This window comes from Macaca nemestrina, chromosome 13 (assembly GCF_043159975.1).
Source record: "Macaca nemestrina isolate mMacNem1 chromosome 13, mMacNem.hap1, whole genome shotgun sequence".
NCBI lineage: Eukaryota > Metazoa > Chordata > Mammalia > Primates > Cercopithecidae > Macaca > Macaca nemestrina.
Genome location: NC_092137.1, coordinates 104,142,903 through 104,214,991, shown reverse-complemented (window position 1 = coordinate 104,214,991; position 72,089 = coordinate 104,142,903). Strand labels below are relative to the sequence as shown.

The 72,089-nt window shown below is 41.5% G+C and overlaps 1 long non-coding RNA gene and 4 gene segments (V, D, J or C); all 5 read left to right on the top strand.

Moving 5' to 3' along the window:
• Nucleotides 1-15,163: 15,163 nt before the first annotated feature.
• On the top strand, nucleotides 15,164-16,090 carry LOC105471745 (probable non-functional immunoglobulin kappa variable 6D-41). The segment is given in 3 exon segments: nucleotides 15,164-15,280; nucleotides 15,456-15,541; nucleotides 15,750-16,090. Coding segments are annotated over 3 exon segments (519 nt in total).
• A 15,742-nt stretch (nucleotides 16,091-31,832) lies between these two features.
• Nucleotides 31,833-33,321, top strand: LOC112424948 (immunoglobulin kappa variable 1-39-like). The segment is given in 2 exon segments: nucleotides 31,833-31,900; nucleotides 32,021-33,321. Coding segments are annotated over 2 exon segments (372 nt in total).
• A 9-nt stretch (nucleotides 33,322-33,330) lies between these two features.
• LOC139357924 (uncharacterized) lies at nucleotides 33,331-38,509 on the top strand. The gene is made up of 2 exons (XR_011611972.1): nucleotides 33,331-34,162; nucleotides 34,296-38,509. It is a non-coding gene; the product is annotated as an uncharacterized lncRNA (long non-coding RNA).
• Nucleotides 38,510-47,275: 8,766 nt separating this feature from the next.
• Nucleotides 47,276-47,971, top strand: LOC105471747 (immunoglobulin kappa variable 1-5-like). The segment is given in 2 exon segments: nucleotides 47,276-47,496; nucleotides 47,613-47,971. Coding segments are annotated over 2 exon segments (378 nt in total).
• An 18,740-nt stretch (nucleotides 47,972-66,711) lies between these two features.
• On the top strand, nucleotides 66,712-67,254 carry LOC105471748 (immunoglobulin kappa variable 1-39-like). The segment is given in 2 exon segments: nucleotides 66,712-66,795; nucleotides 66,922-67,254. Coding segments are annotated over 2 exon segments (378 nt in total).
• Nucleotides 67,255-72,089: the final 4,835 nt, after the last annotated feature.

Sequence of the window (72,089 nt, the reverse complement as noted above, 5' to 3'; positions counted from 1 at the left end):
GGCTCGGTGGCTCACGCCTGTAATCCCAGCACTTTGGGAGGCCAAGACGTGCGGATCACGAAGTCAGGAGATGGAGACCATCCTGGCTAACACTGTGAAACCCCGTCTCTACTAAAAATACAAAAAATTAGCTGGGCGTGGTGGCGGGCACCTGTAGTCCCACCTACAGGGGAGGCTGAGGCAGGAGAATGGCGTGAACCCGGGAGGCGGAGCTTGCAGTGAGTGGAGATCGTGCCACTGCACTCCAGCCTGGGCCACAGAGCGATACTCCATCTCAAAAAAAAAAAAAAAAAAAAAAAGAAAAAATCTACATGCTAAAATAAGTATGAAAATAATAACTAAGAATAACTGACCAGGTGCGGTGACTCATGCCTGTAATCCCAGCTCTTTGGGAGGTCGAGGTGGGAGGATCACTTGAAGTCAAGAGTTCGAGACCAGCCTGGGCAACATAGTGAAACCCCATCTCTACCAAAAATACAAAAATTAACCAGGCATGGTGGTGCATGCCAGTAATCTCAGCTAGCTGGGGAGGCTGAGGCAGGAGAATCACTTGAACCTGGGAGGTTGAGGTTGCAGTGAGCCAAGATCCTGCCACTGTGCTCCAGTCTGGGTGGGTGACAGAGTAAGTGAAACTCTGTCTCAATACACACACACACACACACACACACACACACACACACACACACAAATTAAATAAATAAGAATAACCAAATATTTATGGAAGCTCAGCCTATTAAAGACAAGTGTAAAATGTGTTTGGGAAAGTGAAAACAAATTAGAAATCTCTTAGAGGAAATAGAAGAACATGATTAAATATGTCCCTTTTTCTACTCAGGCAGCGCAAACTTTATTAGGTTCCCTCCAAACACAGAGGACACATTACGTCACTGTGCTCACACTGGATGTCCCCATACTCTTGGCTCTTTCCACACCAGTGCACCCACCAGGGGATTTGCATACTGTCCCCTAGGGAGGACCTTCCATTGTGAGTCTGAGATAAAAGCTCAGCTCTAACCTTGCCTTGACTGATCAGGACTCCTCAGGTCACCTTCTCACAATGAGGCTCCCTGCTCAGCTCCTGGGGCTGCTAATGCTCTGGGTTCCTGGTAAGGACAGAAGGGAGATAAGGGAGGAGAATGGGATGGGAGGGTGAGCTCTGGGGACCCCACTGCCTGTCCACATGCACATCTTGACCTACAAGAAAAGGGGTATAACGTTTAGAACTGCAACTGTGAGAAATAGAAGATTCCTCATTCTTACAGTTCTAAGCTTCATATCCTAGAAGGACAAAGGACTTGTGTTCTCGTGAAGAGTGTGACACAGGAAGAGGAGAATAGTGTAGGCAACTTCTTGAGTCTCTTTTGTGCCTCATGAATGTTTTTTTTAAACCTGAATATTTAGGGGTATGAGCCAAAGTCACACACACACAAAATCACTTAGCATAAAGTAAATAACAGAAGGAATATCATTTTAATGGTTCCCAATATTTGTAGATAACCCTGGACTTCTCTCACTATTTCAGGATCCAGTGGAGATATTGTGATGATCCAGACTCCACTATCCCTGCCCGTCACCCCTGGAGAGCCGGCCTCCATCTCCTGCAGGTCTAATCAGAACCTCCTGCATAGTGATGGAAACACTTATTTGCATTGGTACCTGCAGAAGCCAGGCCAGTCTCCACAGCTCCTGATTTATGGGGGTTCCAACCGTTTTGCTGGAGTCCCAGATAGGTTCAGTGGCAGTGGGTCAGGCACTGATTTCACACTGAAAATCAGCCAGGTGGAGGCTGAGGATGTTGGGGTTTATTAATGCACGCAAGGTACACAGTTTCCTCCCACAGTGGTACAACCCTGAACAGAAACCTCCCTTCTTGCTGTGGTTCAGCTGCCCAAATGTGTTGTTTATTTGGAAAGCAGACACCGTAGATTATCTTGGGAGAGTAAAGAGGAAGATTATGGAGAACTCAGGGTAATACATTACAGCTGAGGGCTCTTGACCATCAATATCTCGGTTACATCTCAGGTACCACAATTTTAGTCCCCATCAGTTGCAAGAGTCTTGGCCTGGCAGAATTTGCAGGAGAATGGAGGAAGGTCAAGTGCCCTCTGAACAACCAGTCATGTTGCAAGGGAAAGCTGAATCAAAGCTCATCGTAATCCTCTCTGCCTTGCCTACGTTCAATTCATCAACTAAATTCATTCAGCCTGACAACCACCTAAATGAAACAGATTAGTGGCAATACAAAACTAATACATTCTTGGTTTTGATTTGGTTTAGCAGTTACTAGTGTACATGTACCTTGACAAGATTTGCTGATACTAAAACAGTTTCCCTCCCATCTTCTACCTTCCACCTTATACTTTTCTTGACATACATCTCTGGGACAGCAGAAAGCACAGCATTTTATACTTTTTTTTTTTTAGAGAGTGATTGAGTGTATTTATATTCTAGATGTTTAACTACTAGATATATTTTAGTAAGTTTATGCAAAAACAGAGACCTAATGACAAAAATCTTTAAAAAATCTTATTCACAGTATGTTGAAATGAAAAGAAAGTTCTATGAAATCCAAAGCTGTGTTTTAAAAATAAATATCCAAGTTTAAAAAGATAAAAGAAAAAAGACTAAAAATGTATGTCATATTCAATGGAATCTGGATTAATATAAAATAATGTATAAGCTTATATTTTGCCCCACAATCTATAGCCTCTGGGCAGAGGGCAGTAAACAAGAATGTGAGGGCAGCTGTTACTGTGTTGGTGGTGGTGCACTGGAGTTGATATATGAACCCAAGTGGAAACTCTGCTGTATTTCTTGGGGGGAATCACAGAGTTGTGGGACTCCTGCGTGGAGTTCAAGGCTGTGCTCTGACGCAACGGCAAACTCACAGGGAAGTATTGCATCATGCAGTCTTTAGAGACTTAAAGTTTAGACAAGTCCCTGTCCAAATGTACCTCAGGTCATATCACACATTCCTAGCCAATCCGGCAGGACATAGAAGACCTTGGAAAAGTAGATCCTGCCCCTATCGTTTACCTGGGAATGATTAGAGAAAGAAAGGATCATTCAAGAAAGTTTATAGTTAAAATAAAGATGATGCTGACCAGAGCAGTGCAGGGGCTGGGAAGATCAGGAGGAGGTGTAGCGGTGGGAGCCCAAGGCCCATAGGTCAGACACACATAAAGGAAAATCAGGGCATCATGGTAGGGGAAAACTCATGAGAATGCAGGAGGTTTCACTGTGTCTCTCTAGCTGACCCACCCAGCTACCATTCTCAACCCAGGCTTCAGCAAATGTCCCAAGGAGAAATTCAGCCTGGTGTTAAGGGCTCCACTCATGCCATATAATCCATAGTCTGTAAGGCAGGTACATGCCACTGCCAAAGGTGAGATGAATTCCCCACTCTTGTAGAGATCTTCTGCCTGGGCCAAACCAGAGTCTCCAATCACACTCATATTTGGCAAATTTCACTGAGGCACAAAGTGACAGGATGACACAAGGCAACATACAAAGGCATCTTTCCTCTGTGGAATTTTAGGCTATCTGTTCTTTATTTTTTCCACAACTCTCTGATGTTATGATAAATATGATTTTTTAAATTTAGTTTTGCTCTCCTGCCTTTATTGCAATTCCTGTGTCCATCCCTATTCCTTACTACTTCACTATTGAAAGTAAATAGTTCAATTAAATTACAAAGTGGGAATGTCACTTTGAATATTATATTGCAAAACATTCACATCTAGATCAATAAATGCATATGGCACAGGGAAATGAAGGAAAAGACAACTGCAGAAATGATAGTGATCTGATCAGTGTTTACAGTAATTGATACTGAATACCAAACATGAAATACTGAATTTAATATTCCAGTAATGTATGCAGAAATTACACACATATATGCTTTAAATATACTACATTTACAATAGTACTTTAATATTATTTGGTCCTAAAAGGCTATATGTATTATTTCATCATGTTACAGTAGAAGTAGATAGTTTGAATTAACAAATCAAAATGATCCTGCTTTTGATAAAGGACATAAGCTATGTGGAAGATGGCTGCCTATTCCAAGAAAATATATCCAGTGGCAAGTGCATTTAATATATCTATGTATTACTATCTTTGCTGAGTATGAAATTGTATGACAACATTTACATGTAAGCAAAAGAACCCAAAAGGAACTCAATCCCTCCAATGGAAAATAAATATCAGTAAGTAATTTGACATCTTTGGGGGCCTTTGAAAAGGAAAGAAATAAAATGAGGCAAAATGAATATGCAAATAAATACTGTTTGTAAAACAACAAAATATTAGGCAGTTACATATCAGTAGTACTCTATAAAAAAATGTTAAAGACAATTCTGCAACAGAAAGAATGTAAGACTAAATAGAAACATAAAGATATATAAGAGATGGACACAGGAAAGGATATATATGAATAAATACAAATTAATATTTGTGCACAATGATATATGTCATGGTTTGTGAATTTTGCAATGCATATATAACTGAATGGCATGAAAAATAACATAAAAAGTAGTGCAAATGGAATTTTAAAATCTAACTCTATTTCAGGAAGTGGTAAATTAATATTTGGTACTAGGAAGTAATAAGTTGAGGATAGCTGCTATGTAATAAATGATTGTATATTTAACAAGTTAATGTAAGGAAAAAGATAATAAAATGTCTAATCCAAAGGAAAACAAGAAAGCAGGAAATCTGAAAAAAAAAAAAGGATGGTAGATTTAACTCTAACTACCAGTAATTTAGACATCATAAACAGACAAATTTCTCTAAATAAAATTTTTTATCAAACAAGATTAAAATGAAAGGTTTATGCTGCTTATAAAATACTGCAATGAGATCATAAAATGGCTTGAAAAATTAAAAAATGGAAAGTACAAATCATGCAAAAACCGAATTAACGAAATCTGACTTATACTTTAAGGCAAGGGAGAAAAAGGGACTTTTCATAATGATAAATGGGTAAATCTATTAGGAAATCATTAAAATGCTAAATCTACATAGACCCAAAATATAACTTTAAAATATATATAAATTGAAAATTGATTAAATAAAGTAAGAAAAAGTCAACTCCATCTTATGGTGGGAGACTTTATGCTCAAGAGATGATAGAAAAGCACAAAATAACATAATAAGGATTTAAAAGATTTGATTAGTATCATTACCACATTTGACATCGTTAAAGAAGAAAAAAAAGTATATGGTCACCTCAATTGGTATAGAAAGAAGCACTGGACAAAATTTAGACCCTGTTTATGCAAAAATGTCCTAGAAAATTTGAAATGGAAAAAACCTTCCTTACCTCTCAGAGAATACACAGGCAGACAGGCAGACAGACAGCAGACACACATACACACACATACACACACACACACAATCACATTAAATACTGAAAAATTGTTTTTCTTATTTTGGAATTAGATATTTTTAAAAGATGTAAAGTATCGTCATTCCCAGATAATACTGTACTGGATGTCTTACGAGTACAAAGGGCAAGAAAAAGAAATAAAATGCATGAGTACTGGAAATAAAGAAAATGAATAGTTATTATTTGTAGATGGTATGATTGTTTGGATAGTAAACCAAAACCATAATCTAGAGGTCTTCTTTAACATTTTAATAATGTTTTGTACAGTGTCAAGACTTCACATCTTAGGCCCGCCCCAGTGGCTCACACCGATAATCCCAACACTTTGGGTGGATGAGGCAGGAGACTGACATGAGGCCAGGAGTTTAAGACAAGCCTGGCCAACATGGTGAAATCCTGCCTCTACTAAAAATACCAACATTAGCCTGCCGTGGTGATGCACACCTGTAATCCCAGCTACCCAGGAGGCTGAGGCACGATAAGAGCTTGAACCCGGGAGGCAGTGAGCCGAGATTGCGCCATTGCACTCCAGCCTGAGTGATAGAGTGAGACTGTCTTAAAAAAAAAAAAAAAAAAAAAAAAAAGCCGGGCACGGTGGCTCAAGTCTGTAATCCCAGCACTTTGGGAGGCGGAGGCGGGCGCATCACGAGGTCAGCAGTTCAAGACCAGCCTGGCCAACATGGTGAAACCCCATCTCTACTAAAAAATACAAAAATTAACCAGGCGTGGTGGCGCCCGCCCGTAATCCCAGCCCAGGAGGGAGACTGAGGCAGGGGAATCGCTGGAATCCGGGAGGCGGAGGTGTCAGTGAGCCGAGATCACACCACTGTACTCCAACCTTGGAGACAGAGTGAGACTCCATCAAAAAAAAAAAAAAAAAAAAAAAAAAAAGATTTCACATCTTTTATTATGTCTATTAATAAGAATTTAATGTTTTATGATGCTTTTTAAAAAGCATATTTTACAATTCCATCTCCAATTTGTTGCTGGTATGATCGGTTTTTACACATGGTTTTTATATTTATTGATTTTTCTAAATGTATTTATTCATTCAAAAATATGTATTTGCCTTTACTACATTCACCTGATTTTTAAATGTCCTTTGAATCCTATACTAGCTAATAGCATTAAATGAACTTTTAGAAATAAAATTATATATGTTCCTTACAAAAATTCTATGGGCATCCCTACCAGATTTAGATACTTGATTTTCTGAATTTATTTTCGAAAATAAGTTCTCTGTTTATTATTGGTTCACCAAGAAAAAAATAAATAAATATTTTCCCATTAACACCTTATTCTCTAGGAGAAATCATCATCTCTATGTAACTATTTTTGCAGACTGCAAGCCCATTTGCTGGTTGTCTGCTGATGCTCTTGGCATAAAAATACAACAGTGAGTTCTAGAGAAGACCTGATCCTGTGCTGCCTGGATCATAAGGGAGAGATCATTAAAATAATGGAGTATATACCTGAAATTTTGAATAGTCAAGCATTCCAATCAGTGTATTATTTTCCCAGAATGTATTTATTGAAGATTCAAAGCACAAAAAGAATGCAATTTAGCAAGCATTTACTTAATCGGGTAAGGATGACGCAGTATTTAATAAAATACCTTCTAGAGCTGTGGTCAAGACAGATTTTGGTGCTCCTTCTTGTTTCAGTAAAAAAAAGACAATGAATTGTTGATTTCTCCCATGTGCCTAGGAAAGGAGAGTCGCAACACATTCTAGATATAACTAATTCTGTTGTAGAACAAAAACCAGTGATATCTTCTCAGTAGCATTTTTTTTGTCTAATATGTAAACTTACAAAATAATTATTAATTAATAAAGAATTATAGATGCTTTAAAATTATGCATTTTCAAATATGTTCCTAGGTGCCTCTTTTCTTGCAGTCAAGAAATTAACTTACAGTTCAAATATGAATTCACCTGATAAGAATAGTGTGTCTTAACAAATATTACAGCACATTGCACCAAACCTTCTACATATCTAGGACTCAAAAAATGTACTTGACACATTTTAAAACATGAAAATATTATTAAATTAGTACCTCACATTTAATTAATCTTTTAAGGTAATTTGTGCATTGGTTTTTTGTTAGACATATCAATTCTTCAATTTTTTATTTCTATATTTGAATTAATTTAAATATATTTAAATTGGTTTAATAACATTATAAAATCAAATTTCTATAAGCAACAAGGAAGTAAACTCTATAAAATGTATCAAATACTTAACCATAAATGTTTGTAATAAACTCTGAAATAAAGATTACAATATTATATTGAAACAGTGGCAAGTTCATAAAGAAGTATGTTAATGCTCACAATAATGAATAACAAATTAAAGGTAAAACTGACCTGTATATAATCGCATTACTTTATCCAGTCTATCACTGATGAACATTTAGGTTGACTCCATGTCTGCTACTGCAAATAGTGCTGAAATGAACATTCATGCCCATATGTCTTGATAATAGAACAATTTATATTCCTTCGCATACTTACACACTAATGAGATTGCTGAGTCTAATGGTAATTCTGTCTTTAGCTCTTTGAGGAATTGCCACACTGTCTTCCACAATGGTTGAACTAATTTATATTTCCACCAAGAGTATGTAAGCATTCGTTTTTCTCCACATCCTCTCCAGCATTTATTTATTGACTTTTTAGTAATACCAGTTCTGACTGGTGTGAGATGATATCTCATTGTGGTTTTGATTTGCATTTATCTAATAATCAGTGATATTGGACTTTTTTCCACATGACTGTTGGCCACATGTATGCCTTTTGAAAAGTATCTGTTCATGTCCTCTGCCCACTTTTTAATGGGGCTATTTTTTTCTTTTACATTTGCTTAAGTTATTTATAGATGCTGGATATTAAACTGTTGTCAGATGCAGAGTTGGCGAATGTTTTCTCCCATTCTGTAGGTTGTCTGTTTATTCTGCTGATAGTATATTTGGCTGTGCAGAAGTTCTTTAGTATAATTAAATCCCATTTGTCAATTTTTGCTTTTGTTGCAATTGCTTTTGGTGTCTTTGTAATGAAATCTTTGCTCATGTCTATGTCTTGAATGGTATTGCCTAAGTTGTCTTCCAGGATTTTTAGAGTTTTTGAGTTTTATGTTTAAGTCTGTAATCCATCTTTAGTTAATTTTTGTATATGGTTTAAGGAAGGGGTCCAGTTTCAACCTTCTACATATGGCTACCCAGTTATCCCAGCACAATTTCTTGAATACAGAATCCTTTCCCCATTGCTTGCTTTTGTTAAATTTGTCAAAAAGATCCGATAGTTGTAGGTACGCAGTCTTATTTGCAGGTTCTCTATTCTGTTCCATTGATCTATGTATCTCTTTTTGTACCAGTACCATGCTGTTTTGATTACTGTAGCCTTGTAGTATAGTCTGAAGTCAGGTAGTGTAATGCCTCCAGCTTTGTTCTTTTTGTTTAGAATGGCTTGGCTATTTGGGTTCTTTTTTGGTTCCATACAAATTTTAAAACACTTTTTTTCTAGTTTGTAGAATAATCACAATGGTACTTTAATGATAATAGCATTGAATATATAAATTGCTTTGGGCAATATGGTCATTATAATGAAATTGATTCTTCCTATCCATGAGCATGGAATGTTTTTCCATTTAATTGTGTCATTTCTGATTTCTTTGAGCAGTGTTTTATAGTTCTCTTTATAGAGATCTTTCACCTCTCAGGCTAGCTGCATTCCTAGGTATTTTATTTCTCTTTGTGGCAATTTTGAATGTTATTGCATTACTGATTTGACTGTCAGCTTGGCTCTTCTTGGAGCATAGAAATATTAGTACTTTTTGTACATTGATTTTGTATCCTGGAACTTGGCTGAGGTTGTTTGTCAGCTTAAGTAGCTTCTGGGGTTTTCTGAGACTATGGGGTTTTCTAGAGATATAATCATGTGAGTCCAGGTGCAGTGGCTAGTGTGTGTAATCCCAGCACATTGGGAGGCCAAGGTGGGTGGATCACTTGAGATCAGGAGTTTGAGACCAGTCTGGTCAACATGGTGAAACCCCGTCTCTAGTAAAAATTCAAAAATTAACTGAGCATGGTGGTACACACCTGTAATTCCTGCTACTCAGGAGGCTGAGGAGGGAGGATCATTTGACTCCAGGAGATGGAGGTTGCAGTGAGCAGAGATTATACTGCTACACTGCAGCCTCGGTGACAGAGCAAGATTCTGTCTCAAAAAAAGAAAAGAAATCATTTTGTATGCAGCAAGGATAGTTTGACTTCCTGTCTTCCTATTTGGGTGCCTTTTATTTCCTTCTTTTGCCCGATTGTTCTGGTCAGTACTTCTAACACTATGTTGAGATCAGGAGTTTGAGACCAGTCTGGTCAACATGGTGAAACCCCGTCTCTAGTAAAAATTCAAAAATTAACTGAGCATGGTGGTACACACCTGTAATTCCTGCTACTCAGGAGGCTGAGGAGGGAGGATCATTTGACTCCAGGAGATGGAGGTTGCAGTGAGCAGAGATTATACTGCTACACTGCAGCCTCGGTGACAGAGCAAGATTCTGTCTCAAAAAAAGAAAAGAAATCATTTTGTATGCAGCAAGGATAGTTTGACTTCCTGTCTTCCTATTTGGGTGCCTTTTATTTCCTTCTTTTGCCCGATTGTTCTGGTCAGTACTTCTAACACTATGTTGATAGGATTGGTGGAGAGAGGGCATCATTGTCTTGTTACAGTTTTAAAGGGAAATGCTTCTAACTTTTGCCCACTCAGTATGATGCTGGCTGTGGCTTCGTCCTAGATGTCTCTTATTATTTTGAGATATGTTCCTTCAATACCCAGTTTGTTGAGAGTTTTTAACATAAAGGGATGTTAAATTTTATCAAATGTCTTTTCTGCATCTATCGAGATAATCAAGCCATTTCTGTGTTTAGTTCTGTTTATGTGATGAATTATATTTATTGATTTGCATATGTTGAACCAAACTTATATCCTGGGGATAAAGTCTACTTGATCATGGTGGATTAGCTTTTTGATATGTTGCTGGATTTGATTTGCTAGTATTTTGCTGAGTATTTTTGTATCAATGTTCGTCAACCATATTGGCCTGAAGTTTTTGTTGTCGTTGTTGTTGTATCTCTGCCAGGTTTTGTAAGATACTGGCCTCACAGAATGAGTTAGGGAGGAGTCCCTCCTCCAATTATGTCTCTCTCTCTCTCTCTCTCTCTCTCTCTATATATATATATATATATATATATGTCTATATATATATATATACACTTTTTTTTTTTTTTTGAGGCAAAGTGTTACTCTGTTGCCCAGACTGGAGTGCAGTGATGTGATCTCCGCTAACTGCAAGCCCCACCTCCCGGGTTCATGCAATTCTCCAGCCCCAGGCTCTCATGTGGCTGAGATTACAGGCACATGCCACCATGCCCAGCTAATTTTTGTGTTTTTAGTACAGACAGTGTTTCACCATGTTGGCCAGGCTGGTCTTGAACTCCTGAATTTTTTTGTGTGTCTTATCTCCTTCAGTTCAACTCTGATTTGCTGCAATGTTGGAAGAACACTGGTGGCCTGGTGCATGTCCATGGGAGCCACTCTGCTGAAGCATTTTCCTTGTCAGATGCAATCTGCCAGTGCAGGAGCTATGATGTGGGCCCCCAGGATGTACCTAGGGGCTGCAATGCAACCAGGAATGACGAGGCTGTGGCCCCAGGAGACAGTAGCAGCCCAAGGGACGCTCAAATCAGATTGGCCATGTTACATGGACAAGATCACCTGGCAGAGTTTATGTCATACAGTTCCCCTAGGGCTAAAGTCTCCTATGGGAGCAAGTTGAGCCTAGGGGAATGAGTGTCCCTGGCCATACTCCACTACAGACGTTCTGCACCAAACCCTCTGGGCCCTGTGCTGGCTGGAGTTCTGTCCCTATCACTTCTCTAAGTAGCTCTCCCTGACAAATCAAAGTCTGTGGTGTTCAAGCGATTCCAGACTCCTTGTTAGTTCAACTCATCCCTATCACAGGAGTCACTGGGAGCTAGGAATGTGTCCTGGTACATGGTAGCCCCACACAGTGTTCCCAGCTTCCTCCCCCTTCAGCCCAGCATCTTTGTCTTCCCTTCATCTGTTCTCAGTGCCTTCCCTCTGAAGATCTGCTAGAAATGCACCAGTCTCTCTAATGTCCTGATCCCTTGGTGTGAGCTCTTCCTCCTGGCTGTGAGTAGTCAGCCATCTTGGAGCAGTTCTCATGGAAATATAATTCTATGTTGGCAGGTCTTTTCTTTCAGTACTTGAAATGGTGTTATTTCCTTCTAACCTTCATGGTTTCTGAGAAGGAATTATCTGTCATTCAAACCATTTTTCCCCTAAAGGTTATGAGTAATTTAAAAAAAAATTCTGCCTGTAAAGGTTTTCTCTGTGTTTACTTTTTAGAAGTTTGACTAGGATATGCCTTACCATAGATTTCTTTCTGTTTATCTTGTGTCTACATCCATTTTCCTTTTGGTCTATTTTCTCACTGTTGTTTAGATTTGATAATTACTGTTATTCCAGTTTCCTATGTCTACTCATTTCTGCTATTAGGCCATACACTGAGCTGCTCATACAGTGATTGTATCTTTCAATTCTAAAATTTCCATTTTTAAATTTTATTTTATTTTGTATTTCATTCTTGATGCTATTATTTGTCTCAAGTGTGTTTGCAATTGTTCACTGATGAATTTTTATGAGGGTTGCTTTAAAATACTTTTAAGATAATTTTAACATATCTGTCATGTAGGGGTTAAATAGCTACTGACTTTCCCATTCAAGTTGAGATTTTCTTAATTTTTGGTATAAAGAGTGCAATTTCATTGATATATGGACCTTTTAGGTGTTGTGTTATAGTACCGGACCTAATATTTTGAATGCTCTAACAAGTTCCCAGTTAATTAAAATGCTGTGGCTGCTGGGCTACAGAGGCAAAGAGCCAATTAGATAAGAGGTTTTCTATCCTACTTGCATCTATAAATATTCTGGGATGATTTTTAAACAAGTGGCTAACTGAACTCCAGTCAAGTATTTTTAGCCAACTAGGCTGGGATAAGAGCAGGCAGCAATACTTTTAAAATATTTCAATTTGATTCTAGTATGTGGCTAGAATTACCTTGGAAAGGGTGATTCACAGCTTTCAGGTATGAAATACAAAATGAACACACACGATACATGTTGTTGAGGGAAGTAGATCATAAGACACAAAACTAAAAATTTCCATGAATTTTCTGAGCCTTGGAGGTTCTTGTTATAGCAGCACTTCTCCTGAAAGAGCTGGAGCAATGGAGCCACTTAGAAATATTTTCCTTTTCCTACCTTCTTTTAATTATTTGTAATTTTACTTTACATTAAGTTGAGGATTAATTATCATCTAATTATGGTATGTGTTCTTCAATCCAGACATATTCCCAGATATATTCCTCCTCTAACCAAAAAGGTAGCAGAAAACTATCTTTTCATGATTTATTATTTGCTGAAATAAGTACGTTTGGTTGCCTTCTTGTCTACTGGCATAAGGAAACTTGCATTACCATAGCTTGAGATTTAGCTTTAGGATTTTCTATAGTATTCCCAAGTAGAAGCATCTACTCCTGGATATCCAGGAGTAGACATCTGTGGTCAACAGGGTCTAAAGTTGCATTACTGGACACACGTGTCCACCAGCTGGGTTCCTGTGTAGGATGACTAAAGAATCTGCTTGTACTCCTGGCCCTTGGCTTCCAGAACCATTACCTCATTCTACTACGGCCTTTGGCTTAAAGATTCAGCACACCTTGAGGGACAGCATCTAAAATCTGCAGAATATTATACCCTTGTGGATTTCTTTGGGTGATTTATTTGTTAGAACCAATGGATGCTATAATCACGTGGCTATTATTTTGTTTCTTTCCCCACAATGTAGGAACATGGTTCTGAAATATTCCCATATTAATACAAAAAAACACTCTCAGAGCACTGAGATAGCCAATTATCTTTGGGCAGGAAAGGTAAACATATATCTAGAATACAGAAGGATCCTAGTAAGGATGCATCACAGTCATCTCCAGGGGACAGTCATCTGATATCCCAAATTACCACCCACTGGTTGAAGATATTTGTCTCTGCTGCTGTGAAGTTGGATACCCAGAAGGGGCAACAGTGGTATCAACACAGGTGGGGATGGTGGTTGTGAGGCATGTCTCATGTCATTTTACACATTCATAGCCCTGTCCAGGCCATCATGGCTACTTCATTACAGACTCTATTATGCAAATATTGTGGAAGTTAAGAGAAAAGACTGAGTTCAGTTAATCTGCTTACAAGTGGATAAGCCTTCCAGTATGGTTGGTTGTTTGGCATCTTATCTGTGGAAGATATGCTCTGCTTTTTGCAGAAATAAATAAAATTCTGCACATGTAATTTCTTATTCATATGAGTGCATCCACATACCTCTCCTCTGGAGCTTCCTGTCTGTGATCTTCCAACTTTCTTTATCAAAGACTGTGACCAACCAGCTATCACTAATTCATGCATATACCTGACTCGGTGCATTTCTCTCTCCACACTAAGTTGATGACTACATGCTGTCCTCAAATATCTGCTAACTCAAGATAATATCTCGCAGTCACCCATGATTGTGGCCATAGTGTGGGAGCAGCCCACTTTTACTTGCACAAATATATGATGCTGACCTATTCAAAAAGCCTAGATTTTCTTATTGCTGTTTTGGTTTTCTTCTTTTTTTTGTTTGCATTTTTTGTTTCCCCATTTGCTATTAGCTGATCGAGAAAACTCATGAGGTCACTGGAGTGAGCTGATGAAAAGGTGTTAGAGTCAGAGAGAAAAATGATAGGAGGAACTGGAACACATATCCATGTAAATGAAGCATGGCCTCTGAATCTACCTGAACCAAACCCCAAAAGTACCTAATGTTCATCCTAATATTGAATGGTGCTGAGCCCCACCTGACCCTAAAAATTGGTGAGACTGGCCTCCTCCACTTATGCCGTGCAGCTCAGTCACATACTTTTTAAATGCCTCATGGGTTACCTACCGTTACACAGTGATATTCTGCATTTTGAACAAGAAATTTTTTATTTGTTATCTGGTCACTGTTTGGTCTTTTCTAAAATCCCAGGGATTTGTGCCGTGAGGTTTATTGGAGTTTGCAAGAGAGTTCACAAAGTGTTCCCATCTAATGCAGATGCATCTAGCACCAAACAATGTTCTGGATCACATGACAGAGCCACTTGTATCAAAGCCCAAAACCTTCTGCAAAACGTTCTCTTTTTCTGAGCCCACTCCAAAAAGACAGCCTTCCAAGTTAGTTTATAAGTGGGGAGGTGGAGTAGACCCAAGTTTGGGATTTGTTGCGTCAACACTCTAAGCAGGCCTTGCCAACACTGTGCTGCATTCTCAGTGGTTGGAGCTGCAAAGTACAGTTATTTATCCTTATCTTGAAGGGAATGAGCCAATGCTACTCACCTACCTTCACTAAATCCCTGATACCTTCTCCAATGTGACAGGCCCTTAAATTTTGTAGGGTTGAATCCCACACTCTGGTCTTCATGTGCATTCACTGAACATCCAGAGTCCTTATTATTTTCTGCTAATCCTATCGAGTTACCATGATGACATCAAAATTGTGTTGTATGGGGTGATGCTTTGTGAAGCGTCCACAGGATCAAAGTTTCTTCAGCCTCATTGTGAATGTGTTGTCAGGAAAGTTAAGATAGCCCTGGGCCGAGACTGAGGATGTGAGCTGCTGTTCACCCCAGATGACTGCAGAGCCTCCCGGAGACTGGGATGGACTCTGCCTTCACTCTGTGGCTGGGCCCTGGGTCTGGTCAAGCCCTGCTGGAGCCTCAGCTGCGCTCATCTGCAGGTGCCAGCAGAGGGCGCCTCTCACATTCACGGAAGGGGCGGGGAGGGCGTTCTCCAGACAAAGGTGAAGACTGTATTTAAAACAACAGGACATTCCCATAATTTGCATGTATCCTTCCTCCCACATCTGAAGTGGTCCTGCTTCTCAGTATTTTATAAGAGGGTTTTTCTCCTAGATGTGTCTTCAGCAAAACTGAAGTCAAAAGCACTGAGATGGTGTCCCCATTGCAACTCCTGGGGCTTCTGCTCCTCTGGGTTCCAGGTGAGAATATTTAGAAAAAGCTGAAACTAATTCTTTGAATCATTAATTGTCTTAATTGGGAACCAAGGACCGTATGGAACTTGGCTTGTTTTCAAATGTGATTTTTTTTTTTAAGTAATGCATATTCTTTCATCTTGTCCTACTAGATTAGTGATGGTTTCATTAAGCAGATGCTTATCTTGTGCTAATGTTTGCTGTATGGTTTCAGCCTCCAGAGGTGATATTGTGATGACTCAGTCTCCAGCCTTCGTCACTGTGACTCCAGGGGAGAAAGTCACCATCACCTGCCAGGCCCGTGAGGGCATTAGCAACTACTTACACTGGTACCAGCAGAAACCAGATCAAGCCCCAAAGCTCTTCATCCAGTATGCTTCCCAGTCCATCTCAGGGGTCCCCTCGAGGTTCACTGGCAGCGGATCTGGGACAGATTTCACTTTTACCATCAGTAGCCTGGAAGTTGAAGATGCTGCAACATATTACTGTCAGCAGGGCAATAAGCACCCTCACACTGCTACAACCCAAAACAAAAACTAGCTCAGCCTGGCTGAACAGAGAAATTGAGCAATATCCTGTTTTTATGATCTTTGCAGGTGCAGTTGGGGAAATAATCTACCAAATGCCGTCACGTATGGCCCATTCAGCAGAGCTGACATCCAAGAGTCAGTGCCTCATACTTTCATCTTTACCCACAGTCACTTTCAAACTAGGAGAAGAGTTGTTGAAGATTACTTCTTCTGTTTCTTTCCATAGGTGTACATAAATTGTCCTTTACAAGTTGGTAAAAACTTTGGATTATTCTTCAGGGCTACAGTTATTCATTTATGACAAAACTGCTTTGAAGGGTAAAGATTAGGCAACAGTCAGGTGATGGCCTGGAGCTCTTTTGACAGAAGAGCCATGGACTCAGGTTTCAGCCATTGTGAGTTCACAGGAATGAGACATTGTTCCTATTTCCAAAGCAGCTCTGTGAAGTCTGACATTTGTTAAACCAGATTAACACTTAAGGTTCACTTTCACTGAATATTTGGGTTTTGATACATGAAACTGGTCCATCAGGAACAGGGTAAATACCTAGCTATGGCTTTGGAAATGGGGACTATCCCAGAAACAATATTTACCTGGAACAAAAAAGGAATCAGCATCTTTTGTTGCCAGTCTTAGAAACAGGACAGGGCTACAAGACGAAGAAGGTTGAAATTAACAACTCTTAATTCCTCCATAAGAACTGCTTCACCAAAATCTGAGTGTACCAAAGCAAAAACTACAAAGAGAAAGTAGCTTCAGGAACTCAAGTAAGATGTAAAAACGAAAAGGACATTTGATTTTATATCTTGTTTGATATATGAAACACAGGGAGATCACCCACGATCCTTGAAATGTTCTTTTCTGCATGTCAAAAGCATTGTCTGTCTCCTCTCTTTTTCCACCTCTATTATCCAAACTGCAGTTTGAAAAAATGTATTTTTAAATTTTTCATTATTCTTGATTGACAGACCAGTATCTTATTGCTAACATTTTTTAAAACTAAGAGCAACTAAATTCATTTTTTTGAGTTTGTTTCCTGTGTATTTATTCATTTATTTAAAAATAACTTTGGAATACAGTGCAGTCATTGAGAATTCAGGCTTATACTCAGTGACATTTTTGTTAAAGATTTGCATTATATTTGGTCACATAAAGTTACATCAATTTTCTATCAAATTTTTTAATAACACAGATATTTTATTCCAAAGAAGTGAAAAAATGCATTGTAAGAAATAATGTGTTTCAGACACTGCCATCAACTTTCTCCACAAGATATTTCAAGTTGGAGAACATCTTCTGGAAAAAAACTTGAATTTTGTGCCATGGTTGGTTAAACCCAATGTCAAGAAAGGCTGAGAAAGAGACAACATTCTGTAAGATTCTTTAGTTTTTATGTGTGTGGGCTGTTTGTATGTGTTCTGAAGCATTTTATGTGTGTGGGCTGTTTGTATGTGTTCTGAAGTTGCTTTCAACCTGTATTCCACTTCTTCTATGGATATGCAGAAACCTTAAGGAAAATAAAGTTGTAATTAGAAATATCTGGTCCTGATATTAGACACCTGCCTGAGGTCACTTATTAGACCCTCCCCATGCATCAAAGAACTGACTCCCCTACTCTCTCTATCAGGTCCCATCCACTGTGAGGACCTTTCTTCCATCTGTGTTGTGTACAATCAATCGTACTGGACATTTTACATGCAAAGTAAATTTTCAAAATGATGCTTGTTACTTCTCTAAATGTGTTTTTATAGATTCGTGTCCAATTCATCTTTTTCAACTGTCAAAGTAGTTAAGTGTCTCTAGTTGAGGGAAATGTACCATGTATGTTTCCAATAAGAAAGACAGACATATTTTTGAATTTAATGAATTTTCACTTAATATCAGATTTTTCAGGAACAAGTAAACGCCATCATTTGAGGGTTAGTTGCATGTGAATAATTAAGACAAATTTTGATCCCAAGTACTGCGACTCAGTAGCGGAATGAGCCATGCAGAGAACAATAACCACATAATGAAACTGAATAGAATACTTTCAGTAGTTGACAAACTGCATAAAAATCAGGCAATGATGTGTGGTATCTGGAGGCTGAGGCCACTTATTTTTGCTGATAGGGGAAGGAAGGTCTCAGGGTCATACTGAAGATGTATCTGAGTGATGAGAAGACAACGAAGCGACCGTGGTGACCGGATCACCATGAGGAGATCAGGGACCGGGAGATTTCAGATAAACAACTGTGTATTGAAAGAAGTATTTTTTTAAACCTCTGTAATAGCCAGCCAATCCTATAATAATCAAATGCCTTCTGTGATTTTATTCCCTTAAGAATAAAATTTATCCTAATATCTTTCACCAAATACCTTGGCTTGGATCATACCCGTGACATAGAATGAATGTTCTCTTGCTCAGAAGCTGGAAGCCCAGATCTCTCCTTTGTTGCTAGTTTGTAGGCTTCCTAAAGCCCCTCCCTGCACTCAAGCCCTTATTGGTGTGTTGGTGGCTGACTTTGGGGTGGGACCATCTGAGGCAGGGGCAACACTGGACACTGGACATAGGACTCTGACCATTAGTGTCCTGGTGTCCTGACTTCAGCTGTGGGAACTCCATGTGACAGGGTTCATATGTCCCATGGGACTGAGATTGAGTCCATTGCTCAGGGAGCCCAGCATTCACCTCCTGCTGGATCAGCCAGCAGGACTCTGCTGGGAAGCCCACAGAGTGAGATGTCATTAATACTGGGGAAGATTTGTATTTTGTTTCCACCTCAGATTCTAGTGGCAACACTGTAGACCCCAGTGTCCAGTCTCTCCCTCAGTGTCTCCAAAAGAAAGAGTTTCTATCACCTGCCTAGAAGCAGTAGAATCCAGAAAATATGCCAAAGATCCACCTATGTGCTCTGCTTTGACCAACACACAGCCCCAGCTTGATGCAATGGTCCTGGAAAAGACCCTTGCTTTTTAATTAGCAACTTAGTTGTCCTGATGACATTGTTGGTTATTATTGTCTAAAACTGTGCTGTCTCACATGGTTAACACTAGCAATGCATAGCTGCAAATATACAAATTAGAATTAATTAAAGTTAAAAATGTAGATTCTTAGCTATACACACTGTATTTCAAAGGCTCAGTAACCACATATGATTAACAGCTACCCTTGCAGAGCGTAAATAGAGACATTTTAATCATCTTGGAAAAATTGTTTTGGCTGGTGCTGTGGCCACTCAGTGTTGTGCTTAGAGCACAAGCCTCAGCGGCTTTCATTCAGAGGTCAGTGTGGCCCTGGATCCTTCCTGGCTGGAGCAGCCACTGTGGTCCTCAGAGCTGCTCTGAAAGGGTTTCTTGGATGAGAAGAATGAAACTGAGCTGACAGTTCCAGACCAGGGCCCAGTGTTTCCCATCCCCACCCCTGCCATTATGTTCTGCAGGATTCCTCGTGGCCCATCATCTCTTTTCCAAAACATTTGGCATCTCACATGGGTCACAGAATCTAGCCCATAATACTTCTGTGACGAATAAGCTTTCTGAGTAATTTTTGTCCTCAACTATGCAGCTAGTTTGTTGAGAAGAGAAATTATTTTGTGAATCTGGCCTGGTAATGGATGAATCTGGCCTGAGATCCCCTTCATTAATACCCATGAAAAGACTCACAGTCAAGACTCACTGGGGCTCAGCATCTGTAATCCTATGTAAGAGACTAAGCCACAATCCTGACACTAGATGGTAGACAAACCCCATAATAACCCTAACATCTAAGCCTGATCATGGAAATACTGGGAGAGCTTAGGAGTGATAATGTTTCATTATCAATAGCCCCTAAGGCTGGAACGTGGTCTCTGTGTTACCTAGAGTACCTGGGAGGAGTTGCCAGTGTCCTGAGTTATGGGAACCACCTCTGTGCTGTGTGCTCTGAGGCTAAAAGCCCAGCCTTGCCTTCATGCCTGCCTTAGCTATGTCCCCAAAGCCCACCTGCTATGGAGTGAATTGTGCTTCAGAAATGCTTATCTTGAATCTCTAACCTCGAATATAGCTGCATTTGAAGAGAAAGCATAAAAGGTGGTAATTAGGGTTAAAGGAGATGATAAGGGTGGGGCCCTGATTCAATAAGATTAGTGTCTTTATAAAAAGAGACCCCACTGAGCTCTCCTCCACCCCCAACCTCCATGCATGCAGTGAGGAAAGGCCATGTGAGGACATGGACCGAAGGTGGCATCTGAAAATCAGAGAGAGGGTCCACAGCATAAAGTAGACATTTCTGGACCTTGATCTTGGACTTACCAGCCTTCCAAACTGTTAGAAATAAGTTTCCTTTCTTTAAGCCATCCAGCCCAGGGAATTTTGGTGTGGCAGTCCCAGCAGCCAATCTACTGCCCCCACCTTCTCTGAGCAGGATCAGCCTCAGGAGGCACCTTGTAGACTTTGGGACCCAGGTTTCTTCTCTTCTTCCTTCTGTTCTGACTGCCTGGTGAGGAAGGGGAACTGAGGCTTCATCCTCAGATAGTTTGTATTAAATGTGAACATTTCTTTAATGACGAAGTTGTTAGCCTGCTTTTTTTTTCTGATCAGAATTGCATCAAATTGAATGAACTACTTGCTTCGTATTAATATTTGGGGATCTGCATGTCTGTTCCCCACTTGGATGACAGTGAACTTGTGGTGTGAATACCATCTCCAGCCCCCTCCCTGTGTCCCAAGTGAAAGGGTCACTATCACCTGCAGGGCTGGCTGGAGTATGAACAGCATTCTAGTCTGGCACCAGCAGAAACCAGACCTGGCTCTGAGCTCCTACTGGCTCCTGCTATCCCGCTGGACATGATCCCTGTCTGGGTCAGGGGCAGTGGGCCTGAACAGATGTCACTCTGGCCATCGGCAGCCAAGATGCCTTCAGAGGTAGGTGCTCCCTCCTCCTGTCCCCTGTCATGCACAAATCTTCCCTAGCAACAGCTCTGCACAGAGGCCGCTAAGGGTCTGAAACCTCAGGGGAACAGGTTTGGGGATACTTCTGAATTCGTATCCCCTCTTTGCCTCATATCCTCTTCCCACCTCCTCTATGGGCACCTCTAGTGTATTTGTGGGCATCACTGCACGGAGCATGTCAGGATGTTTTTTCCCACCTCCTACTCCCAATTCATGATGAAAATTCATCTTCACTTCAGACATGGGCTGTCCATGCCTTGTTTCTTTTATATACATGCCCCGGCACATTGCTGAACCCATAGATCTGACCTGACTCCATGAATCTTTGTGGAAGGGTCATGGTTGGCAAGCTGTGGTTACTGGACACCAGAAAGTAAAATGACAAATACTAAGAAGCTTGCGCATGGGACAGACATAGACCATTGTCAGCAGAGTCCCAGCAGCTGGTAAGCCATGAAAGCTGGGCAGAGAGATCCCATATCACCCCAGTCAGAGGGGAGACTGCCAACAGGCCATGAGGTGGCTTTATCCTGTGACTACACAGCCATAGAAGCACGTGTGCTGCCCTGTCTGATGGGAACAACCAGAGGAGGACTTGTTTACCCTGAGCCCTGCACACAAAACAGCCCTTTATTCAGAGCTTAGACCCACTTTTTCTGCCCCCATTACTCGTTGCTGTGTTCCCCAGACCTATCTGGGGTCACTCCTGATCCTCAGCAATGAATAGTGACTGCTGTCATTCCAGCAGGGCCATGGGGATGGTTCCTGAGCTTCATGACCCTGGGCTTTGTAGTGAGGAAAGGTCCACGGGGTGGAGCACCCATTGCTGGTTTCCAGTATTCAGACTCAATTTATTAAAGTTTGAAATCATACCTTAGACTGTCAGTTAAAGTTATAGCCATTTATATATAAATACACATAATATATTTATTCATAAATAGATGCATAGTATATATATGTGTATCGATACAGCTTATTTCAAAAATATTAGATATATTTAATATGTCAAGTTTATATTAGAAATACATATAGACATATACATAATTGTTATGTTTATTTATGTAGCATGTGTTCCTTTTCCTTCTAAGCAGAACAGAATCTGGCTGAGAAAATACTCTGGAGACATTTGCTGACCTCTTGGGCTCCAGCAGAATCCTATCTACTCAGGACCAGTGAGGACAGCTGGCCCGGGAGCCCAGGCCCAGCTCTAAGGCCCTGATCTCTGGGACTTTCACCCTGGCCACAGGCTCCATGCTTGTTACAGCACCCATGAGTGTGTGAGCAGTTTCCTTCCCTGAAGTTCCTGCCAGGCAGCCCCATGGGCAAGGCCTTTGGTTACCCCCAGGTCCTTAGCCCCATGGCTCAGGAGAGTAGCTGTTTCTGCCACAGCCCTGGGCAAGAGCCCAGCAGCTCTTGGGTAGCACAAGCCTGGCCTTAGCCCTGGGTTGAGGACCCTATTCCAAATCTCTCCTGACTTATTACGGCACCTGAAAGCCCATCATGTTCTTAAACTCATTAAGACTTAAAAGACTACATTTCCACAATTGCTGAAACTAAGCATTGCCACCTTGAAAATTAGAAATTGGAATTCATTGTCATTCTCAAAGCCTAGCTTCTTCCAAGCACACCAGATGAAGATGCACATAGATTCTCTCCTCTCCACACAACTTTACTTAGAAGCACAGTGAAATTTAAAATGTGGGTAAGCTCTTAGCACCTACACAGCAGCCATATCTTTCCTTCTTTAGTACATAGGGCACTAGCTCTGTCCTGGTGTTTAGGATAGTGAGCTTCTCCCAGCCCAGGACAGGAGCAGGGCTTAGGGTCCCATGTGATCAGTTCCACAATAATATGTCAGGGAAGTGAAGGAGGAACAGGGCTTCCGGGAAGGATTTTGATCCCTCATAAGAAGAAGGAAGGTAAAGAGCTTTGCTCTGCACTTTTCCATGGATACTTATGAGAAGATGTGATGCTTAGAGATGTTGCAGCCTTTTTGAGACCATGAGACCACGACACATTGAGCTCACATCTGAAAACCCAAAGTGATAAAGGTGGCAAAGCAGAAATGTAGAAAGAACCTGGGACATTTCTTCTGTCACCAAGCTGCTATATCCTACCAAAATATCCTGAAATTTAGACTTCTTGTCATTGCTTAAGTCATTGCTATCCTTTCTTTCACTTTTCTCTAAAATTATCTAACTTATTCATAAAATACACTTAAGAGCAGGCCAAAGACATGTTCTTTAGGAGAAGAAATGCATTATTATGTGCATGTGTGTTTGTGGGAGTCTGTGGCATGTAGGGCAGGAACCACACTAAGTGATATTCTCCCCTGGCATCTTGGTCCTTCTATGTCCATGGCTAGAGGCACCAGATCTCTTCAAAGAGTATGTAAATTCTTCTCTCTTCTTGTCTCCATTCTTTTTATATCTTAAGCATAAACATCCCCTGTCTGTCCTTAATTCCTCCCTCGTCCAAGGCCATAAAAGTTTAAGATTTGAGTCAGCATGGCATTGTTACCAGAGAGGGGTTCCTATCCAGACCCCAAGAGAGGGTTCTTGGATCTCACGCAAGACAGAACTCAGAGCGAGTCCATAGAATAAAGTGAAAGTAAGTTTATTAAGAAAGTAAAGGAATAAAAGAATGGCTACTCCATAGGCATAGCAGCTCTGAGAACTGCTGGTTGCCCATTTTATGGTTATTTCTTGATGATATGCTAAACAAGGGGTGGATTATTTATGCTTCCCATTTTTAGGCCATATAGGGTAACTTCTCGGTGTTGTCATGGCATTTGTAAACTGTCATGGCACTGGTGGGAGTATAGCAGTGAGGATGACCAGCTGTCCATTTCATTGACATCTTGATTTTGGTGGGTTTTGGCTGGCTTCTTTACGGTAGTCTGTTTTATCAGCAAGGTCTTTATGACCTTGCTGTAATGTGTTCTGACCTGCTATCTCATCCTGTGACTTGGAATGCCTAATTGTCTGGGAATGCAGCCCAGTAGGTCTCAGCTTCATTTTACCCAGCCCCTAATTAAGATGGAGTCACTCTGGTTCAAACCCCTCTTACAGCATGAGACACAGGCAGCAGGGAGCTGTGGATTCTACACTGTCCTTGTAGTCGCTTCTCCCTCTTTATAGGCTGTGGGATCATTTCTGGAATGAAGATGCCCACATGGAAGGAACATACTAAGGTCAGACAGTCTTGGGTCCAAATCTCGGCCCCAGCATGTGCTGATCATGTGACTTTGGGTAAACCAGTGATGAGCTCTGATAACTGGTTTCCTCGTCTGTGAAATGGAGCACTGTGCATATCATGGGGTATATTAGTTGGTTTTCATGCTGCTGATAAAGACACACCTGAGACTGGGCAATTTACAAAAGAAAGAGGTTTATTGGACTTACAGTTCCACGTGACTGGGAAGGCCTCACAATCATGGTGGAAAGTGAATGGCACATCTCACATGGCGGCAGACAGGAGAAGAGAGCTTGTGCAAGGAAAGTCCCATTTTTAAAACCATCAGATCTTGTGAGACTTATTCACTCTCATGAGAACAGCAAAGGAAATACCCACCCCCATTCAATTATCTCTCACAACATGTGGGAATTACAGATGAGATTTGGGTGGAGACATATCTAAACCCTATCATGGGGTATTCTGAGGGTTTAATCAAATGGTGCATATTGAACTGCATTTGTGTGTGTGTGTGTGTGTGTGTACACATACGAATATATATACTCAGTCCCCTTTTTATACACTATTGAATGAAGATATGTAAGATAATACTAATATTACTAGCCAACTATTATTTTCAAACCGAAGTCTTCAATATTTATTCTGTAATTAACAGGGGCAGTGGGGACATAGTGCAGTGAAATCCCACTATAGGCACTTATATGTGCATTGTTCCCACCATAAAAACTTTCACCAATCCATTTATGCAGATTAGAAAGATAAACAAGGTTACAAACAACCATAACACCTTTAGTCCACTTTTTTTCCTGAGCCGATTTTATGTTAGCATTCATCCTTGGGCTCCTAAAGCTGTGGTCAAAAGTCTAAATTCTACATTCTTTCTTCCCACACCCACAGCCTTTTTCAGTGCTCTCTATGCCTCCTCCATGCTGAGAATCCAGACCCACCCTCCTGCTACCCTCGCTTGAATCAAGCACTAACTGCCAGGAAGCTTTTCTTTGTCAGCCATCCAAGACAACCTCTGCCAGGAACCTTGCTGGAGCAATCAGCATCTTCCCCATAGAAAACAACTGAGAAGGGCTGGGCGTGGTGGCTCACGCCTGTAATCCCAGCACTTTGGGAGGCCGAGGCGGGAGGATCACAAGGTCAGGAGATCGAGACCATCCTGGCTAACATGGTGAAACCCCGTCTCCACTAAAAACACACAAAAAAAATAGCCGAGCATGGTGGTGGGCGCTTTTAGTCCCAGTTACTCAGGAGGCTGAGGCAGGAGAATGACGTGAACCCAGAAGGCGGAGCTTACGCTGAGCTGAGATGGCACCACTGCACTCCAGCCTGGGCGACAGAGCGAGTCTCTGTCTCAAAAACAAAAAGCGGGGGCGTGTAGCAGGGAACCTGCAAACTCCATGGTGGTGTTGAAGAGATGCATACACTCTTGAGATTTTATGTCTTCTCCATGTGTTCTTGACAACAACTCTATTTTTACGGCCTTGGAGGAGGGAGGAATTAAGGACAGACAAAACACAACTCTCTAAAAGCCTTTACAAACTGTAAATGACTTTATTTTAGATTTTAGAGCAAGGACACATCTTGCCATCTTGCATTCCCTGACCCCTTCCACACTCCTTTTTCCCTTCCAATTTCTCTGACTCAGTCGGTTCCTCTCACATTGTGTTCTGAAAATCTAATTTTCCCTCCTAATATGAAAAACAAAATCCTCTTCCTCCTATCATGTGCTGTGAGATCTGACCCATAAACTTTTTTTTTTTTTTTTTTTAGATGGAGTCTTGCTCTGTCACCCAGGCTGGAGTGAAGTGGCACAATCTCGGCTCACTGCAACCTCTGCCTCCCAGGTTCGAGTGATTCTCCTGCCTCTGCCCCTCAAGTAGCTGGGACTACAGGCACGTGCCAACATGCCCGGCTCATTTTTGTGTTTTTAGTTGAGATGGGGTTTTGCCATGTTAGCCAGGCTGGTCTCAAACTCCTGACCTCGTGATCTGCCTACCTCAGCATCCCAAAGTGCTGAGATTACGGGTGTGAGCAACCACGCCCGACGCATAAACTCTCCAATACTCAGGTTGTATAAGAGATCATGGAGGGATTTTACCCAATAGATTTTCTACCTAAGAAGAATTCTTTTACTAGCTCTTCTCTCACTAAAATGTTTTCTATCTCTTGTCAAAATTGACACCAGATAATAAAAAGGTGGAAATGTTTGAAAGAACTGCACACAACCACAGACTCACTAAGGTAAAGGATAGCTCTTCCCCTTGTGTTAGCTTCCAATGATGTCATTTAAATTACCACAATCTTACTGGCTTGTAACAACACTAATGTATTACCCTATAGTTGTGGAGGTCAGAAGTCTCACTGAGCTAATACCAAGGTGTCAATAGGGCTGTAATTATTCTGGAGGCTTCAGGGGAGAAAATTTGATCCTCTACTTTTTATTTTCAAAGTGCTCCACATTCCTGCTTCCATGGCCCCTTTCTCTGTCACTCCTGCATCCCTTCCTATTGTTTCAGCACTTCTCTGATTGTCACTCTCCCCTGTACCTATTATAGAAAGCCTTGTGATTATATTGGTCTCACCTGGATAAACTAGGATGATTTTCTATCCAAAACATTCTTAATCACATCTATTAAATCCCTTTTTACTATGTAAGGTAGAGTTCATAAGTTCTAGAGACTAGGACATGGACATATTTTGGGATGAGAGCATTTTCCATTTCATGGACAATAAATATCTTCCCCCAAATTGTTCTTCTCTAATGTAGAATTTTTAAAAATTACAAGGCACATATATGAAGCAAGAGAGCTGGAGAAAATCTTACATTCAATGCTATCTAATCTGTGGGTTTTAAATGTTGGAGTATCTTCATTCCACTGTCTCTAATTTTGAGTTCTTGATGTGTACATAGTTTTAGAGGATTTTTTTGTAACCCAGTGTAAACCAGACAGTATCTGATACAGATCTCAATCAATTTACAGGTTTTGTTTTGCCAAAGTTAAGGATGATGGCCTGTGACACATCCTTAGAAGGTCCTGAGAGCATGTGCTCAAAATGGTTGGGTTACACCTTGGTTTTATGCTTTTAGGGAAGACAGAAGTTACAAGCAAAAGCATCAATCAGTGTATGTAAGGTTTACATTGGTTTGGCCTAGAAAGGCCAGACATCTGGAAGCAGGGACTTCTAGGTCATAGGTGGATTCAAAGATTTCCTGACTGGCAATTTGTTGAAAGAGTTAAGCTCTGCCTGAAGAGTTAAATTCCTCATAAAGAAATGCTTGAGTTTAGATAAAGAGGATGTGGAAGCCAGAATTCTTGTCATGTAGATGAAGCCTCCACATAGCAGGTTTCAGAGAGAATAGCTGGTGAATATCTCCTGTCAAAACTTAAAAGTTGTCACACTCTCCAGCAAAAGATCCAGTGAGGGGAGGAGATTCTCTACAAAATGCAATTTTTTTTCCTACAAGTGACAACTTTGTAAGGCCATTTCGGAATATGTCAAAGAAATATGTGTTGGGGTAAAATACTGTGATTTTCTTCAGGGCCTATTAACTTTCATATGATGCTATACCAGAGTCATGTTGGAATTTGGTGTGCTATTGCTACAGAGAGTCTGCTTTGTCAATTTTAAGATCTCTGTTTTAATTGCAATACTGGTTGGTTGTGTCTGAACTACAAAGGAAGGAGGATATGATGAGGCATGGCCAACACCCCCTTCCCAATATGATCTAAACTAGTCTTTTATGTTTCCTTGAGGTTCCCTTGGCCAGGAGGGGGTCCATTCAGTCAGTTGGGGGATGCCTAAAATTCAAATTTTGCTTTACACCAGAAAAAATAAATTACTGCGCAAATTAAATCTAAAATAGGTTGGTCAAGGAAAAGATGGATGGTGAAAGACACATCAACAAGCCACCTAAATCTTAGGATGACTGTGGCTCAGCTCCATATAGAAACATGGAGAAAATTCCTCTGGCTGTTCTACCTGAGAGGGGAGGGAGCTGGGATATGTATACACTTCCTTCTGTCCTCACAAATTTCTTATTCTGTTTTGAACTACTATAACATAATCTCCATCCCTGGGTAATTCATAGAGACCAGAAATTTGTTCTGTCACATTTCTGGAGGATGGGAAGTCAAAGATCAAGGCACAGGCAGGTTAGGTTCTGCTTTATCTAGTTTAAGATGGCAACCTGAATGCTGAGTTCCTCTAGAAGGAAGGAAGATCATATCCCGGCATTACAGGAGAGCAGAAGAGAGAGAAGGAGCCCACTCCCACTGTCCCTGTTTATGGTGGCATTAACCCATTCATGAGGGTGGATCCTCATTCCAGGCCCTCTGTCCAGCCGTGCATGCAGGCAGAGTCGCCTTCTCCAGGATCAGATAACAGAAGACACATAGGTGGCCACTGGAAGTCAGTAGAGGGACAGTGAAGGGAAAAGGCCTAGAGTACGGACAGGGACTGCTACATTCATCAAGGAAAAAACACATGTACAGTTAACCCTTGAACAACATGGGCTTAAAAGTTACAGTTCCATCAACAGTTAAATTTTCTTCTGCCTATGCCACCTGTGAGGGAGCAAGCACTTAATAAGTAGTAAATATATTTTCTCATCCTTACGGTTTTCTAAATAACATTTTCCATTCTCCAGCTTACTTCATTGTTTTAGGAATATAGTATATTATAAATACAACATAAAAACCCGTGTTAATCTACTATATTATCACTGAGTCAACAATAAGCTACTAGTAGTTAAGTTTTAGGGATCCCAAAGTGATACACAAATTTTTTGCTGCACCAGTGGTTAGTGACCCAACCTCCATGTTGTCCAAGGGTCAAGTGTACTTTCAATTTGGAGCTGCATCTCTCTGGAACAGGATCTTGACAGGTAGTTTGCAAGTGAAGGATTACAGGAAGTAACATCTCTTAAAATGCTACATGGTATGATGATTATTTCAGACTGAAAACGTTTAGAAAACAACAAATGCACAAAGGCGCTTTTCCCTACATCTCCCTTATCTGTCTAAAGTCAGATTCTCCAGGAGAAAAACAATTGTCAAGAAAATCCTCTCTGGGAATTTTTATATCAGAGAAGATTAGTACTCAAGAGAAGTCAAACTTAGAAGAGACTGAAAGTTGACACTTTTTTCCAGACATCCTATTACCTATTCTTTCAAAGGTCCACTTAAAAAAAAAAAAAATCTTAGGTCATTTATTCTCCTTAAGTTGTCTGCACTCTCCACTTCCCTCTCACCTATGAAGGATGTATATGCAGCCAGAACTCACTGTATTATCTGGGTGATAATTCGATGATTTTTCCCTGCGTGTTAAATAAACTGTCTTTTTTCTCCTATGAATCTGTCTTTTGTCCGTTTATTCTCACCAAACCTTTAGAGGACAGAAAACACTTTCTTTCTTTCCCCTTTACACAGGTACCTTCCCTTAAAATTCAGGCTGCTTACAAGATAGCAGAAAAGTTTGTGCACAGGCTACAGCACTATAATTTGACTCCCATAGTTGGGCATCAGTATTGCTCCCTGGAGCCCAAGGCTACAGCCCACTTGTACTGATGCAGTTGGGTCCACTTCCCCTGCTGCTGAGCCAGGTCGCGATGCTTTTGGCAACTTTGGAGATGTAAGACAAAATGGGTGTTCAGTTTTATCTGGATTTGAGTGATTTATCCGTGTACATGGGAAATTGCTTGATAGGAGATGGAGCCTCTCTTACCTAAAGACACCAAGAGGGAGGCTGACATCTGGGTCAGGATGATGTCCTCACTCACTGCTGAAGAGTAAAAAAGGAAAGTGGTGTTGATGGTGCATGACAGGGACATGCACAGAGCAGCAGCTGCCCTTGTTTGGAGGGAGAGTTTCCTGGCCTGTTTCCCCAGGCCCTCTCCCTCAACTGCCAGGTTCCAGGAGAGCTGCTTCTGAGTCCTCAGGAACATGCTGGTGGAAAGTGCAGCTCATAGCATTAGCCGGGGAATATGATCTTTATCTTTCTACATTGGAGATAATTATCACTGGAGCCTTTATTAACCCAGGGGTTCAAGTTTATCCTAGGCCAGGCTCCTACAGTTGGAGGCAAATACAGTGACTTTCGTTGAAGTAATCAGATCTGCATCATTATTCAGCCTTTCATGCTGATGAACTGTGGGAAACAATATTCAATAGCAGAAAAGGGGAGAATATGGAAGTCCCCAAACGAAGACTAAGGTGCAACTAATTCAGACTCTGGGTTTTAAAGACACCTATAGCTCTGAATAATGATGGATCTCTGAGGGACCCATGCATTGAAGAAACAGCCTGCCATTTTTGCGTATCTGCAGTAAGTTGCTTAAACTTATGCTGGAAAGAAGCATGGCTTAATAGCATTACAAGATATTTTCAGTAATTCAGCATTATTTTGATACATTTTATTTTTAAATTTTAAAAGAAAGGAACAATTTTACATTCATAAAAAAAGTTGCAAGTACAGCACAAAGTACCCCCTCCTGTAACTGGAAACATTTGAGACTATACTGAAGACCTGATGACCCCACCCTCTAACACTTTACCATGTTGTAACCTCCCAATGCATTCACCATGCCTGCTGCCTAGACAGAGCTGATTTATCAAGACAGGGGAATTGCCATGGAGAAAGAGTAATTCGCGAAGAATTGGCTGTGTGGGAGACTGGACTTTTATTAGTACTCAAATCAGTCTCCTAGAATATTTGGGGATGTTTTAAAAGATAATTTGGCAGGTAGGGGCTTGGGAATTGGAGTGCTGATTGGTCAGGTTGAAGACGGGATCATGTGGGTGTGGTGGTGGTTGAAGTGAGGTTTTCTTGCAGTCGTCCATTCCTGGATGGGATCACTGAACTGGTTGATTCAGATTACCTGTCTGGGTAGTGTCAGCTGACCAAGCAAGTGCAGCGTCTGCAAAATGTCTCCAGCACTAATCTCTTAGGTTTTACAACAGTGATGTTATCCCCAGGAGCAATTTGGGGAGGTTCAGAGTCTTGCAGCCAGAGGCTACTTGACCCCTAAACCGTAATTTCTAATCTTGAAGCTAATTTGTAAGTCCTACAAAAGCAAACTGATCCTAGGGCAAGAAGGGTGTCTTTTCAGGAAAGGGCTATTATCAATTTTGTTTCAGAGTCAAACTATAAACTAAATTCCTTCCCTAGGTCAGTTCAGCCCATTTCCAGGAATGCATAAGGACAGCTTAAAGATTAGGTTAGAAGGAACATGGAGTTGTTTAGGTCTGATCTCTTTCATTGTCATAATTTCCTCAGTTACAATTTTTGCAGAGGCAGTTTCAAAGTGTTCCCTATAAACAAGATATTCTCCTAAACAGGCCCAATACACCAATAAAATACATTACTCCAGCTAGTCCTCAGGAATATTTCTAATTTTGACAACTATTTCAAAAATGTTTCTTATGAAATGGTCTCCAGGAAGAAACACAATCTCTGCAGACAAATCTGTGCTATCCTGGTCTGAGCTGGGACACTGGGGACACTGAACCTATGCTGAGTTACTGAGAACCAACCCCTGCAGCTGTGCCCAACCTGCCCCATCTCCTGTTGATTTGCATGTTCCCGGGTCACAGCCCACAGCCCTGAAGACTTATTAATGGGTTGGTCACACCCTGTGCAGGAGTCAGTCCCAGTCAGGACACAGCATGGACAGGAGGGTCCCCACTCAGCTCCTGGACTTCCTGTTGCTCTGGCTCTCAGGTAAGGAAAAGCATTAGCAATTTACTCAGCCTAGTGTGGTCAATATTGCCTAGCCATTCAGGGAAGGCCTTATAACATGATTAATTGTCTGCATATTTGTTTTTATGTTTCCAATCTCAGGAGTCAGAGGTGACATACAGATGACGCAGTCTCCATCCTCCCTGTCTGCATCTATAGGAGACAGAGTCACCATCACTTGCCGGGCAAGTCAGAGCTTTAGTAGTAGTTTAGCCTGGTATCAGCAGAAACCAGGGAAAGCCCCTAAGCTCCTGATCTATAGTGCATCCAGTTTGCAATCTGGGGTTCCTTCGAGGTTCAGTGGCAGTAAGTCTGGGACAGATTTCACTCTCACCATCAGCAGCCTGCAGCCTGAAGATATTGCTAGTTATTACTGTCAACAGTATTACAGTTACCCTCCCACAGTGTTACACACCTAAACATAAACCTCCCAGGGAAGCAGGTGTGTGAGGCTGGGCTGCCCCAGCTGCTCCTCCTGGTGCCTCTATCGGCTGGAAGTGTTCCTCAGATGCAGATTTCATGAAGGATAGAAATGATTACACATGAGGATTCTGTTTTATGGACTCAATTGAGATTCATACAGCAAAGGAAAAGTCACTATAGATATTCTAAGCAGGAATTATTAGAATACAGAGAATTGTCTGAACTATTGTTGAAGTCAAAATAAAATGTAGAGATTCATCTCTACATTTATTGCTTTCTTTGGGAAGACAGAGTTGCAATATGGAGCATACAGGAAGACTGGGTGGTCTTACATATGTCAGAGGAACAAATAGAAGAGGTTTTATTAAAAATAAAGAAAAATGTTAGGTATTACCCTTTGAGAAAGTTAAGTGGCACAAGTAAGGGTTGGAGCTGGCAACTGAGACTGGTCAGCAATGGTAGTGGGCAAAATTAGTCCTTGAGTTTTAGCAAGTTATCTGAGAAGATGTAGATAAAACTAGTTTCAGGTTACAACAAGCAGTCAGGCTCACAGAGAATTACATTCTGGGAGCAGTGTTTCATATCCTGAGTGCTTTTTCACCCTGGCTTCTTGACTTTGTTTTAGGTGAGCATCGCAGGAATGACCCGGTTCCTATGATGAACTTCCACATTACAAACTTTTAAAGTCCAACATATAAAAGTCGGGAAGCTTCACACTAGAAACAGGGGATTCTACGGTTCTCCTTCTGTAGAGACAGCTGCACCTGTGCCGGTGATAAGATCATGAGCTGCACACTTTGCCTTACTTTTTATTTTTTTTGTAAATAAGTTGCCTGATTCAATGCCATATTATGGAAGAATTTCTTAACTGTGATGAAAGCACTTGGAAAATCCTCAAATAATATTTCATGCAGAAATATAACTGACAAGAAAGACAAATGCATGTACAGGAAAACAACCGCCCTCCTCATGTTGGATGAGGCCTTCTTTTTTTTTTTTTTTTTTTTTTTTTTTTGAGATGGAGTCTCGCTGTGTCGCCCAGGCTGGAGTGCAGTGGCCGGATCTCAGCTCACTGCAAGCTCTGCCTCCCGGGTTTTTACGCCATTCTCCTGCCTCAGCCTCCCGAGTAGCCGGGACTACAGGTGCCCGCCACCTCGCCCGGCTAGTTTTTTTGTATTTTTTAGTAGAGACGGGGTTTCACCGTGTTAGCCAGGATGGTCTCGAACTCCTGACCTCATGATCCGCCCGTCTCGGCCTCCCAAAGTGCTGGGATTACAGGCTTGAGCCACCGCGCCCGGCCTGGATGAGGCCTTTTAAAAACACCTGACACCAGCTATTAGTCTGATCCTTAATGTCTGTTATAATCTTAGGTTATTCTTCTTGGAAAGGTGGATGCTCAGAAGTGCCGGTATCCCCGTGAGTCCCAGTATGTGGCCGGGGTTACTTTGAAAAGGTTGATTTGTAGTTTAAGGTCTGACACAGAAAATGAGCACATATGACACAAGTTGCTGGTACAAAACTAAAAACATAAGCATGCATTTGTTGAGCCCTGGAGCCTGTTATCTTCTGGAAGAGCTGGAGCCAAAACTGGGTCACATATCAGTCTTGGATTTATTTAAAAATGTTTTATTTTATCCGTTTTGTTTTAATGACTCCTAGTTTTACTTTATATTAATTTGAGGATAATCATCATCTGATTTTGACATGTGTTCTTCATTGTCTTTCAGTCCAGACATATTCCCTGACATACTCCTGTCACCATATAAGGAACAGAGAACTATCACTTCATGATAGGTTTACTGTTTAACTTTGCTGAAATAGGTAATTATTTGGTTGTCCTTGTGTGTGTTGGCATGGGGGTACCCTGCATCACCATAGCTTTGAGTTTCAATTTAGAGTATTCTATATATTGTACTTGAGGATACATGTAAAGGCATTCATTCCTTTGTACCAGGCCCTGTGGTCAGCAAGGTCTAAAATTGCATGACTGGAAACCCATGTAACCCAGCTGTGTTCCTGTGAATCATAAGAGAGTTTCCTCCTACTTCTGACCTATGACTTCCTAAACCATTGCTTCATGTTAACATGGTCATCAGTTTAAAGATTCTGGAGCTTGCAGTGAGCTGAGATCCGGCCACTGCACTCCAGCCTGGGTGACAGAGCGAGACTCTGTCTCAAAAAAAAAAAAAAAAAAAAAAAAAAAAAAAAAAAAGATTCAGCACATGTTGAAGGAGAGTATCTGAAGTCAGTAGAAGGTCATAAGGTCATACCCACATGGACTTCCTTGGGTGAAGTATTTGATAGGACCAATAGATGCCATGATCATGTGTCTATTATTTCATTTCTTTCTCCACGTTTTAGTGCCCCGATTATGAAATATTCCCATATCAATAACACATACAGACTCTAAACATGGTAATAGTCAATTATAGGTGAGCAGAAAAGGCAAACATTTATCTAGAACACAGAAGAATCCTAGTACAAATGTGTTACAGCCACCTCCAGGGAAAGTGATCTAATATCCCAAATTATCACCAAATTTCTGATGGTTATTTGCCTCTGCTGCTGAGAAGTCCCAGAAGTGGCAACAGTTGGATCAGCACTGGTGCAGATAGTGATGGAAAGTCACGGCTCATGTGTTGCACATGTGCACTCCAGGTCACCACAGCTGCTTTGTATAAACAATTCTTATGCAAATACTGTGGGAGTTAAGGGAAGAGTCTAGGTTTGGTTAACCTGTGTAAAGGTGGATGATTCATGAGCACGGATTGTTTGTTGTTGTTTCACCTATGGCAGACATTCTCTGCTGTTTTGATACAATAACAAATTTCTGCACACATAATTTCCTACTCCCATGAGTGCATTGACATGTCTCTTCTCTAGGGCTTCTTGTCTCTGATCTTCCAATCCGTTTTCTAGGATGTTGGCCAACCAGCTTCCCAGGAATCCATGTATATAATTAACTCACACTTCGTTATTCACGTTAGTTTGATTACCGTGTGTCCTGCTCAGCTACCTTCTGACTCCAGGTAATATTTCACAGCCATCCATGATGGTGGCCATAGTGTGGGAGGAATTCACTCCTATTTACACGAATGTATGGTGTAGATTCATTCAAGAAGAAGCCTAGCTTTTTTCTTTGTCATTGTGGTTTTGTTTGTTTGTTTTTGTTTTTATGTGTTTCCCCTCTGGCATTAGCTGAATGGGAAAATCCATGAGGTCATTGAACATTAGCATAAGAGAGGAAAGTTATATGGGAAACTGGAACACCTGTCATTCTAAGTGAAGCATGCTTTCTCTGAATCTCTTTTCACCCAATTCTGAAAGTGCAAACTCCATGGTAATACTGAGTAGTTCTGAACATCACCTGGACATATAAATTTTTGAGACTAAAATTCCCAGTGGATGAGGGGCAGCTCAGTCACATAGTTACCTATTGCCTCATGTGCACATCTACTAGGGCCCTGAGATATTCTGAGAGCTGCATTTTAAACAGAAAATTGTTTGTTTGTTGGTTTTCTGGGCATTACACTGTCCTACCCTAGAACCCCAGAGACTGACGCTGTGATTCTATTTTGGAGCTGGCAAGAGAGTTCACAGTGTCCTCATCTAATACAGATGCATCTAACCCAAGCAATGTGCTGGATCACACGACCCAAGCAACAGAGCCACCTGTATCAGAACCTGAACTTAGGACAGAACTTCTCATTCTCTGAGCCCACTCCAAACAGACAGCCTTGCGAGTAAGCTGATAAACAAGATGGTGTAGTAGACCCAAGCGTGGAATGTGCTGTGATGGAACTACCGGGTGGGCTTGCCAACACTGTGGTTTGTTCTCATTGGTTGGAGGTGCAAGACGAAATTATTTTCCCTTACTTTGAAAGGAATGATCAGCACGACTCACACCCCTTCTCTAAATCCCTGATATCTTCCCCAACGTGACAGGCCCTTAAATTTGTAGCCATGAATCTTATCTTCTGTTCCTCAGGTGTCTTCATTGTATAGTGAGAATCCATATTATTTTCTGCTTATTGCATGATCTCATCAACATATTGTTGTGCGGGGTGTTGGTTTGTGAAAGGTCCACAGGATCAAGGTTTCTTCGGCCTATATTGTGACAGAGAGCAGGGGAGTTAATGTAGCCCTGGGCCGAGATTGAGGATATGAGCTCCTGTTCACCCCAGATGACTGCAGAACCTACCAGAGACTGCGATGGACTCTGTCTTCACTCTGCAGCTGGGCGGAGGGTCTGGTCAAGCCCTGTCAGAACCTCAGCACCATGCGTCTGCAGGTGCCAGCAGAGGGCGCTTCTCACACTCATGGAAGGGGCGGGGAGGGCGATCTCCTGGCAACGGTGATGTCTGTGTATTTAAACCAGTAAGAAAGCCCCATAATTTGCATGTATCCCTCCTCTCACATCTAAAGTGGTCCCACCTCTCAGTATCTATAAGAGGTTTTTTCGCTGAGATGTGGCTGAAGCAAAACTTGCAAGTCAAAAGCAGCCAGCGAGATGTCCCCATGGCAACTCCTGGGGTTTCTGCTGCTCTGTGTTCCGGGTGAGAGTATGTGGACAAAGCTAAAAGTGGGACCATTATTTCAATCAGTGATATTTTTTTTCATTAAGAACTCTGCCTCTTATGAAATTTAGCATGCTTTTTAATGTGAATTTATAAAAAGTAATGCATATGCTTCCTCCTTGTCTAACTAGATTAGTGGTGATTTTGATACACATACCGTTATGGCATGTTAGTATTTTCTGTGTGTTGTTAGCCTCCAGGGGTAATATTGTGCTGACCCATCCCCAGCCTTTCTGTCTGGGACTCCAGGAGAGAAAGTCACCATCACCTGCTGGGTCAGTTAGGGCATTAGCAGTAACTTATACTGGCGCCAGCAGAAACCAAATCAAGCTCCAAAGCTCCTCATCAAGTTTGCTTCTCAGTCCATGTCGGGGGTCCCCTTGAGGTTCACTGGCAACGGATCTTAGACAGATTTCATCCTCACCATCAGTCGCCTTCCAGGTGAAGATGCTGCAACTTATTACTGTCAGCAGAGCAATAGTTTTCCTTACACTGAGTTACAACCCAGAACAAAAACGAGCTCAGCCTGGCTGAACAGAGAAACTGGGGATACCCTGTTCTTCTAACCATTGTAGGAGCATCTGGGGCAATGATCTATGCAATACCATGACATCTGCCACACCCAGCAGAGTTGAAACCCAAGAGTCACTGTCTTATAACTTCATCTTTAACAAGTCTTTTTCAGAATATGTGCAGAGCAGTTGAAGATTACCTCTCCCTTTTCTTTCCATAGACTTACATAAACTATTTTCTACAAGTTGGTAAAAAACAAACAAACACACACAAACTTTGGATATTTCTTCAGAGAATAGTAATTCATTTATGGCAAATAGGTTTTAAAGGGTAAAGATTAGAAGGGGAATAGGTGATGGCCTGGAGATGTAGTGACAAAAGAGCCCATGAACTCAGGTGTCAGTGAGTGTGGGTTCAAAGGAGTCACACAGTGATCTTATTTCAAAAGAAGTCCCCTGAAGCCTCAGGCTTTATAAGTCAGATTAACATTAAGGTTCACTTTCATCAGTGTAGGAGTCAATGGGGAGTTCAGGAAGCAATGGATATTTAGGTTTTCATGTATGGAAACTGGTCCATAGGCAGTATAAATATAGACATTCAGCTAGGGCTTTTGAAAATAAGACGGTCTCCAAAATAATATTTATCTAAAGTAAAAAAAGAAATGAATCATTTATTACCAGTCTTAGGAGCAGGATAGGACTCCAGGCCTAAAGAGGTTGAAATTAAGAATCCTCAATTCTTCAATGGGAAATGCTTCACCAAAAGTTGAGTATACCAAGGCACTCCCAAGCAAGAGAATGTAACTTTGGGAGATTAAAGAAGGTGATAAAACTAAATGGACATTTTGTTTCATATCTTGCTGGACATAGGAATTACAGGAGGATCACCCATGATCCTTAGAGAGAATTTCTGTTCTGCATATCAGAAACATTGTCTGTCTCCTCTTTCATTCTCATCCAAAATCCAAAGTGCTGTTTGAAGATGTATTTTTTTAAAATTTTGCCATACTTAATTGTAAGACCAGTATCCTACTGTGAATACTTGGTGATTCTAATATAAACTAAGTTCATTTGTTTGACGTTGTTTGTTGTGCACTTATCTATGCATTCAAAAATAACTTTGGTGATACGATCTAGTCATTAGCGATGTAGACTGGCAACACAGTAAGCGACACTTTAATGATTTTCATCATATTTGGTCACAAAACTATATCACTTTTCAATAAACTTTTTTTTTTTTACCATACAACACATATTTTATTCCAAGATGAAAAATATGATAAAAAATAATATGTCTACATTATGGTTTCAGGCGTATGATGTTTCAAGTTGGAGAACACAATGTGGAGGATGTCTAATTTTGAGCCATGATTGGTTAAACCCAAATATCAAGTATGGGTGAGGAAGATATTATATTTTATAAGATACTTTAGTTCCTGTGTATCTGAGCTGTTTAATAGTATTTTGAAATATACTGTTTTTAATCTTTATTCCATGTATTCTCTGAATGTGCCCAAAAGTTTTCCAGCAGGACTTCCTTAAAATATCAAACCTTAAGGAAAAGAACATTGTAACGAATCATATTAGGTCCTGGTTTTGGATGCCTGCCTGAGATCACTCATCAGCTCCTCCTCTGCTTCTAAGGGCTGACTCCCCCACCCTCTCCAGCAAGTTCCAACAACTATGAGGGCCTTTCTTCCTCCTGTGTTGAATACAATTAATCATAATTGTATACTTTACATGCAAACTGTGTTTATTTAACATCAAGATAATGTTTGCTACTTTTGTCAATATGTTTTCCCACCTCTAGTTAATCATTTTCAACTGTAAAAGTCGTTTGGTTTCCTTAGTTGAGGAGATTGCACCATATTTCTTTTAATTAAAAAAAGAAGCATATAGTTGCTTTTAAGGGATTTAAATTAATGTCAGAGTTTTCAGAACCAATAGATGCTATCATTTGAGGGTCAAGTGCATGTAAATAAATAAGATAATTTTTGATTCCAAGTACTAATATTCAGTAGGGGAATGAGCCATGCACAGAACAATAACTATATAATGAAACTGAATAGAATAATTTCAGTAGTTAATAAGTTGCATAAAAATTAGGCAATGGTATGTGGTATCTGGAGGTAGAAGCTGTTCATTTAAGTTGTTTGGGGAAGATCTTGGGGTTGTACTGAGGATGCATCTGAGTGGTATGGCAGCAGCCAAGTGACCATACAACCTGCAAAGACCATGGAGTCATCACGGGAAGGGCAGAGGTTGGGAGATTCCCAATAAACTACTGCACATTGAAAAATTTATTTTTACCACTTTAGTAGTATAAAACCCAAACAGTCCTACAATAATCAGATGTCTTATGTGTTTTCAATTTCTTAAGAATATAATTTATCATAATATCTTTTATCAAACACCTTGACCTGGATCACACTCAGGACATAGAATGTTCCCTTGCTCAGAACCTGGAAGCCCAGGTCTGCACCCTTATTGCTAATTGGCAGGCTCCCCAAAGCCCTTCCCTGTCACTCAAGCCTTCATCACCAGGTCCTGTGGGGTGGGATCACCTAAGGTAGGGGCAGCACTGGACACTGGTCATGGTGCTCTGGCTTCAACTGCGGGGGCTGCATGTGACAGGGTTCCTATGTCTCATGGAACTGAGAAATACTATTGATTAGGGAGCACCGCATTCACCTCCCACTTGATCAGACAGCACCACTCTGCTCAGAAGCCTAGGGAGAGGGACATCAGTAATACTGGGGAAGATTTGTGTTCTGTTTCCACCTCAAATTCTGGGAGAAACACTCAGCTTCCCAGTTGCTAGCTTCCCTTTCAGTGCCTTCAAGATGGAGAGTTTACATCATCCATCTGGAAGCAGCAGAATCTGGGAAAGGTTCCAAAGATTCACTCACATGCTCTTTCTACCTTGTCCACCCCAGCTTGGTGCGATGGTCCTAGGATCATCTCTGCTTAATATTTAGCAGATTGGTTGTCCTGATGACATTGCTGTTTGTGACCATCTCAAACTTCCCTGTCTCACATGGCAAACACTAGCAGTGCCCAGCCACAAACATGTACATTAGAATTAACTAAAATTAACAATGTAGTTCCTTAGTTGTTTTCACTACATTTCAAGCGCTCAGGAGCCACATATGACATATAACGGCTACCCTTGCAAAGCATAAATCTAGACATTTTCATCATCTTAAAAAATCATTTTCATTAGTGCTGATCAAAAGGGTTACACTGGCACACAGTTTTATAGCTCACAGCACAAACCTCAGCAGCTGTCATTCCAGAGAATCAGGTGGTCTCAGATGCTTCCTGGCTGGTGCAGCCACTGTTTCAAGGATGAGAGGAATGAAGCTGACTAGACACATCCAGACCAGGGGCCCTCTACTCCCCAGCCTAGCCCTCCACTGTGCCCTCCAGGGCCCCTCACAACCTCACTGTCTCTTTTCCAGAACCACATCATTGGCGTCTCACATGGATCACAGACTCTAGCTCCGAATGTTTTTGTGATCATCTTTTTTGAACACACCTTATCCTCAACAAGGTGACTGGTTTATTGAGGAGAGGAATCATTTTGTGTTCCCTATAGAATGCAGCCTATTGATGGACGTAATAAAATCAACTCCATGAAAACCAATGAAAAAACTCAATCAAGTCTTACTAGAAAGCAGCATCTAAAATTCTATTTGATATTATGTCATAACCTGCCATTGAAGGGTAAGTCACAAACCTTGCCATTGGACAAACCCCATAATAAGCATAAGATAGAAGTCTGATCTTAGAAATAGTGAAAATAAGGGTGGTGTTGTTACAGTATCAGCAGGCGCCCCCAAGGCCGGATGGGGTCTCATGTGTGACCTGGATCACCTGGGAGGAGCTGCCAGTGTGCTGAGTGGTGGGAAAACACCCTCGGTGCTCTGAGACTGGAAGCCTCGCCTTGTCCTTCCTATTGCCTTGGCCGTATCCACAAAGCGCTCCTGCTATGAACTGAATTTTGATTCACAAATTCATACTTTGAATCTCCAAACTCCAATATGACTGTATTTAGACATAGAGGTTATGAAGAGGAAATTAGGGTCAAATGAGGTGAAAACAATGGGGTTCTGACTTAATAGGATTTGTATTCTAATAGAAAAGAAGTATCATTGAGCTGCTCTTTAACCCCTCACCAGCCTCCAAGCGTGCACCAAGGAAAGCATGTACTTGCTTCTCCTACACATGCCCTGGCACATTGCTGAACCCATGAGACGATGTGTCCAGAGAGGACATCTGGAAACAAGAAACAGGGTTCTCACCAGAAAGCAAATCCTTCTGGACCTTGGTCTTGAAACTTCCAGGCTTCTAATACATTCACAGTACATGTCTAATAAGTTAGTAATAAATGTCTGTGGTTGAAGCCATCCAGCTGAGGGTATGTTGGTGTGGCAGTCCCAGTAGACTCATCCACTGTTCCCACCTTCTCTGAGCAGGATCAGCCTCAGGAGGCACCTTGTGGACTTTGGGACGTAGCTTTTCTCCTCTTGTTCTTGCTATTCTTACTGCCTGGTGAGGAAGGGGAAGTCAGGCTTCAGCCTCAGATAGTTTGTATTAAACATGAACTTTCCTTGATGATGAAGTTGTTAGCCTGTTTTTCCTTCTGATCAGAATTGCACCAAGTTGGATGAACTACAAGCCTGGTATTAATATTTGGGGATCTGCGTGTCTGTTCCCCTACTTGGATGACAGTGAGCATGTGATGTGGATGCCATCTTCATCCCCCTCCATGTGTCTCAGGTGAGGGGCTCACTGTGACCTGCAGAGCTGGCCAGAATATGAAGAACATCCTAGCCTGGCACCAGCAGAACCTGGGCCTGGCTCTGAGCTCCTGCTGGCTCCTGCTGCCCTCCTGGACATGATCCCTGCCTGGATCAGGGAGAGTGGGCCTGACCAGATGTCACTGTGGCCATCAGCAACCAAGATGCCTTCAGAAGTAGGTTCTCACTCCACCTGTCCCTGTCCTGCACAAATCTTCCCCAGTAACAGCTCTGCACAGGGGCTGCTAAGGGTCTGAAATGTTCTCAGGGGAACAAGCTGGGGGATATCTCTGAATTCACATCCTCTCTTTGCCTCACACCCCCTTCCCACCACCTCTATGGGCACCTCTAGTGTATTTGTGGGCATCACTGCACGGAGCATGTCAGGATGTTTTCTCCCACCTCCTACTCCGAATTCATGATGAAAATTCATTCTCACTTCAGACATGGGCTGTCTATGCCTTGTTTCTCTTACATACATGCCCGGGCACATTGCTGAACCCTAGTTCTGATCCCACTCCATGAATCTTTGCGGAAGGGTCATGGTTGCCAAGTTGTGGTTATTGGAGACCAGAAAATAAAATGGCAACTATTGAGAAGCTTGTGTGTGGGGCAGACATAGGCCGTTGTCAACAGAGTCCCAGCAGCTGGTGAGCCATGAAAGCTGGGCAGAGGGGAAGTTGGGAATGAGTCATGGAGGGTCTTCATCCTATGACCATGCAGCCTCTGAGCCACATGTGCACTTCGTTTGGCAGAAATGACTGGAAGAGGACTTGTCTATGCTGAGCTCTGGGGACAAAACCTCCTTCCATTCAAGAGCCAGACTCACTATCCATCTATCTCCTGGGCATCTACTGCTCTGTGATTCCACAGACCCCCCTCAGGTCACTCATCATCCTCAGCAATGGGGAGTTCACTGCTCTCTGCCCAGGGGGATATCGAAGAGGGTCCTGAGCTTTATGACCCTCAGGCCCTGGAGTGAGGAGGGGCCATGAGGTGGTGCACCCAGTGCTCATTTTTAATGTTCACATTCAATTTATTAAAGTTTAAAACGATACCTTATACTAGCAACCAAAGTTATATCTCTTTATATATAAACATGTACCACATATTTATTCGTAAATAGACACATAGTATATTCAAATATACAAATACAACTTATTTCTAAAATATATGTATTCAATATATAAAATTTATATTAGAAATTCTTATTACAGATACACATAATGTTATGTTTATTTGTGTAGCACGTGTTCCTTTTCTTTCCAAGCAGAACAGAGTCTGGCTGAGTAAAGACTTTGAGGACATTTGCTGACCCTCCCTCTTTGACTCTAACAGGGTCAAAGTCATTCAGGACCCTGGAGCCCACTGAAAGTCTCTGACACTTTCACTCTTGCCAGGCTGCAGGATATATGCTTAATGCAGATCCTCTGAATTTGTGAGCAGTTTCCTTCCCTCAAGCCCCTGCCAGGCAGCCCTGTGGCCAGGGCCTGTGGTTCCTCCCAGGTCCTCAGCCCTGTGGCTCAGGAGAGCAGGTGCTTCCCCCACAGTGCTGGGCCAGCGTCTGGCAGCTCTCAGGCACTGCCAGTCTGACTTTAGCCCTGGGCTAAGGACCCTATTCCAAATGTCTCCTCATTTATTGCGCTACCTTAAGTCTGTCTTGTTATTCAACTCAAAGTCTACATTTCCACAATTTCTAAAGCTAGCATTTGCCACCTGGAAAATTAGAGATGTAAATTCGTTGTCATTCTCAGAGTCTGGCCTCTTCCAGCCCCACCAGATGAAGTTACTCATATCTTCTCTTCTCTCCACACAACTTTACTTAGAATTACAGTGAAATGTAACATGCGTTAAAACTCTCATCGCCTGCACAGAAACCATCCTCTTCTCCTTTGGTGCCTAGGGCACCAGCTCTATCCTGCTGGGCGTGGTGAGGACAGTGAGCCTCTCCCAGCCTGAGATAGGAGCAGGGATTAAGAGAACATGTGACGAGCTCCACAATGCAATGTCAGGGGAGTGAAGGAGAGGCAGGGATTCTGGGAAGAATTTGATCCTTCCTAAGAAGATGGAAGGTGAAGAGGTTTGCTTCACCTTTTAAAATCAACCACTTCATTTTAGATTTGGGAGCTGGGACACATGTTTCATTGCCCTGACTCCTTCCACATCTCCTCTTTCTCTTACAATGGCTCTGACTCAGTCTGTCCCTCACAGATTGTGTCCTGAAAATCTAATTTCCCTCCTAATATGAAAACAAACCAACGAATAAAACCCTCTTTCTCCTATCATGTGCTGTGAGATCTGACCCCTAAACTTTGTGACACCCAGATGGTATAAGAGATAATCATGGGACTTTATCCAAGAGATTTTCTAACTAAAAAGAATTCTCATGCTAGCTTTTCTCTCGGAGAAATTTTCTCTGTCTCTTGTCATAACTGACACCAGAAGACAAGGTGGAAATATTTCCAAGAACAGAGGACAACCATGCTTTCAGTGAGGTGAAAGACGTCTCTTCCCCTTGCATTAGTTTCCAACGCTGTTGTTTAAATTGTCACAGTCTTATTGGCTTCACACAACATAAATGTATTACCCTGTAGTTCTGGAGGTCAGAAGTCTCACTGAGCTAATGTTAAGGTGTCAGTAGGTCTGTATTCCTTCTGGAGGTTCCAGAGGAGAGAATTGTATTCTCTGCTTTTTATCTTCCAGGTGCTCCCACATTTCTGGTTCCATGGCCCCTCCCTTCCTCAAGCCACATACTTCCCCATTGTCCCAGCTCCTCTCTGACTGAGAGCCTGCTCCTCTATTTTAATGAGCTTTGTGATTGTATTGATTTCATCTGGATAACCAGGTTGCTTATTCGCAAAGTCCTTAACTTACATCTGTCAAGTTCTTTTTTTGCTATATAATGTAGAATTGTTATGATGCCACTCCAATGACTGGAGGAACACCAGGGTTCTCAGTCTCACTCCCATTTGTTTAAAACGACACGGATATGTGTGGAGTTGTTTTAAGGAGCGAAAAGTTTAATACGGAAGAAGGAAGGAAGAAGAAAAGAGCTCCCCCGTACACAGACAGAGGGAGGGGGGATTCGAACTAAGAGAAAATTCCATGTGCGGCGGAAAAGTGGCTGCTTATATGAGGAGGCTGAAGGAGGTGGTGTCTGATTTGCATAGGGCTTAGGGGTTTGGTATGACCAGGCATGTCATTCATGTAGCCTGAGAAAAAACTTGTCCTCCCACCCTAGGGTTTTAATATACAAATGCAGGGTGTCATAATGTTCTACACACATGGGGATATGTGGGGGCAGCCATGTTGCCAGGCACATGTGGGGACAAGGAAGAAGAAGGTGGGAATCACCATGTTTGACTGGACTCAATTTCTAATGGTTGGTATTTGCATATCAAAGCTTGCCAGCCCTCTAAGAACCAGGGCTTTCCTGCTAGACAAGAAACATTTCTGGAGCTGCTTTAAAAGAAACAAAACCTACCCAAGGACCCCTTTTCCTCTCTATCTAAAATAACTTCTTAAAAACTCCTATAACACTTGGGTTCCAGAGACAAGGACATGGACATCTTTTGGGGTAGGGACATTATTCATTCCACCGCCATAAACATATTCCCCAAAATTGTCCTTCTCTAAACTAAAATTTAAAAAAAATCACAAAATATTTTTATGAAGCAAAAAAGCTGGACAAAATCTTAGACTCAGCTTCCTCTAACTTGTGAGTTTTAACTGTTGGAGTAAGCTCACTGCTCTGTCTCTACTGTAGACTTATGGATGTATAAATAGTTTTAGAGGATTTTTAAATTTTGTGACCCAGTGTAAATAAAACAGAATCTGAGACAGGTCTCAATCAAGTTGTAGGTTTATTTTGCCAAAGAAAAGGCTTATGGCCTGTGACACAGGCTTATGTGGTCCTGCAAACTTGTGCCCAAGGTGTTTGGGTTACACATTGGTTTTATAAACTTTAGGGAGACACAGAAATCACAGGCAAAGACAAAGCAGCAGGAAGGTTTGTGCACAGGCTACAGCACTGTGATTTGGCTCCCCTAGTCAGGCATCAGTAAAATTTTATGGAGCCCTAGGCTGCAGCCCACTGATGCTGATATAGTTGCATCCACTTCCCCTGCTACTGAGCCAGGCTGGGACCTTTTTTGGCACATTAGAGCTGTGAGATATAATGAGTGCAAATCCCTGTCCAATTTCATCTGGATCCAGCTGGTTTCTACATGTACATGGGCAACTGCTTGATAAGAGAGTGAGTGTCTCTTTCCTAAAGATGTTAACAGGGAGGCTCGTGTATGGGTCATGATGATATCCCCAGTCACTGATAAAATGTAAAAGAGGAAAGTGGCATTGATGGTGCGTGGCGGGGACATCCTCCATGCAGTGGCCACCCTCACTAAAAGAGATGAACATTGGGAAATAATGCTCAATGGCAGAAAAGAAGGTAGACTATGGAGGAGCTCAAAATAAGAAAAAGGTGCAGCCCATTTAGTCTCTGGGTATTATAGAGACCGGTAGCTCTTGAAAATGGTGGATCTGTGAGCACTGCGTGCATTGAGGGAACACGGTATCAACTTAGTGTATCTGAAGTAAATTGTTTGATCTTATACTGGTAAGAACAATGGCATAACACCATTACCTAATACTTACAAATACACATTGCCCCATGTAAATAAGTTTTATTTGTAACATTTTTAGAAAGCAACAATATTAAACTCACAGAAATTTTGCAAGTATAGCTCACTTACCCCCTTCACTAACTGGAATCATACGAGAGTCTTTTGAAGACCTAAGAATCCTACCATCTAACGTTTTACTATGTGTTCCTACAAACAAGACTGTTCTAAATAATCCCCACATGCTAATGAAATACATTACTCCATTGACTCCTGAGGAATATTTCAAATTGTCAAAAACAAAAACAAAACAAAACAAAAAACCCTGAAAAAAGGTTTCTAATAGCAAAATAGTCCCCAGTAGAAACATATTCTCTTCAGACAAATTTCTGCTACTCTTGTCTTACCTGAGACACCTGGTGACACTGAGCTGGTGCTGAGTTACTGAGATGAGACAGCCCTGCAGCTGTGCCCAGCCTGCCCTGTTCCCTGCTCATTTGCATATTCTCAGAGCACATCCTCCTGCCCTGAAGACTTATTAATAGGCTGGACACGCTTCGTGCAGGAGTCAGAGCCAGTCAGGACACAGCATGGACATGAGGATCCCCACTCAGTTCCTGGGGCTCCTGCTGCTCTGGCTCTCAGGTAAGGAAGGAGATCACTAACAGTTTACCCAACCCAGTGTGCTCAGTACTGCCTGCCTATTTAGCGAAGTTCTCTTACTCTTGTTTGGACATTTGTTTTTATGTTTCCAATCTCAGGTGCCAAATGTGACATCCAGATGACCCAGTCTCCATCTTCCTTATCTGCATCTGTAGGAGACAGAGTCACCATCACTTGTCGGGCTAGTCAGACCATTAGCAGTTATTTAGCTTGGTATCAGCAGAAACCAGGGAAAGTCCCTAAGCTCCTGATCTATGCTGCATCCAGTTTGGAAAGCGGGGTCCCATCTCGGTTCAGTGGCAGTGGATCTGGGACTGAATTCACTCTCACCATCAGCAGCCTGCAGCCTGAAGATTTTGCAACTTATTACTGTCAACAGCATAATAGTCACCCTCCCACAGTGTTACACACCCAAACATAAACCCCCAGGGAAGCAGATATGTGAGGCTGGGCTGCCCCAGCTGCTCCTCCTGATGCCTCCATGGGCTGAGAGTGTTCCTCAGATGCAGCCATACTCTGATGGTGTTGGTAGAGGGGGACATGAAGTCACCTCTGCATCCCAATTCCTTTTTCTTTCTTAGCGCCAGCTGCACAGACATAGCAATGCCTCTCCTGATTTAATAATACAGACAGAGATCATGACACCCGAGGAGTATAGTTTATGGTTTCGTTTGGAATTCATATTACATAGAAGAAGCCACTATAGATATTCTAAGCAGGAATTGTCTTAATACAGAGAATTACAGTAAACTACTGAAGTCTAATTGAAATGTAGAGATGAATCTCTAAATGTAATGTTTTATTTGCATAGAAATATTTGCCAAATGGGACATACAGGAAAACTCAGTGGTCTTCAGTGTGTTGGAAGAACAAAGAGAATGTTAACGTTTTATGAAAAAGGGAAAATATTACCTATTGCTCTTTGAGAAAGTTCATTGGCACTAGGAAGGGTTGGGAGCTGGCAAGCTCAGACTGGTAAGCAGTGGTGGACAAAGTGAATCCTAGAATTATATCAACTTATCTCAGAAGTTGTGGGTAAATTTGATTTCAGGTTACAATAAGCCAGAGCAGTGAAGCTTGCAGAGAACTTTGTCATTGAAATGCCAGGGATTTGATGTAGATCCTGCTGCACACCACACAGAAAGCCAATCACTAATACAACATGTATTGCCAAGGAATAGGCTTTAATCAGGTGCTGCAGCCGAGGAGATGGGACACCATTCACAAATGTATCTCCACGGCAAACTGAAAATTAGAGGTTTATATAGCAGGGAAGAAAAGTGGGAACACAGAAATTAGGGAGGGGCAAGGAAGGTAATTTGATCAACAGGAAGCAGGAAGTCAGTTAGGCAATGATAATGGGCATAGGATCTCACTGTCCTGATTCAGTGATATGTAAGTTTCAGCTCCTTTATGGTATCTGGAGGCCTGATGGTTGGCTTCCTGAAAAAAAGAACTCAGATAAGACAAATGTAACTATCTGGAGTTTTAAGACTGGGGGGTTCAATATCTACATTTATTCAAAAATCCATAAACATTGGTTCCATGGGATAATAGGGCCTATTTCAATTGCATTCTAGAAACAATATTTTGCATCCTGAGTGCCTTTCCTCCTGGTTTCTTGAATCTGTTGGGTATGACAAGAATGACTCAGTTTCTCTGATTAACTTTCACATTACAATCTTTCAAAGCCAAGGATATAGTAGTCATGAAGAAGATATTAGAAGCAGGATTCTCTGGTGCTCCCTCAGAAAAGAGAATGCACCTGCCCCTAATTATGGGCTTTCTAACCATGTGGTCCTCAATCCTGTGTGGAAGTGTAAGGGTGGGTGTTATGATGCTGACAGCTTCCTACAGCATCCTTCCAGATGTTTCTCCAGTCCTCACCTCTGTCCCTGTGTCTGTCTTAAGTACCAATGGAGAATATTGAGTCATTCTTTTCTGACTTCCACATCTCATGGGAGGACCTCTTATTGGGCAACTCTACAGGACAAAAGAGAGACAAAAAGGAACATTTACATAAGTTAAAATGATTTCTCCCCCAATGAGGCCATTAAAAAATTAAATTTAAAACCACATATTGAAAACACATCCAGCTTTGTTTTCCTCTTAAAGCATGTTTACATTTTCAAATATTTTCAAGGTTTTAAAGGTTGAAAGCATAATTGTTTGTCCATGGAATGATCAAACACCTTTTTAATTAAATGGAGTTAACATTTTCTTGAAAATTTGTACTCACTGAAGTAAAGGAATATATTTAAAATGTGTGAAACTATGTTAGAAATTATTGGGCTTAAATTCAACTGTGCAGTTTGGTTTGGGATGTTGTTGACTCCTGAGACCTGCCACAAGAATCTTGTATCATGTGTACTCACTGCTGTTCAGCCTTGTCCTCAGAAAATTGATATCTATAGACTGAAGGCAAGCTCAGTGCCCTTCAGAGAAACCACTCAGCTGAGCTCTTCCTTGATCAGCCAGATGATTGTGAACATGAGCATCCATGAACATGAAAACAAATGTTTCCTGTTATCACCCACTGAGTTGTGTATTTAACCAGTTACCAATCATTAATGCATAAAAGCTTCCTGATACAGTGTTTACACCTCTACCTGTATATACACACATGTATTTTTCTTAATTGGTGGTATAAATGTGAACATTTAGTAATCAAATTATAAAGTTATTAAGGGAAAATTAAAGTCAAAAATAAAACTAATATTTCAATAAAAAATTAAAATTTACTTTATGGAAATATGTGCATATATGTATATAACATACATAGAAGTGAATATATATTTATTTGATAAAAAGTGGGCTACAAATATATATATATAGTATTCATATACATTTAAATAACCTTTGTTACATTCCGTACAAAAATGGCATTCTGCACCACATAGAGTTGATACTCTTGCTAAGATAATTTCTTTGCATTCTTTATTTTAAAACTCTACTAAATGGTTGTCCTCACCTAAAATATTTTTCCAACCAAGTAGAGCTCCCAAGGTAGAACTAGAACAAATTTTGACTAATACTGAATAATAACCATTGCATCCTATGAAAGTCTCCATTATGTTCATGCCCACAATGATTATATGCCAAATAGAGTTCTCACAGCAATGGATACTGGATGGAGTCACATCAGTGCCATTGTCAGGGAAGCCTTGGAAATGTAAAAACTATAACAGTGGGTAAACTGCAAGGGTTACATCTGAAGATCACATTGCAAAGAGAATAGCAGTTTAATAATATTGGCTGTTAGTTTTGACAGATCATCAGGCCTTAAAAGAAATTCAACAGGATGATTGCAGACAAAGCCATTCTGGATGAGCTATGACTAGATGTTTCAAAAATGAGCCATAATCACAGAAAATGCTTTACAAGTGAGTATTAATTGAAATGCCAGTAAAGAGCAGGGGCTTTTAACAATGAGGATGATTCAACACATGGACTTTAGTCAGTCACCTTTCCCAGCTTTCCCAGAGAGTCTCACGAACCAAGGTTATGGAGGTCCCCGTGGGGACTCAACAATATGAGTTTCAGCTAACTGAGATGTACAGGGCTACCGGCTCTTCCAAACACCTAATTTGCCAAGAAGAACCCCTAACATTGTTTGACACATCAGGGCTCAGACTAACAGCTGGTATCAGGTAATTCTAGTGGACCTCATGTAACATGAGGAGGATAGTGGTTATTTTCCTAAATACAAATTTACCTTTCTTTTTGGTTATGTTTCTGCATAAAATACTACTTGAGGATATTCCAAGTGCTTTTATCAGAGTCAGGAAATTCATCTATAATATGGATTTGGATCATGCAAGCTGTTTACCTCAAAAAATAAGTGAAGCGAAGTGTAGCTCATGCTCTTGTCATGTGCACAGGTGCAGCTTTCCCTATAGACAGGGAAAAACTCATTATTAGTCAAGCAAAGCTGGCACACAAACCCTTGTACTGTTGAATTGCTATGCTTTCAGAAGTGGTGGAGGCTCTGAAACACTCACGGGGCTTGGTGCTTTTATTCCCATAAACTGAATATTTTTATCTTGAAAATGAGCTGTAGACTCATCATTGTTATGCCAACTGAACACCTTGAAATGCTCGAGTTCTATTTTCTCAGGGCTATGGTTTTCTGGTTGACGGTTGACGGTTCTTTTTCTTTTTTTTTTTTAGATGGAGTCTTGCTCTGCTGCCAGCCTGGAGAGCATTAGCACCATCTCGGCTCATTCCAACCTGTGTCTCCTGGGTTCAAGCTTTTCTCCTGCCTCAGTCTACCAAGTAGCTGTCACTACAGGTGTACACCATCACACCCAGCTAATTTTTGTAGTTTTAGTAGAGACGTGGTTTTACCATATGGACTAGGATGGTCTCAATCTCTTGACCTCATGATCTGCCCACCTCTGCCTCCCAAAGAGCTGGGATTACACATGTGAGCCACTGCGCTGGGCTGGTTGATGGTTCTTAATCCAAAGGGTTGACATAACAATTATTCCATTAAATTGGAAGAAATGATAGGATAAGCATGTGACCATTTAGACTTAATACAATACTGGATAAGTTGTCAACAACAGATTTTAGAGTGTGTGCTGGGGCCATAGATGTAGTCCACATAAAGCAAGAGCAAACATAATTGATTTTACATATTTTAGAGAGGAAGTACAGAAAACATAAAACCTAGGTGACCTTCTGGAATGTTTCTATTTATTGCCATTTCCCCTGGTAAAACTCAGAGAAGATTTCAACAGTCATCAGGATGAAGTTCTAGGGATCACAGTCATGTGAAGCATTACCTGCACTTGGATCCCCAGTGAGGCAAAGGGAAGAGGAAATGTATAGTGGGATGTGGAGGTGAAAACACCAGGGACAGCCTCCTGGTCAGCTTAAATGTTGAAAAGTGTATTTATTTTTTCTCTTTAGTTTTATCACAGAATCATTTAGATCTGAGAAAAGCCATTATGACTTTTTAGGCAGAAAGGTGTTTATTATCATGAATTAGATGGATGGAAAACATTTGGGGAAACCAGAGTGGAAACTCGGGCAACTCCAAGCACTCCTTTTGCTATCCCTTGACCCTGCCCGCCCCGTGTTTTCCACACTGAAGGAAGATACTCTCATTTTGTTAGAAACCTGGCAAGTGAAGATATTGTGCCCACAGGACTGGGCTGCCTGGCTGTGACCCAGACCAGGAAAATGCGCACATTTGAGTGAGATCAGGCAGTTACCCTCCCTCGTCTCAATCCAAAAGCGTTCTGTAGCAACACATTTGATGGGCATTCTTCACCACATCTGGGACTTAGGAAGCCAAGGACATGAGGAGTAGCCTTTCCAGACTCTACCATAGAGAAAGTATTGTCAGAAACTAGAGTATAAAATAAATATGAAAAAAGTTGGTGACAATAACTAAATGAGTCATTCATATATGTGTGTTAAATAATTTAATCTTTTCTATACACCCTTTCTTAAAAAAAAAAATCAAAGAGCTATTTTTAGCCACCTTTACAATTTAGACCACAAATTAAATAATAAGTAAACAGATTAATGGCTCACGAGAGAAGAATATTTTTTCCTAGATGGTGTTGGTTTTAACAGATTGGAGTTTCCCCACATTTTGGGGAGGAAAATGTTATGTGGGTGCCATGGTGTCCTTTGTAAAGAAAATGTTTATATTAGGTTGTAGCATGCTGCATGCTGCACTTGATACTAGTAATGCCTGGAAATTCAAGCGTAGCAAGATGTGTATTTATAATAGAAAGCCACAGGATGCACTTGGGCAGAAATAACCCCTGTACCCGTGAAAACAGATGAATCTACATGAGACTGAAATGAAGATGTCATCAACACAGGCAGGGCTGCAGAGAAAGGGGTCAGGTCTCTAGCAGTTGATAGTAGAGCTGCTGTCCTTCTGGGGGCAGTAGTGAGAAGAGCTGCTCTCTTTTCTGCGGGAGACAGCTTGAATGTGGAGTTTCAGGCAGCAGGAGCTCCTCCCCAGCCTGCGCCAGAAGTGCCATTCTTGGAATTGTGCTAGAGGCTTTGCCTGGAGCCTGTTCCTTAGGGCTTTTCAACAATGTATAAGGAATTTAATACATCTAGTAAATCCCTTTATGCTTCATGGATTTGACATTTCCAACAGGGAATATACACAGTCCACAGGGCCATCATTCCCTCCCTCCTTTTTTCTCGACAAATATAATACTTTCCAGGTGGACCTGCCAGAGGAAGCCAACGTGAACAACTATCCATGTCACCAAAAATGCAAGACAAATAAGCTTGGGGTTCTCACGTAGCTGCACTGTTCCCTGGTACAAAATGGGAGAGTGTAAAACTCTTAGGTCCACCATCAGAGAGATTGTGCAGTGTCACCTTCTGAGCATAGTAAGTGAGTATTTATACACTGACACCTTTAACACCAACATACAGGCCAAAGTAGAAAAAAAAAAATAAATTGGACTACATAAAATTTTAAATGTGCATCAAAAGTCATAATCAACACAGTGAAAATGCAACGTGAAATAGAAGAAAATATTTGTAAATCATATATCTGATGGGGGTTAATAACATCTACTCTACAAACATAAGTCCTACATATCAACAGTAAAAATAAAATACCTGATTAAAAATGAGAAAAGTACATGAATTGACATTTCTCTAAAGAAGATTATTTAGAGATAATTAGATAACTAGCATAGGAAAAGATGCTCAATATTATTAATCCTTAGAAAAAGAAAAAGAAACCCCACTTGACACCTCTTAGGATTTTTTTTTTTCCTACAGAGACTGACCAGCCTTGATGAGAATTTAGGTATTTGGAACTGCTGTGGACACTGTTGTGGTGATATAAATGGCCCACCTGCTGTGGGAAATTGTATGGTGATTCCTCAAAGAATCAAAAATAGAAATACTATATAATTCAGCCATTACATTTTTGTATGTACACCCAATTAATTGAAGACATTAACTTGAGAAGATATTAGTCTACCCACATTCAGAACCGAATTATTCATGATAGCCAAAAGGTAGAAGCAACTCACATCTTCACAAAGGAGAGAACTGGTAATCCATATGTCGTATATACATACAATAGCATATTATTGAGGGAAATTCTGACACATGCTACAATATGCATGAAATTAGGGGACATTACACTAAGTGAAATAACTCAGTCACAAAAATACTGGGTTATGATTTCACTTTGGTATTTGCAGAACAGTTTCCATTTAATCATGAATCAACCCTGTCTCCTTCCCTTTCTTGCTTGTAGTTTTCGGGAATAACTGTAGAATATTCTGGAAATGTAACATTCTGAGATGGGGCACGATTGGCCAATATAGCCTGGGCTCTGTTTCTGTCCCTACCGGAAACAGTAATTCCTTCAACACTAGCACAGTGTGTCATGTGATTCCATGACATAAAACCCAGGGTGGGCTGCATTCCAGGGTCTCTCAGCTGCAGTCCTTGTGGGGTATGCATGGTCTAGAGTCAATCAGGCCCAGGCAACTTTGTGTTCTCTCATGCTGACTCTCTGTAAGTAATAATTCACTTTATGTAACTGGTTGTGGATGGGTGTTGTGTCTCACTAGATTTGGGTAAGTTGGTGACCTGGGCACAGCAAACTTTCTTGACAAAATTGGTGCAGTGAGAAGGTTTGATCTGAGAGAACCATGGCTTATTGGTGAAGGTGGAGGAAAAATACTCTCCAGTATGTGGCCCAGGACAGAGACATCAGCCTGGGGATGCAAGGGCTGGACATACAGATGGATGTTTAATGAGGAGGAAGGATAAATGGGACATTTGTCCTCCTCCCATTAATAAGGATCAGCTGGCTTACTGAATTGAGACAGAAAAGAATGTGGAAATAGGTATGGGGTACACAGTTCTCTAGTTGTTAGACAGTTGTATGACTGCTCATTCCTAGGGCCAGAGAGCTTAGGACATGGGTAATCAGATGGCCCCTGAGTCACCCATAATGAAACAAGAAAGATACTCTCAGTGGTTCCTGAAGCATCTGAGAAGGAATCAAAATCAACAAAATAGGCCTTCACAGAAAAGGAGGCTCACTCTCTACAAAAGAGACATGGAAAAAGGCCAGGGAAGACTGCAGCCTGGTTGGTGTATTTGTTTGGTTAAGCCACATTGCAGACCCAAATGTCTTTGTCTGAAAGGCACAGTTAGGAATAGGGCCAAGGTCTCCACCAGAGGCTACTGGCCCTATTTTTCTCTCAAGATAAAAGGTGAAAAAAACAAATTCAGACTTTTCTGGGATTTTTATATGCTGTAATCCCCCTGACAGTATTTCCAGGTCCTGTCAGAAAAAATTAAACTGATGACATCAGAAGGTGTCTGGACAAATGAGGACCCCGTGGTGAGTATGTGCTCATGTCCTGATCTGCATGTGGACCATTCCCTTTGGGCCATGTTGGGTGCTGGTGACCATGGTTCTCATTGCAGAGTGCAATAAAAGTACTGACATTTTACTGCTGTGCCACAGAACATCACTGCTGCCTGAGGGGCTATCCCCACTCATAGCTAAGTATTCAAGGCATGACAGTGGGAAATATCCACTCCTGTCTGCCTGCTAAGCTTCCAAGCCCCAGAACCGTATTCAGCAAAAGCAGGACTGCATATTCAATGAAGATTGGAACACTACCTAGTTAATATAATAGTTGTTACGAAAAGATGAAGAGTCACAAAGCCTGGTGTCACAGTGGAACAACCCACTTTGGCAGACCAACAATGGACTGTTGAAGGATGAATGCCAAGGCCACCTGAATAGGAAACCAAGGAAGTATCCCAGGTATAGTTACAAGAAGGTATCCCAAGTATAGTTAATTGTGGCTAATTTATGCACCATGCATGCAGTGATGTTCTGGTGGCATCCACTAATAAGAAGGAGACCCATAAGGTAGTAGTTATTTTTGGGTACTGGGGACAGTAGAAACCTTACCTGGGTGTTCTTTTGGTCATATTAGTCAAAAGCACAAAGTTGCCATCCTTGAACGAGGCCCTTTGCAATGGTACCCTTGGAATTTGTTCAACAAGGCATGACTGAGGCACATCTTTTAAACCTTTAGAGTCTGCTTCCCTGATGGAAATCCAAGTGTCCACTATTTCTATGCATGCTGACTGAAGCCTGTGGCAACAGCAGACACCAGTTGTGCCTCTTTTGAAAGGCCACTCCTTGCTTGCTGTAGGAAACTGATAGGGCTGAGTGTCTCAGAGCTAGAACATCAGACATGATGCCACTACCTTAACCACCCATTCTCACCTTGGTGCCTACAAACACAATCAGTAAAGCTAGGCAGGCCCAATAGATCCAAATTATTAAATGGAAATGATGCAGTCAGAATTCACCCTAACCCAGTTTCCACAGGATCCATGTGCAAAGGAATGAATGCCCATAAACAAATGACAAGCATCCTAGAAGGAAACAAATGACCCATAGGGGACAATTTAGCTTCTCCTTTGGCCACAATGAGCCAAAGATTCAGAGACATGCCTGTGTCGGTATGGCATGGGGACCTGATGATTGCACGAAACAGACACCAGTGGGTCCGCTGGGTGTGACCACCATCCAGCCAGGGGATGGGGTCTTTTGACTGACACTGAACATGGACATTCTACCCAATGGGCCACACTACATGCAATGATAGTAGCCATGCAGGCTGCCCCTACACTATATTTTGCTCCATTTCCACTAAATCATGGGCCATTGTCAACAACCCAGTCACCTGGTCAGGAAAATAGCAACCGAGTGACTGAACTATTAAAGGATCCCCTGTGTAGGGAAAAGGACTATGGCAATAGCTTGCTTCTTGGACACCTAAATATATGTCACACAATTAGATGCTGGGGCTACCATTGCCACCTTCGAGAGGAATTTATGTCAGGTTTTTGAATATTCCATGAGACTTCACTTTGACCAAGAAACAACCTCACTGCACAATCAACACGACAATGGGCACATTCTTGTGGAACATAATGGATGTTCCATGTAATTACCAACACTCAACACTGCCTGCTGTACCTGGATAAACACCTCAGGTATCCTAGAAATATAAGTACAGGTGATCCTGATGCAGGCTCAATGGCTGCAGACAATGGGGCGTCTGAAAGATCCCCCTTTCACCTCTTTAGCTGCAGTGGTCCTCAGAGCTGCCCTGAAAGGGTTTCTTGGATGGGAGGAAGGAGACTGGGATGACAGTTCCAGAACAGCACCCTGTGCTTCCCATTCCCACCCCTGCCCTTATGTCCTGCAGGATTCCTCCTGGCCCATCATCTCTTTTCCAAAACCTTTGGCGTCTCACATGAGTCACAGAATCTAATTCATAATATTTTTGTCACAAATAACTTTTCTGAATATCATTTGTCCTCAATTATGTAACTAGTTTACTGACAAGAGAAATTATTTTGTGAATCTGGCCTAGTGATGGATGAATCTGGCCTGAGATCCCCTTCATTAATATCCATGAAAAGACTCACAGTCAAGACCAGCAAGACACAGTCAAGACTCAGCATCTGTAATCCTATATAAGATGCTAAGCCACAATCCTGACACTAGATGGTAGACAAACCCCATAATAACCCTAACATCTAAGCCTGATCATAGAAATACTGGGAGAGCTTAGGAGTGACAATGTTTCATTATCAATAGCCCCTAAGGCTGGAATGTGGTCTCTGTGTTACCTAGAGTACCTGGGAGGAGTTGCCAGTGTCCTGAGTTATGGGAACCACCTCTGCACTCTGTGCTCTGAGACTAGAAGCCCAGCCTTGCCTTCATGCCCGCCTTGGCTGTGTCCCCAAAGTCCACCTACTATGGAGCAAATTGTGCTTCAGAAATTCTGATCTTGAATCTCTAACCTCCAGTATAGCTGCATTTGAAGATAAAGCATATAAGGTGGTAATTGGGGTTAAAGGAGATGATAAGGGTGGGGCCCTGATTCAACAAGATTAGTGTCTTTATAAAAAGAGACCCCATTGAGCTCTCCTCCACCCCCAACCTCCATGCATGCAGTGAGGAAAGGCCATGTGAGGACATGGACAGAAGGTGGCATCTGAAAATCAGAGGGAGTGTCCTCAGCAGAAAGCAGATCTTTCTGGATCTTTATCTTGGACTTCTCAGCTTTCCAAACTGTTAGAAGTAAATGTCCTTCCTTTAAGCCATCCAGCCCAGGGAATATTGGTGTGGCAGTCCCAGCAGACGATCTACTGCCCCCACCTTCTCTAAGCAGGATCAGCCTCAGGAGGCACCTTGTGGACTTTGGACCCATCTTTTCTTCTCTTCCACCTTCTGTTCTGACTGCCTGGTGAGGAAGGGGGACTGAAACTTCATCCTCAGATAGTTTGTATTAAACATGAACATTTCTTTGATGATGAAGTGGTTAGCCTGCTTTTTCTCTTTCTGATCAGAATTGCATCAAATTGAATGAACTGCTTGCTTCGTGTTAATATCTGGGCATCTGCATGTTTGCTTCCCACTTGGATAATAGTCAGCATGTTGTGTGGATGCCATCTCCAGCCCCCTCCCTGTGTCCCAAGTGAGAGGGTCACTGTCACCTGCAGGGCTTGCTGGACTATGAACAGCATCCTAGTCTGGCACCAGCAGAAATCAGGCCTTACTCTGAGCTCCCGCTGGCTCCTGCTGCCCCGCTGGACATGATCCCTGACTGGGTCAGGAGCAGCAGGCCTGAACAGATGTCACTCTGGCCATCAGCAACCAAGATGCCATCAGAGGGAGGTGTTCCCTCCTCCTATCCCCTGTCATGCACAAATCTTCCCTAGCAACGGCTCTGCACAGGAGCTGCTAAGGGTCTGAAATCTTCTGAGGGAAACAGGCTGGGGGACACCTCTGAATTCACATCTCCTCTTTGCCTCACATCCTCTTCCCACTTCCTTTATGGACACCTCTAGTATATCTTGTGGGCATCACTGCCTGGTGCATGTCAGGATGTTTTCTCCCACCTCCTACTCTGAATTCATGATGCAAATTCATCTTCACTTCATACCTCGGCGGGCCACGCCTTGTTTCTCTTATGCACATGGCCCGGCACATTGCTGAACCCATGGTTCTGGCCCTACTTGATGAATCTCTGTGGAAGGGTCATGGTTGGCAAGTCGTGGTTACTGGAGACCAGAAAGTAAAATGTCAAATATTAAGAAGCTTGTGCATGGAGCAGACATAGACCATTGTGAACAGAGTCCCAGCAGCTGGCAGCTGGTGAGCCATGAAAGCTGGGCAGAGAGATCCCACATCACCCCAGCCAGAGGGGAAGTTGGAAATGAGCCTTGGAGGGTCTTCATCCGTGACCATGCAGCCTCTGAGCCACATGTGCTGCTTTCTGTGATGGAAATGACCAGAAGAGGACTTGTCTATGCTGAGCTCTGGTGAAAAAACTTCCCTCCATTCAGGGCCCAGACTCACTATCCATCTCCTGGGCATCTGCTGCTCTGTGATTCCACACACCCTACATCAGGTCACTCATCATCCTCAGCAATGGGCAGCTCTCTGCTCTCAGCCCAGGGGAACATGGAAGAGGGTCCTGAGCTTTATCACTCTCAGGGACTGTGGTAAGAAAGGGGCCATCAGGTGTTGCACCTGGTGTTCATTTTCAACGTTCACGTTCAATTTATTAAAGTTTAAAACTATACCTTATACTAGTAATCAAAGTTCTCTTTATATTTAAACATGTATCACATATTTTTTCATTAAAAAATACATAGCATATACAAATATAGAAATACAACTTATTGTTCAGTTCCCACCTATGAGTGAGAACATGCAGTGTTTGGTTTTCTGTTCTTGTGATAGTTTGCTAAGAATGATGGTTTCCAGCTGCATCCATGTCCCTACAAAGGACACAAACTCATCCTTTTTTATGGCTACATAGTATTCCATGGTGTATATGTGCCACATTTTCTTAATCCAGTCTGTCACTGATGGACATTTGGGTTGACTCCAAGTCTTTGCTATTGTGAATAGTGCTGCAATAAACATACGTGTGCATGTGTCTTTGTAGCAGCATGATTTATAATCCTTTGGGTATATCCCCAGTAATGGGATGGCTGCTTCATATGGTACATCTAGTTCTAGATCTTTGAGGAATCGCCATACTGTTTTCCATAATGGTTGAACTAGTTTACAATCCCACCAACAGTGTAAAAGTGTTCCTATTTCCCCACATCCTCTCCAGCACCTGTTGTTTCCTGACTTTTTAATGATTGCCATTCTAACTGGTGTGAGATGGTATCTCATTGTGGTTTTGATTTGCATTTCTCTGATGGCCAGTGATGATGAGCATTTTTTCATGGACTCGGGAAGCGGAACATCACACACCGGGGCCTATCATGGGAGGGAGGAGGGGGGAGGGATTGCATTGGGAGTTATACCTGATGTAAATGACGAGTTGATGGGTGCTGATGAGTTGATGGGTGCAGCACACCAATATGGCACAAGTATACATATGTAACAAACCTGCACGTTATGCACATGTACCCTAGAACTTAAAATATAATAATAATAATAAATTAATTAAAAATAATAATAATAATGTCATTTTTCTGTTTAAAAAAAAGAAATACAACTTATTTCCAAAGCATTATATCTATTCGATATGTAAAGTTTATATTAGATATTTATATTACATACACACATAATTTTACATTTATTTGTGTGATATGTGGTCCTTATCTTTCCAAGCAGAACACAGTCAGGCTGAGTAAAGACTCTGAGGACATTTGCTGACCCTCCCTCTTTGGCTCTAACAAGGTCCCAGTCATTCAGGACCAGGGAAAGAACAGCTGACAGCACCCATCCCAGGAATCTAGAGCCACTCCTGAGGTCTGGGTCCTGAGACTTTCACTCTTGCCAGGCTGTGGGATATATGCTTAATGCAGCTGCTGTGAATTTGTGAGCAGTTTCCTTCCCTCAAGCCCCTACCAGGCAGCCCTGTGGGCAGGGCCTGTAGTTCCTCCCAGGTCCTCAGCCCTGTGGTTCAGGAGAGCAGATGCCTTCCTCCACAGCTCAGGGCCAGCACCTGGCAGCTCTCAGGCACTGCCAGCCTGACCTTAGCCTTGGGCTAAGGACCCTATTCCAAATATCTTCTCATTTATTGCAGTACCTGAAAGTCTGTCTTGTTCTTAAACTCAAAGTCCACATTACCATAATTGCGAAAGCTAGCATTTGCCACCTGGAAAATTAGAAATGTGAATTAATTGTCCTTCTTGGAGCCTGGCCTCCTCCAAGCCCACCACATAAACTTGCCCATATCTTCTCTTCTCTCCACACAACTTTACTTAGAACAATAGTGAAATGTAACGGGTGGTAGAGCCTATATCATCTGCACAGAAGCCATCCTCTTCTGTTTTGTTGCCTAGGGCACCAGCTCTATCCTGCTGGGCATGGTGAGGTCAGTGAGCCTCTCCCAGCCTGGGACAGGAGCAGGGATTAAGAGAACATGTGACGAGCTCCACAATGCAATGTCAGGGGAGTGAAGGAGAGGCAGGGACTCTGGGAAGAATTTGATCCTTCCTAAGAAGATGGAAGGTGAAGAGCTTTGCTTCACCTTCTGAAATCAATCATTTTATTTTAGATTTGGGAGCTGGGACACATGTTTCATTTCCCTGACTCCTTCCACATCTCCTCTGTCTCTTACGATAGCTTTGACTCAGTCTGTCCCTCACAGATTGTGTCCTGAAAATCTAATTTTCCCTCCTAATATGAAAACAAACCAACAAACAAAACCCTCTTACTCCTATCATGTGCTGTGAGATCTGACCCTGAAACTCTGTGATACCCAGATCGTATAAGAGATCATCGTAGGACTTTATCCAAGAGATTTTCTAACTAAAAAGAAGTCTTGTGCTAGCTCTTCTCTCAGAAAAATTTTCTCTGTCTCTTGACAAAACTGACACCAGAAACAAGGTGGAAATAGTTCCAAGAACAGAGGACAACCATGCGCTCAGTGAGGTGAAAGACATCTCTTCCCCTTGCATTAGTTTCCAATGCTGTTGTTTAAATTGTCACAGTCTTATTGACTTCCCACAACATAAATGTATTATCCTGTAATTCTAGAGATCAGAAGTCTCACTGAGCTAATTGTTAAGGTGTCAGTAGGACTGTATTCTTTCTGGAGGCTGCAGAGATGAGAACTGTATTCTCTACTTTTTATCTTCCAGGTGCTCCCATATTTCTGCTTCCATGGCCCCTTCCTTCCTCAAACCACATCCCTCCCCATTGTCCCAGCTCCTCTCTGACTGTAAGCGTCCTCCTCTATTTTAAGGACCTTTGTGATTATATTGGTTTAATCTTAATAGCCAGGTTTCTAATTTTAAAAGTCCTTAATTTACATCTGTCAAGTTGTCTTTTTGCTGTGTAAGGTAGAATTTTTATGATATGGCTCTGATGACTGGAGGAGCACCAGGGTTCTTGGTCTCATGCCAGTTTGGATAAAACAACACAGACACGAGTGGAGTGGTTTTAAGGAGAGAAAGGTTTAATACGCAAGAAGGAAGGAAGAAGAAAAAACCTCCCTCCTACAGAGACAGAGAAAGGCGGGATTCAAACCAAGAGAACACTTCATGTGCAGCAGAAAAGAGGCTATTGTATGAGGAGGCTGGAGGAAGTGGTGTCTGATTTGCATAGGGTCTGGGGATTGGTTTGACCAGGCATGTCAGTCATGTAGCCTGCAATGTAACTGGCTTTCCCACCATAGCCTTTTAATATGCAAATGCAGGTTGCCAAAATATTCTATACATATGGGGATATATGGGGGCAGCCATGTTGTCAGGCATATGTGGGAGAAAGGAAGAAGATGGTGGGAATCGCCATGTTTGGCTGGACTCAGTTTCTAATGGCCAGAATTTGCATATCAAAGCTTGCCAGCCTGGCTCTTAGAGCCAGGGCTTTCCTGCTAGACAAGAAATGTTTCTGGAGCTACTTTAAAAGAAACAAAACCTTCCCAAGGACCCCTTTTCCTCTCTATCTCCCTAAAATAATTTCTTAATAAGTCCTATAACACTTGGGTTCCAGAGACAAGGACATGGACATCTTTTGGAGTGGGGACATTAATCATTCCACTGCCATAAACATATTCCCCAAAATTGTCCTTCTCAAAAGTAAAATTTAAAAAATCTCAAAGTATTTTCATGAAACAAGAGAGCTGGACCAAATCTTAGACTCAGGTTCCTTTCAATTGTGAGCTTTAACTGTTAAAGTATGATCACTCCACTGTCTCTAATGTAGATTTATTGATATGTAGGCAGTTTTAGAGGATTTTTAAGTTTGTGACCCAGTGTAAACAAAACAGTCTCTGAGACAGGTCTCAATCAATTTATAGGTTTGTTTTGCCAAAGATAAAGCTTATGGCCTGTGACACAGCCTTAGGATGTCCTGCAAATATGTGCCCAAGGTGATAGGATTACACGTTGGGTTTAAACACTTTGGAGAGACAGAAACTATGAGGAAAGATATAAATCAATACATGAAAGATGTATATTAGTTTGTCCTGGAAAGGTGGGATATCTTGAAGCAGGGGCTTCCAGGTCGTACATGGATTCAAAGGTTTCCTGACTGACCACTGGTTGAAAGAGTTAAGCTCTACCTACAGACCTGAATTCAGCATAAAGAAATACTTGAGTTAAGATAAAGGTGTGTGGAAGCCATCGTTCTTGTCATGTGGAAGAATCCTGTGGTTAGCAGACAAAGTAGATGGTGAATTGTGTCTATCAGACATTAAAAAAAAAAAAAGAAAAAGTCAGACTCTTAGGAAAAGACTTAGTAAGGGGAGGAGATTCTCTCAAGAATGAAAATTTCGCTCACTACAGGCAACTTTGCAGGGCTACTTCAGAATATGATGAAGAAATATTATTAGGGTAAAATATTTAGATTTTCTCCAGGGCCTATTCTCTGTCATGTTGGAGTATGGTATCTTATTGCTACAAAGCATCTGTTTTGTCAGTCTAAAGATGTCCTTTGTAATGATAATGCTGGTCAGTTGTGTCTGAACTTCAAGGGAGGAGAGTATAATGAGGCACATCTAAACCCACCTGCCAGTCATGGCCTAACCTAGTTTTCCTTTTTTCTTTGAAGTTCTGTCTGCCACAAAAGGAGACCCTTCAGCTGGTTGGTGGCTTACAACTTTTTTTTTTTGTTTTAACAAACAGAGAAAAAAAAATCATAGCATAAATTCAATCTAAAACAGATTGGCTAAAAAAAATTAAGTGCTTCCTGAATATTCCTACATGTCAAAGAGAGAGAAGTGATAAGAATAAAGATGGGAAATACTTGTCATAGAAAAGATAAACAGTTTATTTTACTATGTTAGATCGGGTCCACCAGCAATGAGGATTCCTGCTTACGCAGCAAATTTACACTGGGAGGAAGGGAGGAAAGGAGGAAAGTGAGGAAGGGAACAGAAGATGAATGATAAAAGACACATCAACAACCCACCTGACTCGGGATACCTGAAGATCAACCACATGTGGAAACATGGGTTAATTCCTCTGGGCTGTTCCACCTGAGAGATGAGGAAGCTGGGGTATGTATACACCTCATCCTGTCCTCACTGATTGTGAACTGTCCCTCTTGTTGCATTTCAAGCTGCTATAACAGGTTCCTTGTCACTGTGTAATCCATAAAGAACAGAAATGAATTTTCTCACACTTCAGGGGAATGGGAAATTTAAGGTCAAGGCATGGGCAGGTTAAGGTCTGCTTTCTCTACTTTCAAGTTGATGTCTGGAGCATTGACTCCTTCAAAGAAAGAAAGGCCTTGTCTTAACATGACAGATGACCAGAAGAGAGAAAAAATTCAAGTCCCATAATCTCTGTTTGTTGTGTCATTAATGTATTCCCTAGAGGGCACCACCCTCATGACCTAAACACATCCCAATAGGCCCCACCTGGCAATACCATTACACTGAGATTTAACTTTACAACAGATGGATTCTGGAGGACATAGTCAAACCATAGCACTTTTCTAAGGGATACACATTCCAGGCCATCTGGCCAGCAAGGCAAGCAGGCAGATCTCTCTGCTTACAAAGCAGCAGGAAGGTTTGTGCACAGGCTACAGCATTGTGATTTGGCTCCACTAGTCAGGCATCAGTAAAATTTTGTAGAGCCCTAGGCTGCAGTCCACTGATGCTGACATTGTTGGATCCACTTCCTCTGCTACTGAGCCTGGCTGGGACATTTTTAGGCACATTAGAGATATTAGATAAAATAAGTGCAAATCCCTGTCCAGTTTCATCTGGATCCAACTGATTTCTCCATGTACATGAGCAGTTGCATGATAAAAGATTGCCTTTTTCCTAAAGATGTTAACAGGGAGGCTGGTGTTTGGGTCAAGATGATGTCCCCAGTCACTGATAAAATGTAAAAGAGGAAAGTGTCATTGATGGTGCATAGCAGGGACATGCTCCGTACAGTGACCACCCGCATTAAGAGAGATGAACATTGGGAAATAATGCTCAATGGCAGAAAAGAACGTAGACTATGAAGATGCCCAAAACAAGAATAAGGTGAAGCCCATTTAGTCTCTGGGTATTAAAGAGACCTGTCACTCTTGATAATGGTGAATCTGTGAGTGCTGCATGCACTGAGAAAATTCAGTGTCATCTTTGTGTATTTGTAGTAAATTGCTTGAACTTATACTGGTAAGAACAATGGCATAACATCATCACCTAATACTTACAAATATATGTAGCATCATATCAATATATTTTATTTTTGATTTTTTTGAAAGGAACAATGATAAATTTACAGAAAAGTTGCAAGTATATGACAAATACCCCCTTCCCTAACCAGAATCAAAGGAGAGTCTTTTAAATGCCTTAGAATTGTATCATCTAAAATTTTACTATGTGTTCCCTACAAAAAGTAATATCCTCCTAAGTACTCCCCATACACCAATGAAATACGTTACTCCATCAGCTCCTGAGGAATATTTCAAATTGTCAAAAAAAAAAAACAATCTAAACAATGTCTCTCATAACAAAATAGTCCCCAGTAGAAACACATTCCCTGCAGACAAATTTCTGCTACCTTGATCTTACCTGGGACATCTGGGGACACTGAGTCGGTGCTGAGTTACTGACATGAGCCAGCCCTGCAGCTGTGCCCAGCCTGCCCCGTCCCCTGCTCATTTGCATGTTCCCAGAGCACATCCTCCTGCCCTGAAGGCTTATTAATAGGCTGGTCACACTTCATGTAGGAGTCAGAACCACTCAGGACACAGCATGGACATGAGGGTCCCCGCTCAGCTCCTGGGGCTCCTTCTGCTCTGGCTCCCAGGTAAGGAAGGAGCACACTAGCAGTTTACACAGCCCAGGTTTTCTGAGTACTGCTTCACTATTCAGGGAAATTGTCTAACAACATGATTAATTGTGTGGACATTTGTTTTTATGTTTCCAATCTCAGGTGCCAGATGTGACATCCAGATGACTCAGTCTCCATCTTCCCTGTCTGCATCTGTAGGAGACAGAGTCACCATCACTTGCAGGGCAAGTCAGGGCATTAGCACTTATTTAAATTGGTATCAGCAGAAACCAGGAAAAGCTCCTAAGCTCCTGATCTATGCTGCATCCAGTTTGCAAAGTGGGGTCCCATCAAGGTTCAGCGGCAGTGGATCTGGGACAGAATTCACTCTCACCATCAGCAGCCTGCAGCCTGAAGATTTTGCAACTTATTACTGTCTACAGCATAATAGTAACCCTCCCACAGTGTTACACACCCGAACGTAAACCCCCAGGGAAGCAGATGTGTGAGGCTGGGCTGCCCCAGCTGCTCCTCCTGATGCCTCCATGGGCTGAGAGTGTTCCTCAGATGCAGCCACACTCTGATGGTGTCGGTAGAGGGGGACATGAAGTCACCTCTGCACCCTAATACTTTTCCCCTTCTCAGCCCCAACTACACAGACATAGCAATCCCTCTCTTGATTTACTAAAGACAGAGATCGTGACACCTGAGGAGTCCAGTTTATGGCTTCAGTTGGACTTTATACAACACAGAAGAAGCCACTATAGCTATTCTTAGCCAGAATTGTCTTAATACGGAGAATTATGGTAAGCTACTGAAGTCTAAATAAAATGTAGAGATGAATCTCTAAATTTAATGTTTTATTTGCATAGAAATACTTCCCAAATGGAACATACAGGAAAACTCAGTGGTCTTCAATATGTTGGAAGAACAAAGAGAAAGTTAGCATATATAGAAAAAGGGAATATGTTACCTATGACTCTTTGAGAAAGTTCATTGGCACGAGGAATAGTTGCGAGCTGGCGAGCTCAGCTGGTAAGCAGTGGTGGACAAAGTGAATCCTAGAATTATATCAAGTTATCTCAGAAATTGTGGATGAATTTGATTTCAGGTTACAAGAAGCCAAAGCAGTGAAGCTTGCAGAGAATTTTGTTACTGAAATACCAGGGATTCGGTGTAGATCCTGCAGCTCAGCACACAGAAAGCCAATCACTAAGACAACAAGTATTGCCAAGGAACAGGCTCTAATCAGGTGCTGCAGCCGAGGAGATGGGACACCATTCACAAACGTGTCTCCTTGACCAACTAAAATTAGGAGTTTACATAGCAGGGGAGAAATGTGGGAAAACAGGAATTAGGGAGGGGTAAGAAAGACAATTTGGTCAACAGGAAGCAGGAGGTCAGTTAGGCAATCACAATGGGTGAAGGGTCTGAGGTCTCACTGTCCCGATTCAGTGATATGTAAATTTCAGCTCCTTGATAGTATCTGGGAGGCCTGATGGTTGGTTTACTGAAAAAAGAGCTCAGGTAAGACGGATGTAACTATCTTGAGTTTTAAGACTGGGGAAGTCAATTTCTATGTTTATTCAAAAAACCATAAACATTATTTCTGTGGGATAATAGGGCCTATTTCAGTTGCATTCTAGAAACAATATTTTTCACCCTGAGCGTCTTTCTCCTCTGATTTCTTGTCTTTGTTGGGTATGACAGAATGACCCAATTCCTATGATTAATGTTCACACCACAGCCTTTCAAAGCCAGGGATATAGTATTCAGGAAAGTTGATATTAGAAACAGGATTCTCTGGTGCTCCCTCAGAAAACACAATGCATCCGCCCCTGAAGTATGGGCTATTTAATGGTGTGGTCCTCAGTTCTTTCTGGAAGCTTAAGTCTGGGGTTGCTGAAGTTCTCAGCTTCCTAGAGTATTTTTCCAGGTGTTTCTCCAGTCCTCACCTTTGTCTCTGTGCCCGTATTAGGTAACAATGGATAATATTGAGTCTTCCTTTTCTGACGTCCAAATCTCATGGGGGGACCTCTTATTGGGCAACTCTATAGGACACGAGAGGTAAGGAGGGATATTTACAGAAGTTAAAATGATTTTCCCCAAAAAAGGCCATTTAAAAAAATTGTATTTGAAGCCATATGTTGACAACACATCCAGCTTTGTTTTCTTATCAATGCAAACTTACATTTGCAAATATTTTCAGGATTGTAAAGCTTCAAAACATAATTATTTGTCCATGGAATGATCAAACACTTCTATAATTAAGTGGAGTAACATTTTCTTGAAAATTTCTACTCACTGAAATAAAGGAATATATTTAAAATGAGTGAAGCTACGTTAGAAATTATTAGACTTAAATTCAACTGTGGGGTTTAGTTTGGGAGGTTGATCACTCCTGTGACCTGTCACAAGAATCTTGTGTCATGTTTAGTCAATGCTGTTCAGTGTTGTTCTTAAACAATTGATATCTACAGGCTGAATACAAGCTCAGTGCCCTGCAGAGGAACCACTCAGCAGAGCCCTTTCTTGATCAGCCAGATGATTGTGGACATGAGCATCCATGAACATGAAAACAAATGTTTCCTGTTATAAGCCACTGTGTTGTGTATTTAACCAGTTACCAATAATTAACGCATAAACGTTTCCAGAAACAGTATTTACACACCTACCTATATAAACATATGTATTTTTTCTTAAATTGGTGGTATAAATGTGAATATTTAATAATCAAATTATGAAGTTATCAAGAGAAAAAGAAAATTAAAACTAATTAGTATTTGAATAAAAATTTAAAATTAATCTTATTTATGGAAAAATGTGTGTATATATTTAAGATACATAGAAGTGAATATATATTTACTTGATAAAATGTTGGCTACAAATATATACAGTATTCACATTTAGGTACATACATTCTATTATATATGCAATATATACATATTGGTAAAATATCTGAATTATATACATTTAAATAATTGTTGTTACATTCCACAACAAAAGGGTAGTCTGGATGACATATAATTCATACTCTTGCTACAGAAAATTTCATTGTAACCTTTATTTTTGAAACTTTACCAAATGGTTGTCCTTACCTAAAATATTTTTCCAATCCAGTAGAGCTCCAAGGGTAGGACTAGAGAAAATTTTGACTAATGTTAAATATTAACCATTGCATCCTGTGAAAGTCTCCATTATGTTCATGCCCACAGTGATGATATGCGAAATAGAGTTCTCACAACAATGGATCTGGATGGAGTCACATCAGTGCCACTGTCAAGGAAGCCCTGGAAATGTAAAAACCATAACAGTGAGTAAACTGCAAGGGTTACATCTGATGATCATATTGCCAAGAGAACAGCTATTTAATAATATTGGCTGTTGGTTTTGACAGATCATCAGGCCTTAAAAGAAAGGCAACAGGATGATTTCAGACAAAGTCATTCTGCAAGAGCTATGACTAGAAGTTTCAAAAATGAGCCATAATAGAGGGGAAAAAAAAGCTTTCCAAGTGAGTATTAATTGAAATGCCAGTAAAGAGCAGGGGCTTTTAACAATGAGGATGATTCAACACATGGACTTCAGTCAGTCACCTTTCTCAGCTTTCCCAGAGAGTCTCACGAACCAATGTTATGGAGGTCCCCATGGGGACTCAACAATATGAGTTTCAACTAACTGAGATGTGCAGGGATACTGGCTCTTCTGAACACCTAATTTGCCAGGAAAACTGACTCCTCCAGAACCCTTAACATTGTACCACACATCAGGGCTCAGACTAACAGCTGGTATCCGGTGATTCCAGTGGACCTTGTGTAACATGAGGAGGGCAGTGGTTATTTTACTATATATGAATTTGCCTTCTTTTTCAGTTATGTTTCTGCATAAAATATTATTTGAGGATTTTCAAAGTGTTTTCATCAGAGTCAAGAAGTTCTTCCAAAATATGGCTCTGGATCAAGCAACTTATTTAACTAAAAAATGGTAAAGCAAAGTATAGCTCATGCTCTTGTCATGTGCACAGGTGCAGCTTTCCCTATAGACAGGGAAAAAACCATTATCCATCAAGCAAAGCTGGCACACAAACCCTTGTGCTAGTGAATTGCTATGCTGTCAGATGTGGTGGAGGCTCTGAAACACTAACTGTGATTGGTGCTTTGTGCTTTTACTCCCATACACAGAATATTTATATCTGGAACATGAGCTGTAGACTCATCATTGTTATGTCAACTGAACAGCTTGAAATAGTCCATTTGTATTTTCTCAGGGTTGTGGTTTTCTGGTTGATGGTTCTGAATCCAAAGAGTTGACATAACAATTGTTTCATTAAATTGGAAGAAACGATATGATAATCACGTGACCATTTCTACTTAATGCAATACTGGGCAAGCTGTCAACACAGAGCATTAGGGTGTGTGCTGGGGCCGTAGATCTAGCCCATATAAAGCAAGAGCAAACAGAATTGATGTTACATATTTTATAGAGGAAGTACAGAAAATACGAAACCTAGGAGACCTTCTGGAATATTTCTATCTATTGCCACTTCCACTGGTAAAACTCAGAGAAGATTTCAACAGTCATCAGGATGAAGTTCTAGGGATCAGTCACGTGAAGCATTATCTGCACTTGGATGTCCAGTGAGACAAAGGGAAGATGAAACACGTAGTGGGATATGGAGGGGTAATCACCAGAGACAGCCTCCTGGTCAGCTTAAACGTTGAAAATTGTATTTTTTCTCTTTAGTTTTATCACTGAATCATTTGGATCTGAGAAAAGTGATAATGGCTGGTTAGGCAGGAAGGTGTTTATTATCACGAATTAAATGGATTGAAAACGTTTGTGGAAACCAGAGTGGACGGCTCAGGAATCTCCAGGTACTCCTTTTGCTATTCCTTGACCCTCCCCGCCCCCATGTTTTCCACAGTCAAGAAAGTCTGATTTTATAGGAACCTGGCAAGTGAAGGTATTGTGCCCACAGGACTGTGCTGACTGGCTGTGACCCAGACCAGGAAAATGAGCACATTTGAGTGAGATCAGGCATTTCCCCTCCCTCCTCTCAATGCAAAATGACTCTGTAGTAACACATCTGATGGGCAGTCAGAGAAAGGGGTCAGATTTCTAGCAGCTGACAGTTGAGAGCAGAGCTGCTGTCCTTCTGGGGACAGTAGTGAGAAGAGCCGCTCTCTTTTCTGCTGCCGGAGACAGCTTGATTGTGGAGTCTTAAGCAGTAGGAGCTCCTCCCCAGCCTGTGCCAGCAGTAGGATTCTTGGAATTGTTCTAGAGGCTTTGACTGGAGCCTGTTCTTTAAGTTCTTTAAGGCTTTTCAACAA